The sequence below is a fragment of the Anomalospiza imberbis genome, chromosome Z, assembly GCF_031753505.1.
Source record: "Anomalospiza imberbis isolate Cuckoo-Finch-1a 21T00152 chromosome Z, ASM3175350v1, whole genome shotgun sequence".
Taxonomy (NCBI): Eukaryota; Metazoa; Chordata; class Aves; order Passeriformes; family Viduidae; genus Anomalospiza; species Anomalospiza imberbis.
Window position 1 is genome coordinate 69,164,770 of NC_089721.1, and position 70,301 is coordinate 69,235,070.

At 43.1% G+C, this 70,301-nt stretch overlaps 3 protein-coding genes across 4 annotated transcripts; all 3 read left to right on the plus strand.

The window, feature by feature from the left end:
* Nucleotides 1-2,328: 2,328 nt before the first annotated feature.
* Nucleotides 2,329-25,822, plus strand: FSD1L (fibronectin type III and SPRY domain containing 1 like). Of its 2 annotated transcripts, XM_068176866.1 has the most exons (14): nt 2,329-2,440; nt 7,270-7,365; nt 8,276-8,407; nt 8,936-9,037; nt 11,503-11,525; nt 14,480-14,601; nt 16,184-16,393; nt 16,733-16,831; nt 18,128-18,254; nt 19,909-19,941; nt 23,077-23,174; nt 23,608-23,859; nt 24,191-24,279; nt 25,678-25,822. In XM_068176866.1, the coding sequence occupies exons 1-14, from the start codon at nt 2,426-2,428 to the stop codon at nt 25,795-25,797; spliced, it is 1,518 nt and encodes a 505-aa protein (XP_068032967.1). In that variant the 5' UTR covers nt 2,329-2,425; the 3' UTR covers nt 25,798-25,822. The 2 variants fall into 2 exon arrangements, with proteins under 2 accessions (XP_068032967.1, XP_068032968.1); XM_068176867.1 differs by lacking the exon at nt 19,909-19,941.
* Nucleotides 25,823-29,123: 3,301 nt separating this feature from the next.
* FKTN (fukutin) lies at nt 29,124-43,125 on the plus strand. Its single transcript, XM_068177153.1, has 9 exons — nt 29,124-29,317; nt 30,589-30,648; nt 32,174-32,377; nt 33,820-34,097; nt 34,836-34,968; nt 36,620-36,749; nt 37,861-37,994; nt 38,245-38,372; nt 41,425-43,125. Exons 1-9 carry the CDS (start codon nt 29,213-29,215, stop codon nt 41,636-41,638), a joined length of 1,386 nt encoding a protein of 461 aa, XP_068033254.1. The 5' UTR covers nt 29,124-29,212; the 3' UTR covers nt 41,639-43,125.
* Nucleotides 43,126-58,824: 15,699 nt separating this feature from the next.
* TAL2 (TAL bHLH transcription factor 2) lies at nt 58,825-68,755 on the plus strand. The gene is made up of 2 exons (XM_068176070.1): nt 58,825-58,949; nt 68,048-68,755. The coding sequence occupies exon 2, from the start codon at nt 68,058-68,060 to the stop codon at nt 68,409-68,411; it is 354 nt and encodes a 117-aa protein (XP_068032171.1). The 5' UTR covers nt 58,825-58,949; nt 68,048-68,057; the 3' UTR covers nt 68,412-68,755.
* The last annotated feature ends 1,546 nt before the right edge of the window (nt 68,756-70,301 follow it).

The window sequence follows — 70,301 nt, forward strand, 5'->3', positions numbered from 1 at the left end:
ACTTTCTTCCCAGTGCTTAATCTAACCCTGCTCTGTGCCAGTGTGAAGCCATTCCCCCTTGCCCCGTCACCTTAAGTCCTTGTAAATTCTCTCTCTCCATCTTTCTTGTTGGCTAATTCAGGTATGGGGATTAGGTTTCCCCCAAGCCTTCTCCTCTCCAGGCTGAGCAATCCCAATTCTTCCAGCCTTTCCTTGTATGAGATGTGTTCCACCCCTCTGATCACCTTGGTGCCCTCCTCCAGACTCATTATCACAATGAGTCCTTCAGAGTGCTGAAGGGACCCACAAAACTGTGGAAATGTTTCTTCATGGTGACACTTCCCCTCCTTCTGCAGCTTAGAGAGGAATTTGCAGTTGAATCCTCCCACAGGATCCAATCTGGAATGAAGAAGTGGGCCCACAGCTGCAGAAATCAGTTTAACCACCCACCCCAAGACACTGCAGAGGGTTTCGGTGTTACTGGTACCCCTGGGTGTCTGACCACAGGCACTATTTCTGACCCCGCTGCCTCCCAGGCCAAGAGATGAAAAATCCCTTTATATTTTAGTATTTTGTTTCTAAAATGTTTGGGGGAAACCTCAAATCATGGGCTCATGGTCATGGTCAGTGTCCTTGCCTCTGGACAACCTGAGGCGTGGCATGACCAGACATGATTTTCTCTCCTCATCTTCTGACTGGCTGCAAATTGAAACTACCACTACCAGCCCAGGTTGTGGGTGCTAATTGGAAAAAATAAGCTATCAGGTACTTGAAAGATAACACAAATATTCAAACCAGAGCCAAGGCCCAGCCTGGTGCCAGTGAATGCAGTCCCAGGAGGTCTCTGGATGGAGCTGGGGACACTGGAGCAATGCTGCTGCATCCTCTTGCCCTGGATTTGTGCAGTGCTGCTGATGGAGAAGGCACAGCCGTGCTTGGAGTGGGCTCACAGAGGCAGAGATGGTCTAAGAGAGGCGTCCTTTGCCACCTGCACTGGCAGGGGGCACAATCTCCCCACAGTGATGAATTTCCACACTGGAAGTGGATTTCTACTGCTGTGTCCATGCCAAAAGCGCTGCATTTTATTTCCAGCACAGAGCTGCCAGGAAACCACCACGCACCACTCCAGCCCAGTGGCTGCATCTCTGCCAAATGCCATCATCATGAAGTTACTACTCCTTTCCAACACCACAGCTTTGGGAAAAAAATACTTCCTAAGACTGGATTAGTGAGATGTGAGGTAAAGTAAAGCTGCCTCACAGGACATCCAACCTCATATAAACATCATGGAAAGATGTCCAGAGAGGGGAACGGAGCTGGGGAAGGGAATGGAGCCCCAGGAGAGGCTGAGGGAGCTGGGAAGGGGATCAGCCTGGAGAAAAGGAGGCTCAGGGGGGACCTTGTGGCTCTGCACAGCTCCTGACAGGAGGGGACAGCCGGGGGGGTCGGGCTGTGCTCCCAAGTCCAGCTGGACTGTCCAGTGCAGGGACACCTGGAGCAGGTGACACAGGAACATGTCCAGATGGGGTTTGGATGTCTTCAGAGAGGCAGCCTTCCACAAAAGTTTGCAGAAACATTGCACTATGGATGTGTAATATGTCAGAGGGTCTCCTAGGCAAATTCCTAAGCCCTTGGTCACTTAGGGCATGAGCATTTCAAGTGCTGAGCACAGGTAAATTCTTTTGCACAGTAATTTCTTGCACAGCTGACTATCATTGTTTCCTGTGTTTAATGGCTCTCCACGAAATTTTCCTCTTTTGCTTCTAAATAATTTCCTGCACTTAAACATCATTATTCATTCGGTTGCAAAATTATGCCACCCCCTTAAAATCCATGCTATATTTGGGCACGAAGAATTCACTGTTAGATGCAACCACTCTTTTTAATTTCCTTTTTAAATTGAAAATAACAAGCAATGAAAGGAATATACGCCCACAAAATCTCGGTAGTGTCCTGTCACACAGCAGTCACCGAGACCCCAGGTCAGAAGTAGCTTCTCCAACAAAGACTTGCCAGAGGAGATTCAAAGAAATGTCGGTGGGTGAGCCGACCAGCGCCCTGCCATCCTCAGCGGAAAAACCGAGGTGGAAGTTCTGGTGAAGTTTATGCCAGCGGGCAACACCAGAACGAGTCTGGAGGTATTGATACGGACTGAAGGCATTGCGATGGATTGGAGATATCGGGATGACTGGAGGCGCCGGCATGGATTGATTAGATGCCTTCTCAGGGCGAACGGAGCAGAGCCGACCCCGCCGCCCACCGCCGCGCCAGGGCCGGGACTCGAACCCGCTGCGCCGGGGCGGCGGCGGGCGCGCAGGCGCGCGCAGGCCCGGTGCGCGCGGGGCGGGGCGGGGCGCGCGGGCGCTCATCCCGCGGGAGCGGCGGCGCTAGGAGCGCGTCCCCGCGCCGCGCGTCCCGCCGGCCCGGCCGCGCCCCGCCCGCAGACATGGACGAGGAGCGGGTGAGTCCCCGCGGGGCAGGGGCTGCGGGCCGCCCGGGAGGCTGGCGGGGCGTTTCCCCGACGATTCCCGGCGCTCGGCCTGGGAAGAAGCGCGGGGCGGGAGGGCAGCGGCGCGCGGAAGGGATGCCGGCGGAGTTGTGGGGAATCCAGAGTCCGCTTCCCTCCTGGGTGCGCCTCCCTCTTTCTGGAGGCGTTCCGGTGTCACCTGCTCCGTGTGAGCCTGCCCTGCCACAGGGATTGGATTGATCCTTTCCAGCCGCGGCTATTCCGCGGTTCTGGAATGAAGTGCTCCAGCGGTTGCAGAGCTCTTTCATTCTGCGTATTCCTGTCATGAGTAATTATGGTGCGTGTATAAGCCCTTCTGTTTGCCATTGATGTCATCTAGTGTTGCAGGGAACTAATGCGTAAAAGGGTTTTGTTGGGGATTTTTTTTCCCCTCCCTTGTGGTTGGTGCCCTGTAATTCCCTCCTTCCCTTGCCTGCCATCAGACCCCTCGGGGTCCTCACTGAAGGGCAGAGATGTGCGCACCCCAGCGCTGGGGCTTTTTTGAGCAGATAGATATTCCTCTGCAAAAAGCTGTGACTCAGCCTCTTGGCTTCCAGTCCCTCAGTGCAGAAGGGCTCCTCGTTCTCTGGGCACCCTGATTTCCTCAGCTTGGGAAAGGGTTCGTGTGACGTGGGACCCGAGTAGTTTGGTGCTGATAACGGAATTTACAGATCAGTGTAATTTTCTCTTGCTAAAGCCAAGCCCCAGCACTGTAGGAGTTACTAGGAAATTACTGAGAAAGTTAACTGTATCCCAGCCACAACAGACCTTGCTGTGAGCTCACAGTTGGCAGCCCAAGGCTTCAGCAAATCCAGCTCTTCATCCTAAGCAAGCAGCACCCTAAATCACAAAATACTGTAATTCTATGCAACTTATTTTACATAAAACTTATTTATGCTAATATCTCTGAAGGTGTGGTTTGGAAGGTGAGATGTGAAGTGCCATAAAAAGCATGTTTCTGGTAGAAACTGTCAATTTGGGTCCATCTGCCTTTGTCTGCTGTATGTGAGATTTGTCCTTCTGGGGGAAGAATAAATGAGGACTGCCCCTGTTGTGGGTGCTCTAGGTGGATGTTTCTTGAGTGGGGTCATGATGCTGTTGAGCCAGGGACGAGCAAATGACTTGTAAGATTTCCGAAGGCAAAATGAGTGTTTATTCAAAAGCACTTCTCTCTTTTATAGAGAACATTGTGAACATTAATTCCATTGGTCTTAAAGTAAGAACATTTCACCTGATTGGTACACTGGACTTAGGTCAGTGTGGTAGAACATTTCTATAAACTGTGAATGGAAAGCAGGTTAATAGATTGTTTACATTCCTCTTGGGCTTTTTCACAGGCTTAGCCTGGCAGAAATCTTTCTCTTTTTCTCTCTGACTGAGCTGAGAATATCCACAGGGTCGTTGATCATATTTGAATTCCAGAGGTTCTGAATACAGCAGTAAAACTGCAGTGGATCTTGTATTTTACAGTACTTTCTCTACCAAGGGTTAATTTGGTAATGTCACCTGTACTGTATGAAGTTCTTCAAACTCTGGCAACCTCACTGTGTTGACAAGTGCAGGAGTTTAAATTTATGGAAGCTAAGTAAGCATGACCTCCTTGAAATTTGATCTGGATATGAAGGTTATAATGTCTCGTGATTTTGTCCTAGACCCAGGACTGTTTCGGAAACTGTTCTGCATGCAGTCAGCTCGTAGCCTTCAGTATGATCTTGAGCAACTTTGTACCTTGCTTCTTCTGCAGCAGTGCTGTGATTGTTTAATTTATCAAAATTCAGTTTTTATGAGGTGCCTGTCTGCTTCAGGAGATGCCATGTCATGTTAGTTACTCACTTTTGAAGGTGGGTGTTCTGTTTTTATCCACCTGGCAAGACTACAAACTACATCTTGTGGGACTTCCCTTTATTTTTTCTGTCAGTTTTTACTCTTCATACTTTGCTCATCCACACTCTTGCTTTACCAGTGGCATGTTTGGGTTGGTGTTTTTTTGGTTTTTTTTTTTTTTTTTTTTTTTTGTTTTTTTTTGTTTTGTTTTTGTTTTGTTTTTGTTTTTTTTTTTCCCGGCGAAATGCATTAGATTCAGAGAGTGAGATTAGGACACAAAAGGGAAAAGCATCATGAAGCTCACTGGCAGCAGCAAAAATTACTTCTGTAATAAACATTTCATAATGCTTTGAAAATCCATTTGAAACTGACCTCACATAGCGGTCAGAGAGAAAGCGCAAAGAGAATTGCTTGTAATAGAAGTCTGTGAAATACTGCATTCATCAGTGGGCAATAGAATTAAATGTCCTTTAGTGCAGAAATACCAAGAAAATTTATTTGGCCTAGTGCTGTTGAAATTCTTCTGTAAACTAATGTAGAATGTAGTCCTCATCTGCTGCTTACATTGCTAATTTTTCTAGAACCCTTTATTCCCTGAAATTACACTGGCTTTTCAGAAATTCCCCTTAAAGGAAGAAATGGAAACGTTGCAGTATGTCTTTAATTTGGCATATATGCAATGTCTGGAAGGAAATCTATTTAGTGCATATTAGTGAAGAGAAAATTATGTTAGGAAATAGAATAAGATAGTGGTTCCTAAAAGGTGCCTGTTTTGTTCTGGTGGCTTGTGCGTTGGTGTTTTAGAAAAATTCTGTCTGCTATTGGTGGATACTTTTAAAGAGCATTGAAACTCATTAAAATTTCACCAAATCTGGTTGAATTTCATAACAGAGAAATGGGTAGCCTACTTAAAAAGAGCCATACCAACCCACGTGCGGTCAGCTAAATGTAACTTCAGGTGAAAATCTTGTTTAACAGCTGGCTTGCAGTTGCTGCCATGTGTTTGGCTGTGTAAAGGCCTTTTTAATGTTCCTCACATGTAGATATTTTCCTTTAACCAGGATGTGGCTATAAGACTGAGCAGCACTGTTCAGCCCTGAACACTTTTCCCCCATGTGTTGCAGCCGAGTAAGCCCCAAGATCCATGCTGAAAGAGGATTGGGAGTTTACCGTGTTCATCCAAATTGACAGTTGTGCTCATAGGATCTAAGGCTTATCTCCAGGCTATCTGGCCTGTGCAAACAATTGCCTCTGGTCAGTGGTGAATGCAGAAGCAGCTGGCTGGACAATGGCTATTTATCTGGCATTCTGATGTGTACAAAATTGCCTTCAAACATGCTCAGTTTTTGCCGGGCAAGGTGAAGGTTCAGTAAGGAAGTGGTCAGGATTTTCCGTGCCTCTGTTGGTGTAAGAAGCCAGGGTCTTGTTTCTGTTCCCCCAGAGTCCAGACCTGAGTCATTGCTGTCTGTTCTGTTACCTCTGTGTGTAACACCATCACCACCTGTGGTAAAATCACTAAAATTAGTTTTTTACTACTTGTGGTTTAACTTCCAGAGTATGGCACTATTAAACAGGCTGGTGCTGGAGTACCCATTAATATCTCATTGCAGATTTGTTGGCAGCTGCCTGGGGAGGTGTCAGAGGAAAGAGGAAGGAGAACAGTTTAGGACTAGGGGAGAAGTTCTTTAAATCTGGTGTACTGTTGAGGTTCACTGTGGGTGTTGTGAGAGGATAAAACATTTTCCTTGCTTTTTAGCAAACAAATGTAATCTGGGTAGTATGTGGGTATTAAGAAATTGCTTCTGGGAGGGATTTCTGCAACATCCCTCTTGTGGTCTGGCTGTTTCCAAGGTGTATTTTATTATCTCCCTGTGCCTTGGTTTCCTACATTTTATCAAGTAACAACATTAGGATGAGCAATTGAAACTCTGGATCAGCTGATTAATAATGTATTAATTAAGACAACATTTACCTGTCTTTTTAAAGTTAGATTTGCTTCTAAAACTTCTTTTAGAAGTCAGCCAGTCTGAGTTAAATTACAGAAAATTCTTAGTTAATGCCTCATCTTATCCTTTATTTTTACTTACCTATCCTGATATGCTTTAATGATAAAACATTTCTTAAAATTCATGAACAATGCAACTTTACTTAAAATTAAGTACCAAGCATTGATTTTGTTTTTGTCAAATTCTTAGAATATGTGAGTAGCTGCTCAACAAAATTACACTTGGTGGCCTTATTTAATTTAAAATGAGTTTTGATGTACTTTAATAGTTTTGCTGGCTTGGTATGTGTTTTGTAAGCTGAATCTACTGCTTTTTGAACATCTGGGGTGCACATCACTGAAATAACCTTGGTTCTCTTTCTCAGCTGTCAGTAAGCTTTCCTCTTTGAGGTCACTTTTAATCAGAATATAGAAATTGCTCATCCAAAATATTTTCCCACTTGTAGAATAAGTTTACAAATCACTTTTACAGATTTATTCTGCATATAGAATAAACTGTCAGCGTGGTTATTTCACACTAGCTTCTTTAGACATGAGGAAATCCCAGCTTTTCTTTTGGGTTTCCTTTTACCAACTTTTAAAATTTTCTTTATTGGTTCTCTGTTTGGCTGCACAAGCACCAGCTTTTTCATCTGGAGAAGCTGTGGTGGCAGTGGGTATTTTGGTGCAGGTGACTTAGGGAGAAAAACATGTCAAACAATGGGGTATCTTAAAGCAGGTTCTTGATTTCTCTCAGACTAACACCTGGAGATCTTTCATTTGGTGGAATGCTTCCTAGAGGTTTAATATTCTTTCTCTGTCCTGAGAAAATGCATTTTCTGATCCCATCAGAACTGAATTTGCTGCAGCTGGAATGCCTGTGATGAATTTTCATGCATGTTAAAATGGTGATGATTTGAAAAAAAATTGCAAGAAATTTTCTTACACCTTCTCTTGCTTGTTTTTGTAATTCTAGGAGACTCTGCAAAGGATTGTCAGTACTCTAGTGAACAAAAATGATGAAATTCACAACTTCATTGACATGCTGAACCATACAATATCAAATGTTCAGGTATTTATTTTAAGGTTCATAGCTTGTATCTGAAAGGGGGAAGCTTTGCACTTTTTTTAGTCCCAAACTGTGTAGTGTCTAAAGGATGGGCTTTGAGAATCCAGTTCAGAATACATCTTCATGTTGGAAGTAGACAGAAAAACATTTTATTTTTTTAAGTCTGTCTCTAGTTGACAATTGTGGTGGCCTTGCATTTTGTGTGAAGAGGTTTTGTAGAACTTTGTTTGTGTGGGAAAGATCATATTTAGTCTGGTGCAAGATCTGAGTCTGCCATTAGTGGGAAATAGTCTGTATTTACAGACTTCTGCTCTGATGACGGACTGAAAAATGGTACTTGAGAGAAAATTCTTTAGTCTTTCTATTTTCGCCAGTTTCAAATTGTTGGGCTCAAGTTTAGAGTTAGACATTATTGTTAGAGCATCTGCATGAGGATGAGGTTTAGGTTCCTTCAGCCTGTCAATCAGCCAAAAGTTGTTTTATCCTAAAGCTGAGTCAGGTTGGCTGCAGAATGGAAATTATCCAGCAAATCTTTAAACTGCTTTCTTGAGTGCAGTTTTTAGCATCAAGTGAAATATTTTTGTTTGGAACTGGGTAACTTCCTCCTTTCAAACATCTAGCAATCCATATACAATTGTGTGAGGAAAATCAAGGCTTTTGGCATTGGACAAAGTTGCCAGGTGTGCTGGTTTTGTGCAAGCTTGTGTATCATGGAATTTTCACAGATTGCAGCATTCAGTGTCCTGATGTAGAGTCTGCTTAGGAGACTATTTGATCGTTCCTAATATTTTTTTCCTTTTTGATAGGCTGAGAAGCAGTCACAAGGTTGTGGCAAAACATGTGGAGAGTTGTGTGGCCTTCAGTTTCCTGGCATTGTTTCCAGTTTAAACAGCATTTTCAATTCTCCTCTCAGGTAAATTCCTCTAATGCCATCAGTGAGCTGGATGAGGAGTTTGATGGTCTGTATTCTGTCCTACATGAGATGAAGGGGAGCATGGCCAACACTATTCAGCAAGAAGAAGCTCGTAAAATCCAAGCTCTGCAGGTAAATAAGTAACTCCTGAAAAAGTTTTGCAGCTGCAAAGAATCACTTTTAAACTTCCTCTGTTTGTGTTATGCTATCCCCATTTGTTACACAGCAATATTGATTTTCAGGATTGTCTTGTGACCGTTCCAGAGCTGGTAAATTCACTGCCTTTTTCAAGGCTATTGCTACACAGTCATTCAGTGGTGAAGTGCAGTCCTGTAAATAGAAATTGTAGTGCACATGAATATAAGTGTTTATTTCTCTGCTTTCTGAAACCCTGAAGCTGGAGCAAACAGGACATTGAAATTAAATCTGGCTTTTAAGTCAGACTTCGGCTTTCCCCCCCTTGGAGTTGTGGGATGTGCCAAGTATCACTGTGCACTTGTCAAGCACAGTGAAGTGAGGGCACTATCAGAGGCCTTGGTTATATAAGGGAATAAGTTGTCACAAATGCATAACAAATCCGCATCGTTCCTAGGGCTGGTGCCTCACGAACTGCTGTTTTGGTGGGAATACATCACATGATTCTTTCTGGTTTTTCTCCAGGATCAGCTGAGCCAGTGCAGCCGTGCCCTGGAGAGCTCAGAAGAGCTGCTGGAACTTGCCGTGCAGTCACTGGACATAAAGAACCCCGTGGAGCTCTTAGAGGTAGAAAACATTCCCTGGATGTGTGTGAGACAGGTGTTGACATCTGTCTGAATTTGAAATATCATTTGCATTACTTTCCTGGACACTGCAAACTTACCAGCTGTACTTAGAGCGAGGATAGACAGGCATATAAAAATACAGTCATTGCTCTGCTGAAAAGCCAAGCTAAAGGTTGTAGTCCTGAATTTTTATGCAATTTCTTATAGAACAAGTTGGCTGTTTTCTTATTTAGGGTGATGGGGGGGGAATAAAATGCCGTCTCCTGGACAATTGTCATTGTTAAGCAAACTTGCATGGATGACACCAGAAAGGGAGGGTGAAGTAGCATGTGTCTAACTGGAAGAATATACTTACAAATTAAGGAAGCAGTTCCACATATCCACTGAATCAGTACACTGATACTTGCTACAGTAATCCTGGTGGTAGCAGTGGGATCAGCCACACCAAATCCAAGGCCCAATTACTTTTTTCTCTCTCCATTTTAATGGGAACAAGGACACAAATCAGTTTAGAAGAGCGAGGGGGAAAGCTGTCTTCCTGTGTCAGTTTTACCTTTTGGCTGCATGTTTGTGTGCTGTTGTGCTTTCTGGGTGTCAGCTTTGATTTATTTGCTATGAAGAGCAGCAGTTCCTAAACAGTATTTTTCTTCAGCTGGAGTTGTCCTTTCTGCCTTGTAGCAAAAAAATAAGTTGGCTCTTGAACTCTGTGCAAAATGCAGCTTTGACTTTATTGGAAGTCGTTCTATTTCAGATCTCTGTGGTGTTTTTTTTCCAATCAGTCACACCAAGGAAAGCTGTCTGAGCATTTGCTGGGGGGAAAACCTCGTCAGATTTGGAGTCTGAAGATTAAGACATTTAAATCCAATTTAGTAAGCTCTAATATGTAGGATTTGATACTGGTGTTGCACTTGTGCATTTGGGGATGACATTTTAAGGTAATATTGCCTTGGCTATTACGCAGCTAATTCTGTTGCTCTGCTGATAGGAATAGCAAGTGTTCCTGAAGGGGCAGCTCCAGCCCTGACTCTTGTATATTCAGAAATTTTCTTTGGATACTCCAGTAAATCAGTTCAGAAGCAACTAGCATAAGATTATTTAAATTTTTTTTTCCTATGTTATATTTTTGTGGCTTTATTCTTGGAGTTGATTTACCTTGAAGTCAGAGGAACAGGAGTGGCAGATTGCAGGAGGGTTCAGTGTTTATGTAGGATGTGATCAGACACTGCTGGGCAGCTGCTCTGGGATGGGCTGATCCTTCTCTGCCAGTAGCCTGGAAACAAACTCAAGTCAGTGAAGTTAAGCTGGTAGTGTCTTGCAAAAGATGTTGAGTCCTGGCTACCTCATGTTTTACAAGACATGGAGATGAAACCCAAGGATTTTGTTGGGAAGTATCTCCAATTTATGTCATGTAGGAAAGTCAGTCAGTAGTTCCTGCAGTAACTTTGTTTTGAGGTAAAGCTAAGCTACCTCTTAAGCTAAATTATTTCTACACACTTGGTTTTTTTCTGCTTCCCATTTTAGGAATATACAATCAGTTTTGTAGCAGGGACACCCTGATTTCCTATTCATTTTTTTTCAATGTGATTTGTATGTAGTGAAAAATCGCAAAGTTCTTCACTTTTTACTTCAAACTGGGAAGCTGCCTAATGATTCTTGTCTCATTGAAAGGGAAGATAATTCAGCTAAATGAGCAACTGGATCAAGGAGCAGTGTTGGAGTAAGGCTTCAACAGACACAACCAAGCCCTCAGTACTTCAGCAATAATCTTTGGTCTTAGGTTTGCAGCTCCTTTTGGTGAAGGAGAGAGATTTTTGTCTTTCCACCTGCCAGTTGATGTTCATCTTTTAAATGTCATCACTTCTGCGTCTGCTTCAGTGCTATTATTTGAGAAGAACTACTTGCTGTCATTTTTGAATGCTGACATACAGAGAGAGTCTTTTATTACACTTGTCCAACAACACTTCCTAACTTTCCGAGGAAAAGTTAGAATAAGTCCTTTTTTTCCTTATTTATCCGGACACGTATCCTGTGGTGTGTAGTTCAAGTCAGGCATGGTTAATGCCACAAATAAGCACTTCTTAGTTTCTCAGAAAATACCATGGCAGTTAAATAATGTTGGCTTGGTCCTGCAGCTCTTCTAAAAAGCCATGGAGAGTAACTCTGATTGATTGAGAGAAATCTGAAAATACAAGGTCACACCCAGGAAGTTGATTAATTTGGAATTGGTTTGGTGTGGTTCTGGTTTTTTTTTTTTTTTCCCCAGATGTTACAGTGTTGCTGGCTAACCCGTGGTATTAACATATTTCACAGGACAGTTTATTTTGAGGAAAATGTTAAACTAATTTTGAACTTCAAATCTGGGCAATGCAGCAGAGATTGTTCTTGGCCTTCTTGCATGTTACTGCCATTGATACTTGCATGGAAATACTAACTACATTCTCTCTCTTCTCCCTGACATGTATCAAGGCTGCCAGACAGATCAAAGATAGGTACAGTACAAAATCTATCACTTTTGTGTCTTTGAATTAATCTTATCCTTGAAAATGCATTTACTGTAAAAGGGCCATAGTCAGCTTTAATCAAATTAATTGACTCTTTTCTAAGTGTTAATTATCACAGCTTCTGAGAGGGAACTAAAAACTTCTGTGCTGCTCGTGTAGTATGGTTTTTCCTGGCTTTCCATAACTTGAAATAAAAAGATATTTTTGATGCAGGGAAGTGGAGCTTCAGCTACTGCTGCAATTATTATGTCTTTGAATGTATATGTATATAATTAATTATTATTGTTAATAAGCTTATTATTAATACCTCATGGCTGGAATTTAATGATGTTTCAAGCTGACTCTGCCCCTTTGAGTTGTGAGAGAATCTTGTTGTTTTTTTGTTTTTCAAGTACTTAAAGACTTTTGCTAGCTAATTTTCCTTCAAAACGTAAAAAGTCTTGTGGCTGTTGAAATACGTCTGGTGACACTAGTGACCATGAAATTATTATTTCTCGTAGCTTTTCTTTGAACAATTGTTTAAAAAGTAAAACTTTGCTGTTTCAAAATCAGTACTAAGGCCATTTTCTTCAGTTGGAAGAATGTTAACTCTATTCCAAGAGTATGACCTTCTGGTTCAGAAAACATTCTATGATGTACATAATACTTTGAGAAGCAGCTCACAGGATGTTGTTGCTTTTTTGGACCAAATAGGTTGGCTTTCAATGTACAGGTTTTTCAGTGAAGGCTCTGATTTACTGAATTCTCTGAACTTATGTGTAAAATGAGTAATTGTTAGAGTTTAAATTGATCTTTGCTCTTCCAAAGGTAAAGATTTAGTATCCTTAACAGGTCAGAGGGAGAGTGGATAGTGTCAGTGATGGGACTCTTTAGTACTTTTTGTCAGTAATAAGCATCCTCTTCTGGTTTCTTGAAATTGTCACCAAATCCTTTGTGGTTCTCTGTCCAAGTCTGGTGTCTGAGCAGAAGTTAAAAAGTTGTGTGAAGCCCACTGTTCCCTGGTGTTCCCTTGCTGCTAATCAAAGGATTATTCTTCCTTAAGGAGGGATTTTCTCTACCCATCTGGCTGAGCATTGATGTGCTAGGCTGCCCCTGCTGAATTTCAGTGTGAGCTTTGTCTTGGGAAATCAATTGAATTGTCTTTCATGATGTTCAGCTTAGTCTCATAATTGTCTCATACCCCAAAATTGCAAAGCTCATCACTCCTGACTTGCATATATCTTTACTATTAAACTTCACATTTCCTCTTCCTTCCACACTACCAGATTTTTTTGTTTTTCAGTGTTCTTTGATGTATCTGTGGTTAGCATCCAATCTCTCTTACATACTGGTGGAGGATAGGAATGGATATGTATTAGGTGTTCTAAAGGTGCTACACATCAGTGGGTGTAAAATGGATTCAGGTCTTGGCAGTTGACTTTTGTGGTCTATCTATTACTTTGTAGTTGAGAATCGTTTTTTAAGGGAGGAGTTGGGATCTCTGTGCTGTCTGAATCAATGTTACTCTCAAAATCTGCTTCATGGCTTGGTATCTTCAGAGTTAGAGAATTACATGAGAGTCTTGATCTTTTTTTGGATTTTTTGGTAGTGTAGTTGGAGTACAAAAATGTCTTGGAAGCGTTCATAATAGTACTTAGCTAAGATTTCAGGAGTGGAAATGGGAGGTGTGCTTCACAGAATCCCAGGAGGGGTCAGGTTGGAAGGGACCACAGTGGGTCGTCTGATCCCACCTCCCTGCTCCAGCAGGGTCATCCCAGAGCACGTGGCACAGGGTTGGGTCCAGGCTCTGGAATATCTCCAGTGAGAGAATCTCCAAATCTCTCTGGGCAGTGTGTTCAGGGCTCGGTCACTGCACAGAGAAGAAGTTCTGCCTCATGTCCAGGTGGAACTTCCTGGGATCAGTCCCTGCCCGTTGCTCTGCTGCCATTGCTGGGCCCTGGAGCAGAGCCTGGGCCCTGCTCTGCCCCTCCCTGCAGACAGGGATACCCAGGGCTGAGGGCCCATCTCAGCTGGGGCTCCTCTCCAGGCTGAGCAGTCCCAACTCCCCCAGCCTTTCCTGATGAGGGAGATGCTCCAGGCCCTTGCTCACGCCCAGAGCCTTTGCTGGCTCTGCTCCAGGAGCTCTGTGTCCCTCCTCCCTGGGGAGCCCAGAGCTGGGCACAACACTCCAGAGGTGCCTCCCAGGGCTGGGCAGAGGGGCAGGATCCCCCCCTGACCTGCTGGCAGTGTCCTTCCAAGGGCACTCCAGGATCCCATTGGCCTCCTCATCCCCAGGACACTCTGCTGGCTCAGGACAGCTCTTTGTCCTCCAGGACCTCCAGGTCTTTCTCTGCAGAGCTGTTTGCCAGACCACCCTGGCCTGTGCTGGTGCTTGGGGTCATTCCTGCCCAGGTGCAGGACCCTGCATTTCCTTTGTTGAATTAAGGTCATTCAGTGTTCAGTGTATCTTGTAAAACTGGTCTGGTGTTTGCATGTTCCAATTCGCAGCTTGAAAAAACTCATAAGGTAATAGATAGATAGAAAATCAGCATAGTCAGCTTGTTAATTTCTGTTTAGAAATGCATAAACATGATCCTGAGTCTGCACTGCTCCAAACTTCCCATACTTGCTGAATTTTTGTCAAGTGATGTGAATTTTGTTTTGTTTCTTATCCAGGTTTTCTGACACTAGTGAAAAGTTTTAATCTTTAGTTACCTCATTAGTATTTATTTGCTTAGTAATATGGAACAGCTCACACCATTATTCTGAGACAGTCACATTAGCAAAACTTTCTATTTTGAGTGAGCTAAATGGTAAACAATTATGTGTTAGAAAAATGTTCTAATCTTTGATTGGTAGTTTGATGTCAGTGATACAGATTGCCTGATTGCTGTTTTGGAAAATGGGTTATAGGGACTGACAATGTGACATACATTTTGCTAATGCTGCTTTCTTGGCTTCAGTGTCACGATGGCTTCAGCATTCCGCCTCTCTCTGAAACCAAAAGTCAGTGACAGTATGACTCATATGATGGTGGACTTTGCCCTGGAAAAGCGGATGCTCCAAGCTGTGAAGTTTTTGCCAGGTAAAAACTATATTCAGTGAGTTTAATTTGTTGCTGTATGAACAGTTTGCTATATTTAAACCAACCAAACAAAAGAAAATTGCACCTCTTGCACCCTAATAAGCAAATTTTTCAGAGTACCTAAACTCATTCTTACTCATTGTATGTTAAATTGGATACCTTGAGGATGAGAGTTTTCTATTTTTATTGTGTTAATTTCTACACAAGACACCCTTTTGGAAAACAGTGTTGATCTCAGAAGTGAGAGTGAGTCTTCTGGACCATGTTTTTTCAGGAGTTGTCAGTTCCTCTATACTCTGTGAAGTTACCTGAGGTTTCTTAGGACTGTCCATGCCAGCTTGGTCCTGAGTGACGCTCCAAAGTCCTGCTCGTGTGCAGGAGTGTTGTGTGAAACTGTGAACTTACACATTGCTTACAAGAGTGGTGACATAGTCTGAAATACAGGCGAGGGACAGTCCACCAATACAGTGATGCTAACCATAGTACAAATGGTGTACTGATCCATCTGCTCCTGTTTGACAGTAAACTTGGGTGCATTAGACCAGTGTGTATCTTTCATGCCTTTTTAATCCAATTGCTTTCCAATTTAAAACACTTTGCCCTTGGCTGTTACTGAGAATATATTGACAAGAATGCTGCTGGCAGGGATGTTAAGTTGTTTCATCTCTAGGTCATGAATCCAGATCTGTTAAGGACTTGGCAGCATCAGTTTTCATTTCTGCCCCATGTGTTGCAGATACAGTATGTGATAGCAGGTGCAGTAAATGACAACTTTTATTCCTAGTGGTCATCTGGCAGTGTCCAGGCAGAAATTCACCTTCTAGTCTTGGACTCTGGATGTCAATCACTGCTCTGCTTTTCACAGTGCACCTGCTTAACAGCAGTGGGAGTGCAGAGATTTAACGGCAAGTGTGAACAAAGTTTTGCATCTAGATAAAGGTATTATTTAGTGTGACTCTTCTTACACATTTTTCCTTGTCAAATATATAGGATTTAGAATTGGGCCTCTGATTTGTTAACAGGGTAATTTGATTGGATATCAATCTTCCTTTTTCTACTGTAGTGCTTTGCTTCCAAATTACTCAGACACCAAAAGCTCAGACTGAAATCAATAAAACTTTTTCATTTCCTGTAGCAAAAGTCTTCCTTGCATGTCCTTTAGATTCTACAAATAGTATGTAAATGCCTTTTTTTTTTCCAGACTTCTTTTCCACAGGCTTAAGTGCTGTTTGATTTCATGGAAGTAGAATTTTGTTGCCTATAAACAAAACTTCAGTCTTTAGTGGGCCTTAGGAGCTGTTTCCCTACTCCTTTCAAGACAAAAGGGTAGAAAGAAAAGAAAACTGGGGAACTGAAGAGAAACTAAAGGAAAATATTAGTGTCTGTAGTGATGGAAATAAATATAAGTGGTGTTGTGTGAGGGGTGCAGCTGAACTTACCTTCCACAGACATAGGAACAGAAGTTTGCTTCTTGGTGTTCTTCCTTTGTGGTGTTTATTCCAAATGTAGGTTCATAATTGTAAGTCCACTCTACTCTAGCCTTCTCTTTTTCAAACTGACCTATGTGCTTGTCTTTATGCAGTCCCTAAAGCTCCAGAGATAGATGTAGCAGCATGTCTGGTTGCTGACAACTGCATAACAATATCTTGGAGAATGCCTGAGGAGGACAGCAGAATTGATCATTTTGTGCTGGAGTATAGGAAAACTAACTTTGATGGGCTCCCTCGACTAAAAGGGGAACAGCGTTGGGAGCTGGTTGACTACATTAAAGCTACTCAATACACATTATCAGGTAAAGGTTTTTTTATACTTCAAACCCAAGAATATTGAGAAAACTCTTTATGCCTGGAAGTTTTGCAAAATGCCCATTTTTCTGCATGTAATGAAGCTGCCATAATATCACATCAGTCGTGGGTGCTTTGTACAATAACAGTTCTTTCTTTTGTTTTGACATTGAGATTTTATCAAAAGGTGTTTGTTAAATGAAGGTCACACTGAAGTTCACATCAGTTCAAGCATGTTTTTTGCAGATTGAAGTAAGGGAAAGACAGCTACGTGGGGATTGATCTTAGTCTTGTTGGAGTCATCAGTAATCAACACAATTTCAAATGTGTAAACATTTGCTTTGTAGGTCTGAAATTTGATACGAAATACATGAACCTTAGAGTACAAGCTTGCAACAAAGCAGTGGCAGGTGAATACTCCGACCCTGTGACTCTGGAAACCAAAGGTAAAATGTGAAAAACTCTTGAACCTTATCTGTGGTGAAAATCCTGAACCTGTTATGTTCAGTCTGCTTCTGCATGAGCCCTGCTGAAACACTTCCTAAGTGGAAAGGGAAACAACTGTGAAGGATTAAGAAGCTTACTGGCACAAAGCTGCCCTTTTGGCATTTAGACCCTGAAAAAATGGGGCAGTTAATGTCGCTTTCTCCAAAAGCTTGGCATTGGTTGCTTTGAACTATGGAGTGGCAGTCCCATGTGCTGCTGCATGATGCCAACATACAGCAAGAAGAAGGATGAATGTTGTGGATGACTCTTTGGGCATCTGAACAGTTGATGTGATTATCCTGTTATTAGTGGCGGACAGCGTTCTGTAACTAGAAGTTGCTGGAAAGGGTTTTCTTGACTTTGTAGCTGCAGTTTCTATTCACTGTCAATATTTAAAAAGCTGGCAGCTTCAAATTGCCTAAGGTGTGTAGCCGTAATGTTAGAAGTCAGTTGATCTGAGAATTGTTAGAGTGGCTTCCTAACATTTTGTAAATAAGCTGAAAGAGAAATTTCTTGGAAGGGATGATTTGTGGCAGAACACAAATCTTACCTGTTAGGGTGAGAGAGTGATCCTGAGGTTTGATTTACGTCCAGGTCTGGTATAAAGGGTAAAATGACTGCTATCAGCTATATACTTTATATAAGTATAAATTCTCTTTCTTTTGAATGTTGTTTCATAGGAATAAAGCTGTATAGAATTTGAATGAGCTGTTGAGCATTCTGGTAACTTTTCTACAATTATTTTAGTAGTCTTAAGCAACAGTCATTATCAGGGACAAAGTATCTGTTTAATAGCCACATAATTTCCTGGTCCAGTACCAGAAAAATAATTCTGGTTTTGATTGTCTGGGCAGTTACTATGCTTCCCATATTATTTTTGTTATTCCTGAGTGAACACTCAGTTCACTTTCTTTAATAACCAACACGGAGAAAAACTTCCTTGTCCATGTGCTTAATCTGATTGTTGTTTACATCTGTGCATTTTTGAGCGCTAAACTCTTAAAAATCTTAAGTATATGTTCTTTCAGGGTCAGACTGTAATACCTGATGATATCAGGACATTTATAGAACAGTCTGTAAATATATTTAGGTCATTGAGCCTGTTGTATAATTTTTTTTGATTCCAAGTGTCAGACTGAAAAGCTGGTGTTGCCATTACGCTCAATAAAACTCTGTGACAACTTTTCTACTGCTTCTATTATTTTCTCTGAATAACCATTATATCATTTCACTCTTTTCTATTTTGTTTTGACCAGCATTTGTGTTCAGTTTGGACAGCACTTCATCTCATCTGAACTTGAAAGTTGAAGACACCTATGTTGAATGGGATCCTACTGGAGGCAAAGGCCAAGAAAAAATAAAAGGAAAGGAAAATAAAAACAGGTAAGAACTCTGTTTTGTAAGTGTCTGGCATATCTCTTCTGGCACTTAAAGGAAGAGGGCAGGAATTAAAGCATGTGGGGACAGTGGGACATGAGAGGAATTTTCATTCAGTAATGTTTGTCTGGAGGAAATCTTAAATTTTTTTATTTTCCTTCCTCTCTCACACTGATGTAGAGGCTAGAATTGTGTCATAAGTGTTAACTAATATTTATTTATTTAAAAAATGCGTTTGCTAAGTTATCATTCAGTGTACTGAGCTAATGTGTAGTTGTGATGGACTGACCTTGGCTACCTACCAGGTGCCCACCCACCTGCTCTATGGTTTCTCCTTCTCCAGGTACCAAAACCTTGCCACATAAGGCCAGGGCAGTAGATAAGGTAAATGTGAACAGGCAGTTGATGTAATTCTGTGTTTACTAGTGTTGCAGGTCAATTCTGGTCAACAGACAGCATTTCCACTATTAAAAAAATAAGGAAAGAGCAGACCGCCTTGCCCTTTTGAGAAAGAAGAGGTTAAATAAAACTGGTACTATGTATAGGTGGTGCCTGGATTTATCTCAAACCCTTATTGGAGGGGAAAAAGTACCAATAAAACAAAACACACAGCAAAAGGTAATGGATAATGAAACATAACTGTTGTGGATGTGGCAGTTCTAAACATACTGCTTGCATCCAGGAGAGGCACTTAACTTCAGCAGAGCTCTTGGTAGATTGTTAGATGTCTGATATTCTGATTCATTAGATAAATACAGTTGGAAGAATGTTTAGTTCTATCTACTCTGGCCGAGCCTCAAATATTTCCAAGGATGAATAATGTGTCGATGAGGAATGTGTCAACTTGCTAACCCTCTGTTCCAGGCTACTTTTATGGGAGGGGAGGAATATCCTGGAACCTGGCTGGAATTCCCTGTGGTGCAGTGACTCCCAGGTGCTTCTCAGCCACCAGTGTGATCCCTGTGAGGACAGCCTGGCTTGATCTTCTCTGGTCCCCTTCCTGTTACCTCATTAAAGACAGCAATTGGTTCTTGTATTCCTCAGGCAGAGCAAACCCAATTGTCTTTCTGTGCTCCAGACCTTAACTGTGTTGTTGGCTCTCCACAGACTTGCTCTGATATGTCAGGGTGTAAATCCAAGGTTCCCAGACCTGGACACTGCTGCCAAAAGGAGAGGAGAAGTCACTTGCCTTGTGCTCCTGGTAGGCTAGAGGCTGGGTGTGGCTGGCCACCTCTGCTACGAGGGCACAGGGCACTGTTGTTGTGAGCTTCTGCTTCCCTAACTCTCTTTCAGTGGCTTTTCTGCAGAGCTGTTCTTTCCTTGGGTGTCCCCCAGCCTGTCCTGCTATGTGGATTTCCCTCACCTGGAGGGCTGTGAGCCTGGTTCATCTGGATCTTTGCAGAGCCCAAGGCCCCACTCCCAGTCTGTGCCTCACCTCTTGGGCTTTGGGGATACTCTGTGGGAAAGGCTCCATTCCCTCAGACTCGGTTTATTAGATTTCTCTATTCAGAGTTTGAGATTATTGATGAACAAATACATTCTCCATAGGCATATATTGCCATAAGTGTGATAGAATAACTCCTATTGGCACTGTAAAACTGGGGATAATTTACTGTAGTGATAGAACAGTTCTTTAATGATTACTTATTTCTGTCGACAGTGGCCAGAATCCTCTGCTGAAGAGCAATAGAAGGTGATAATATACCTCTTATTCCTAGGATCTAGCACCTAGTTTTGTTGGGAATCTGTGCTACTTTTCTTTGCTTGATGTCATGAAGAACAAATCTAATAGCCTTTATCAGTAACAGCGCACATGTGCATTTAGAAGTTATTTTGCAGTTTAATTTGAATTCATAGAGATTATATATGCTCCAGAGAAAAGTGAGTCTTTCTGGAAGGATTCATCCTATTGTGAATGAAACCTGATTTGCAGTGGTTGGAAGGACATCATGTATTTTAATATTGATCCAAAGATCCCCGTTAGTTACAGACATATTGAAGCTTTTTTAACCCTTTGGCAATTTTTTTACAAATATGATTAAAGTCTCCTTTCTGAGAACTTTAAAATAATTTTTTGTGCTTATTTTTGAACATCAAAAGCCTCTTTGCTTCTGAACTTGTGCTGTAGCTGTTACTAGACATCACAGGCTAAGAAGTAAGTGTTTTTACATGTTTGAAGAGGATAAAGCATATGTTAAAAGCTTCATGGCATTTCCAATTGCAGAGCCAAGTGTTTGAATGAGAAATCCTTTTTTTTTGAGATGTAAAGTTAGGTAAAATATTCTGTTCTTTCTGCAGTTGTGGTTTTTTTAGTGTCACATTTTTTCATTGTGTTTCCAGTAAAACACTTTTTTAAGAAATTACTTTTCCTATTTTTGATATCTTGCTCTCTTTTGCTGGTTTCGAAGTTGTGGGACCAAAAGAAATGCCCAGGATTCTAATTTCTTAAAGGTTTTACTCCCCTGTTATTAATCTATCAGGTGGATCTATATCTGATTTGAAATCAGAAGTAAAGAAAAGCTTATGTAAAAAGCAAAATAAGCTCTTGAAGCCATTCAGTTTCAATTGTTCTGCTACACTAATTACAGCAATTTATGCTAAACTGAGTTTAAAAAATGTCTTGGAGATGCTCCTACTTGCTCAGCTCAGGGAATTTTATACCTTGGTCTCTCTTTGTAGCTGTCAGTAGAGAACTTACCTAGTTCTTGGTTTTGCTTTGGTAGAAGGACAGGTCACATGTTCAGTTTTGCATCTCAGACTGACCTTTTATAGCAGGGGATTTAGGTGACCTTTGTTCTTGTAGGAGGCTTTTATTCCCACCTAAAAACATCTGTGAGATGTCTGCATTAGAAGGGAAATTTGGAGGTGGGGGAAAAAATTGTAGTATATTAACTTTAAACAAAAAAAGTGCAATTTTTAAGAGTTGGAAATACACAATGGCAACAAAATTCTTAATTATCTTTCATTTATTAAACCATAAAAGATCAGTAATTTCTGATCTCCTTCCCTGACTTTTCTTCTCAAGAAGAGAATACATATTGTGTGGAGTATATTCTGAAATGAATGAGGAAATAGGGACTAATTGCAGTGCTGTAGGCAACAATCCTAAACCATGAGACAAGAATATCTGGCTACTGAATATTGGAAGAAATGTGTCAGTTACTGGTTAATAAGGTCTGTGCTTTACTGCAAAACAGGCACGAAAGTGACTTCCTGCTATGAAATTTGCTGCCTTCCATTGGAAGGGAGGTGTAAGCACTGTGGAGGAAAAAAAAGCCTGAGCAACTGTTTTTTTGCAGCTTTTATGTCAAATAGTCAGTGTAATTTTCTGAACTGATAAAGGCTATTAAATTTTGAGAGGACAAAGCACACGCAGTGGCCATTTACAGACTTGGACAAAGTAAATGATACCAATAAGTTTTTAATGCTTTCTTAACCTTGAGAAAATTGTAGCAAAGTACTTGCATTTTTCTTATTGTGATTCTCTGAATGGCCACACTGCTACATTGCTTTCTGCATAGACCATTTGTACTGGGTCTAATAGAAAATTTTCAGCAGCATTTGTTGGGAATGTGAGTGGATGATGTCTGATGCACATAAGAAGGTTGGAATCTGCAGAGTGCCTCCCTCTGAAATTATGCTTTAATTCTTGGCTTTGTCTTTTTTTTTTTTTTCATGCTCTCACTTGCTAACTTTTTCCTTTGGTAAGTAAACTGCAGCATCCCCCATATTTACAAAATCCAAAAGCACTTGATGTGGTGCACCTGCACAATATACACTTACCTCCTTCATGTATCTCTTGTGAGCAATTTGGAAGCTTAGTTGTCTTCTGTTACATGCTAAATAGTGATGCTTGAGTAAACAGCTTTTTCATCATTTATTTTTTTGCAGACTTTTGTAAATGGAATAAAAAAACAAACTTGGTAATGAACTAGATTTTAGCATACTTACATCTGGCAGCTTAGAATCACGTAGCTTTTGATTCCCATGTGACTTTTTTTTCGTGGTGGTATTAGGAAAAAGGGACATGTCCCAAACCTTTCTGGAATGGTTTTTAAGAAGAATAAATTAACTGGAAAGAAATCAAGCTGAACTTCACTGTATTAATGGTCATAAAAGTAGCAAGTAGCTTTACCAAATAGTAACTGAAGGAGCAGTTGGAGAGAAAACTCTTCTGTAGGTGACATTTCTTCCAAGGCTAATGTGTGATAGACTTTAGAGGGTGAGAAATTGAAAATTGCTTCTCACGCGTATTTCAGAGACTGACTTTGAACTTTTTTGGTGTTTTTGTTAATAAAATTAAACTGTAAACTGTACAGCTATTTCTGAGAAGTTAGAATTCTTTTCTACTGATTGCCTTTAAAGTAGTAAGCAGATGTGATTCTCTGTCTACTGAGGAATATTGCAAATAACCCTCACTCGGTTTAACGGTTAAATTATTGGTAATTATTTCTGAGGGCCTAACCAAGGTTAAAAAAAAGTTTGAAAACCTCATTAGGTTAAAATTATTCTTTTATACAACTGATTGCTCATTAGAATATTCTCCATCCTGAATTGTTTAATTCAAACCACGTGCCACACATCTGCTTTTTCCCTGCCTCTGTTTCCATTCTCAGCTGCCTCTGAACCTGTTTTTAAAACACTCTGTATGTTTTCTTCTGTCATCTCTTCCCTCTCAGCTATTGTGCATGCATGCTGTTAGAAGCATCAACTAATGTGCATTTTTAGAGTGTTTGTGTATGTCTCTTGCACCTGATGGTCTCAGGGACACCTGAGTGTGCACTTCTGTGGCCATGTCCAAGTTTTGAGTGGTTGATCTCTCCTTTAGAAGCACCACAGTGTCTCCGAAGAGATCCACTAACAGCCCAAGAGCCTTGGCAAGGGGCAGCCGGGATCGCTTTGCTGGTGAATCCTACACAGTGCTGGGTGAGCTGAACTTGTTTGATCCGTTAGGAAAGGGCAGATCAGGCAAGAATTAGAGGGAAAGTTTGTGACTGTTCAAGGCTGTGTACTCAACATTGTCCTGCCCGGAGCAGTTTGCCCATATAACACCGGAATGTTGAGTCTTCATCTCTGCTTTGTATACAAAGCTCTTAGTGACTGACATGCACTGCTTTTAGACATAAATTGGTGTTAAATGTATCTTGTTGTAATGAGCATAGGTAAATACAGTCTCATTATTCTGTTTTATATTTATATTCTATTGTACAATTTTCTTGTTCCTTATAGTTCAGATTTCTTTGCCTTAAAATGAAATAGAGAAGACATCACTGGTGCCTATTAGGAAGGCAGCACTGTAGGGTACACTCAATTGTAATTAACTACACTTGCTTGTAATTAAATGTATTTCTGTTGGTAGGAGACACTGCTGTTGAAAGTGGACAGCATTACTGGGAAGTGAGAGCCCAGAAGGACTGCAAATCCTACAGCGTGGGAGTAACATACAGAAACCTGGGGAAGTTTGACCAGCTGGGAAAGACTAATTCCAGCTGGTGTATCCATATCAACAACTGGCTGCAAACCACGTTCTCAGCAAAGCATAACAATAAAGCAAAGACTCTAGATATACCTGTCCCAGACAGAATAGGAGTATATTGTGACTTTGATGGAGGTAAATTGCTCATTAGGAGATTTAATAAAAAGAGATACTATTTCTGTTGAGCTGGAGCAATCCAAGGCTGAGGAAATGCATTACTTCCAGACTGATCCAGTCTTGCATGACAACACAGACCCTAAGTGCTTGTCCTGTCAAATTACCTGAGTTCATCTGTGTGACAGAGCTACTGAAATCCAGTGAAAATAGTAAATTTTCACTCTTGCGGACTGCACTTACTGTCCTGGAAAATAATCAGGTTTTTTTGTACAAGTTAGACAGCAACTGCATCTTAGCTTAAACTGAGTTTAAGCTGAATTTCAACTTGTTCTTTATCTCTCTCTCTCAGGTCAGCTCTCGTTTTATAATGCAAGCTCCAAGGCATTGTTACACACATTCAGAACAAAGTTTACCCAACCATTGCTACCAGGCTTCATGGTCAGTATCTAGAAAAATCTTACAGTTTCTAGCACTGAATTCAGTTTTAATTCTTTTTTTAAAGAAGGAAACTGCAAGCACCTGGTTTCACTGATTAGTAATTTTTAAAAGTGTTTAACTGTTCCCTTTTGGATTTTGTGTGGTGGTTATAGTGGCACCCCAGCAGGATTCTGCACCTGGATATCTCAGCTATGTAAGCAGAAGTCATTAAATCTGTGTATAGGAAATGAATAGCACATTGCAGTGGCTGATGAGCCTACTGCAGTAACTGATCCGAACTGATGGAGTCCAGGATGCTCTGAGCCATCAAAGCAGGTGTCATGGGAAAGAACAGCACCTGATGCTTTCCAGTGGGAAAAAAAAAGTTTCCACCTTTCAAATCCTTAAAAGCTCAGTGGGATTTTCTTGCCAGTCAGTTAAGTGCCCTGCATAACCTTTTTTGTCAGGCTAAGATAATTGGCAACAATTTTCTGCAGTGTTAAAGGCTCAAAACACACAGGAGAAAGATTAGTTACTATTAGCTTTCCTTTAATGATTTAAGTAATTAGTTTAGCTAATTTGGGAGGCCTCAGCTGTGTTGTAAAATGCCATCAAGTGCATCACACTTTGGGAGCAGGATGTGCAGGCCTGGGATTTTAACAGATCTAGATTTTTTTCATGGCTGTTTGTTTGTCTTGTTGATCCTTTTCACCATAGGGGGAAAAGAATAGCTTCAGAGCTACTGGGATACACGTGTTAGCCATTCCCTAGCATAGCAAAGGCTGACTCATGTGAATTCAGTTCCCAAGTCATCTGGGGAAACAGTTGCTTGCCAACATTCAGGCTGTCCCTCTGCACCTCACACAGCCAGCCCCTCACAGAGTGACAGCAGCCTTACTGATTGAACAGGACAAGTGAAAATGACAAACTACTTAATTACAGCTCTCAAACTTACTTATAAACGTGAAAATACAGCATTCTTTCATGTGCAGAATAGAAGTCATTGATACCTGTGCCCCTGAAGCTTCTCAGATATTTTTTTTTTTGTAATATGCTTATGCTGACATAATTTTAGCTTGACATGGCAAAAATAAGCACTGTTTTGAGACACTGGAGCATAGTGAGAGAGTTGCTTTTCATTGTCACTCTTCTTGCTGCAGGCACATTTGCCTTCAAATAATTTTTCTAGTTGGGAGCAAGTGATTTGAGTACTAGGTCTTAGTTACAAACTTAGTTATGAAGCATAGTATGTGAAGCATCTTAGACTTTATGGACTTAAAATCAGGATATCTGTGATTAGAATGTTTTACAGGGGGCTGTGACAAAAGACACACACTGTGTTTGTGTTGGTTAATTATAGGATGGGAGGAGAGAGATGTGTTTGGTTCATAATGCAGATTTTTTTTCTTTTCCCCCCAGATCTGGTGTGGTGGGCTCACAGTGACTACTGGATTGCAGGTGCCAAGTGCTGTGAAAACTCTTCAGAAGAGTGAAAATGGATTGGGTGGTTCAACAAGCAGCCTAAATAATGTTGCCTAGTGATGTCTGTTCAACACTTCTGCTGCTGAATGTTTTAGTTTTTCTGTGTAGCTACTACTCACAGAAGCTTGTGATCATTGGATTTTACTGGGTTTGCTACGTTCTGCTGTTTAGGGCCTGGGTACTGATAGTGCAAAAGTTTGGGGTTAAAGTGTTAGGAACCAGTGCTGGGAATCCAGGAAAAAATGTCAGAAAGCTGAACTGTTGCCTATTAAAAAAAAAAAAAAACCAAACCAAAAAAAAAAAAAACCAAGAGCTGTAACTATGTACTTTTTTAATATTGTATTCAAGCATTTTGTTACAGACTTGAATATTAATTTTGTTATAAATACTATTCTTCTATGAAGAATATAGCAAATACCTTTTTTCTAGCTCTCCTAATGCAAATGACTCAGCTGTGTATTTAATTATTACTAGGCTTCCTGTTAGTAGTTGTGATTTCCAAGATGCATTTGAAAACAGACTGATTTGCTGGCCTAGCTTGGCAAAATACCACAGCAGCATGGTTTCAGAAGGATATTACAAGAATGTGTGGGTCTGGTATGAAGAAACAGTAAGAGCAAGCTGTGATTATTTCCCCTAGTGGTATAAAATCTTCCTTTTTTCCATGGGTTACTCCTTTTTAAAACCATGTATATTGATATTGGCTCCCGTTTGTCACCATTACATTAATTGCATTCTAGGTACATTAGAAATTTATGTGTAGCTGTTCCATTGCCTTGACTCCCATTTGTAAGCCTAGTAAAACAGTAGTCAAATGATTCGTAGTAATGGGAGAGCTAAAAAAAGGGGAAAAAAAAGTTATATTCTTCGTGGAAAATCCCAGCTTGTCAGTGGGAATTACTAGGTTATTACAGGCTTTTTTAGTCTGCTTTATTCCCTCCAATCAAGCTGAGGAGCCTATAAATAGTTTTCAGGTACACTCTTGAATCAGGTGTTTCCTAGCTGAAGATTGTTTTCTGGTATCACCTGAAAACTGCTATAAATTCATGGTCCATAGTGATTTGGCTCATTTTGGCCAGTATATTTTCCTTTTGTGTATCCTTTAGCCCATAAAACGATGAACATCTAATCGTGTCAAGCCTCAGTATTACCAATGGCTCCTTTCTGTCCATTACAATTTCTCAGGAGGAGGAGAGATTCCTTGGGACACCTTCTAATAAACTGGCTGTGGTGTTCAATGAAAAGTTAAAATTAACTAGGAAATGTAATTAACTGTTCTGGAAAGTGTTATTTTTCTTGAGGAATCATGAAGTTGACAGGTTGGCTGAGCCCTAAATGTTTATTTTGTATCTGGAACTCCAGCATCTCTTTAATTATTTGCATTGTGAACTTGTAATCTCTTTTTGCAGAGGAAAGTGCAGACTAGTTCCCAGTTTTACTGTACCTTCTTCTGCCTGTTCTGTTGCTTGGGCTTTGGGACAAAGATACTCAGAAGTGATGTGGTTCTTGGTCAGCAGTGTTTGAATCTGCTTCACACATTATTTGCAGATGTTACTGTTATGCAAATACTGTGTGTAACCTTTTCTCTTTCCATTTTACTGCAATGGACACCTGACTAGGAGTTCATGGGGACAAATTGCTACAAACTCAGTTTTGCAGCCAGTTTTAGTCTGGTGCTGTGGTGCACAGACCCAGGACAGACTGGCACCTCCTCGTCACCACTCATCCACTTGTCTTGATCTTGGGTGTTCAGCTGCAGTTCCTCTTCAAATTTCCCTTTGTGGAAAGAAAGGGGATGCTTACAACCAGTTAATGTGTTGTAAGAACCATGAGTATTTTCCAGCCCTCTACAGGAACATTTAAATTATGAAGTTTTTTTTTTTTTTTTTTTTTTTTGGTTTGGTTTGGGTTTCTTTTTATTTTCCCCTTTTTAGCAAGGTGTGTAGTGTAACCTGCAGGGTGATTTTCATATGCACCAATGTAAAAATGTAATTTTTCTTTTAACAGTTAGTTAGAGGACAGCTTGGGAGTGTTTCATACTGTGACTTGTGACTCGCAAGTTCTGGTGTAACTGATGTCCCAGGTGAACCTTACCATGTGACTTTTTACCCTTAAAAGGATGGTTTTGTTATATAATAGTTTGCACAGATGTCAAATTTTTGCTGCTAACATCTAGTCCAATTGTTTTTAGTAAATGGGGATATGAAGAATTGCCTTAAGCACTTTAGATGTTTTTTTTTAGACTGTTTTTTCTGAACTAGTGTTTCTCTAGCACCCATCATCATAGGAAGATGAACAACACCACACTGCTCCCAGTGATGTTTTTTCTTGCACTTGGTGTACAGTTTGTGTCTGTAGCTGGACTGGGATTGGAGAGGGGTGGCTCTTTGGCAGTGGATCAGATTTTCTGAAGGTCTGCAGTTCAGTCCACCAGGCTTATTTACTCTGGAGCCAATACTGCGTGGTTGCAAAGCAGTTTTCTGCTCTATGACCAAAAGGAGATGCTTAAGTTTTACTTTCGTTTTTTTTTTTTTTTTTTCTTTCTTTTAAAGTACTGATTGCCAGTATTCTGAAGTTATTTTAACTCCGAAAGCCTGACTTTTGAGGAACTGAAGGTTTTCCTTGAGGTATTGATACATCAGATGAGCATAGCTGCCATTGTCCTGTGGAAAACTAAGAACTGTGTTAACTGCAGCTAGGGATGTCAGTGTCAGACAGGATAATTAAAAAAAAAAAAAAAAAAAAAAAAAAAAAAAGAATAAAAACCACAAAACACACCTACACCAAAAAAAGCAACAAACCATCCCGGGGATATAAATGCTTCTGCAACTACCAAACAGGCAGAGCAGAGGTGGCAAGTTCATTTCTTAGAAATGCAGGAAAAGCAGAGTCTAGTGTACAAATCCCGTTTCCTCACTCCTCGCACGTTTCATACGGAGACCGGTGGAGCCACCTGGGAGTGTGTTGGGCTTGTCCGTGATTTTATTTTGAGGCGTGCGGGGTGTTGGATGGACGCTGACCGTGACTTGTGTGGATGTCGTGCTCCTGCGTCGCTATTTTTGGGTGTCCTGTGGCAGGGCCAGCCTGGCCGTGGGTTTCCGTCGGAGCAGTTCCCGGTGATCCCGAACATCCCTGGACCGCACCGCGGGGTCCCTGCCCGGCGCCCCCCGCCATGGAGGGGAGTGGGGAAGGGGGGGTGCCGTCCCCGTGTGACGCGATGTTTTGTACTAATACAGAAATCTGCAACCCTGTGTGTCTCTCGCTGTGTCGTTTTACCGCCGCCCCGTTTTGGGGGGTTTGGGGGGTTCGTGGTGGGTGAGAGACCCCCGTGAGGGAGGGTTTGCGACAGCGGGGGGGGGGGGGGGGGTGTGTTTTACGACGGCGGGCGGCGCTTTGCGGCCGCGCTTTCCGGCCTGAAGCCGCATCGCGGTGAGGGCGGCCGGGCAGCGGCTCCCGGAGCGCCCCGGGGCTGATGCAGAAAATCAACAGGAACGTGGTCCTGGCGCTCCTGTCGCTGACCAGCCTGGTTTTCCTGCTCTTCCAGCTGTGCTATTACAAGTTCTACCTGTCGCAGAAGGTGAGAGAGGAAGCGCGCTGCCCGGCGCCTGCCCGCGTTTCCCGGCGGAGCGCTGTGTGGGCGTCAATCCCGCCCCGGGATTCCTTGGAGCGGCTCCGAGTGCCGCGGGGCGGGCGGGGAGCCCAGGCCGGTGTCCGGTGGCTGGGGTACAGTCGGGTTTGAGTTCCCAGCCTGGTATCCAAGTCACTGTGTCAGCCAGGGCCATCCGATTTCTCCCGGAGGGAATGATGCCCCCGCCAGCACCCAGCTGCTACGGCTTTTAACCCTCAGCTCTCGTTGTTCGGTGACTTCTGTTGCCACCGGAGCCGCACCGAGCTCTGTCTGAGGGCTCTGCTGAAGGGAGGCAGCATCTGCTGGCTGCTGGTTTTCCAACACTGCTATGGCGGAGAGAAATCCCAACTTTTTCTGCGGTCGTCTTAAGGGTTTTGTGACTCAATGCTCCTAAAGTGCTGGATGTCACAGTTTAAATCCTGCTTTTGTACCTGGAATGCTGTTTGTGCCGCTTTTTATACCTGACCTGGAACGTCCAGGCCAGAATGATATTCTGCAACAGCTAAAGAAGTTAATGTTACTGTAAATTAAATCCTGTGGTGGTTCTTAGTTTACAGTTGCAACTCTGATACAACAAAGGAAGTCCCTTTATTTTTATGGAAGATCCGTGCAGATTTCAAGGTGCCTTGAGTTGTTTTTTGGCTTTTCTTTCCTTATTAAGTGCAGGCAGCGTCAGTGACAGCTGGTGCTGCAACCTTCAACTTTCTCACCGATTCTGATTTTTAAACAACAACTGAGAATTCCTTGTGCTTTTGAAAAGCCAAAAGCTGAGCCACGAGCTGCCTTGACCCTCTCACGTGGAAATGCTGTCCTTAAAATTGAATTGTGTAGGATTACACCTGGAAAGACTGAGGCACAGTCCCGCTGTTCCTGCCCTTGTGGTATTTGCCTGACAGGGTTTGTCATCCTCCTATTTTACGTTTGCTGGCACATTGGCTTGGAAACCCGAGGCCTCACCACTCAATGCTTATATGTTTGGAGGTCCCTGAGGCTTGGGTTGTCCTTCTAAATATATTTAAGCCACAGCAGTTGTTTATGATTTCACATTCAGCATTGTAGCTGCGTGACCAGAGGCATAACCCCAGCCATAACCATAAAGTACATAAATGCCCCTGAATGTAATGTTAAGAAAACAAGGATTCAACTGAAACTTTGGGATTTTTCCTCTTATTTCTCCCTTCCCTTCTTTTTGTTTTGTTTTGTTTTGGTTTTTTTAATAGAATGGAGCAGCTTTTTCCAAAGTCAGAGGAAGCCAGTCAGGCCAAGGCAGCACTAGATGGGTATGTACAGTGTCACTGGTTCATACAGCTCTTCCACAAATCTCAGAACTCACTTGGAACTTCAAATTCAGGGTCCAGCTCTCCTCACTCTTCACTGGGCGCTTTCTGCTTTGAAGGATGAAGAGATTCACTTTGTAACTTTGTTCAGTAAAGAGAGTATCAAAACATCAGTGTAAAGTAAAATGAGAAAGAGCTTCACAGCCTTTGCCAATGCAGTGATCGGATGCGTTGTTAATGTTTCAGGAAGAAACACTTGTTCTTTCTGAGACAGAAATATTGATCCAGGGTTTTATGTCCTTTCAGGCTGGGTGTTGAACAGATTGGCTGGTCTGCCATGCAGCTTCTGAGAAGGTGCTGGGTCACACAGTCCTCCTTTGCCCACTCCAGCTGTTTAACCTGCTGGTCACTGTTCTGTTACCTGTTTGTGCTGGGTTGTAAAGCTCAGGAAAATGTCACATTTCAGCATTCATCAGCTGCTGCATTCCAGCCCTCATGACCAGTGCTGGGAGTGCTGTTAGGTGCTTGAAATGGGATATTTGTTGTGTCTTGCTTCAGGCTTGCAAGCTTGAATGCAACCAAAAAACACCCACCCTGGGGAGCCAGAAGGTCCCCTATCATATTTGTAGTTAGGATTTGTTTGGAAACAGTTTTACAGAAGACTTTTTGTTAACTGATCTCCCAGTGGAAAAAACAGCACAGATGGTTAAGGAGAAGGATGTGCTGGGAGCTGGCTGCCTTTCGGTTTGGATGCAACATGATAATGTTGCTAATTAGCAGAATGGCCATTTAAAGGCCTGGTTTCTGCTGAGCAAGAGGGAAGGTGCTCTGGCTAGGAGCTGTCCCTGGAAAAAATCCAGACCAACTGTTCTGTGGACTGCTTGCTTGTGCCAGGCATGCCTTGCTGTTCTTGGAGGTGACACCCCTTGGAGGTGCCTACCAGGTGTGAGGTGTCACTGTCACAGATTTTTTCCTGTTCATCATTCTGGTGTGCCAGTTTTAGTCACAGAAGTAATAGGAGCACATCACTCACGTTTCAGCTCTCTGTAGCTGAAATCACTATGAGAGTGGCCTTGCTTCTTCCTGTAGCACACAGGTAATGCTGCTACCGAAACTCTGTTGTTGACCCACATCCTGACCTTGTGTTTTCACATCTCTCTGAAGTCAGAGCTTTAAAATCATTAAATGAAAATGTTACAGTTGAATACATTTAAGTGGTAGGGTGACTGTGGCTGCTGTAAGTGGTTTCTGTGTGCCATGGACATTTAAATGTGCTTGATTAATGCTCTCCACTGAATCAAGTTAATAACCCCTTGCATTAGGCACAGAACATTCTTGCTGCAGCTTTTTTACTCCTTATGCTATGTTGAGTGCCCTCGGTAGACCAGAATTCAAATTGTTTGTGGAAGTGAAGTGTACACTCAGAGGATGTATTGGGAGATAAGATTTCCTTCTTTCAGTGGACTGGGGTTTCTTTCTGTCAAAGAATTTTAATGCAAAGATGGTCTTTCTGTCCTCTGCCAAACAGCACGTGGTTAGGAAGTTCCTAGGATTAATATCCAGTCACAATATTCCAGTGTATTTGATTGATCCTTTGATTCTGGGACTGGTTGATAAAGACATTGAGCAGATCAGAAGCTCTCCGGATGGCCCCAGCCCAGAATGCAAATACTTCTGTGCTCCAAGAGACTTCACTACCTTTGCACTACTAGACAAAACATGGAAACATGATGTAAGTGCATCTTTTCTGTTTACATTTCTGTATTTTAATGCATTCAGCTGCTCTTTGATGTTGTCACTTAATGCTTTCATGTTTGTATCTGAATTCATGTGGTGCTAATATTGTAGGCAGAGGAAGCTTTGTTTGAAAGTCGAAGTTGCCCGTTTACTAGCCTGGATACATTAGGAGTAATTTATAGCTGAAGCTTTTTAGAAGCTGTCTGCAGTATTAGAAAAAACCACTGGTAGTCAGAAAGGAAAGAAAGGTCAGTTAGAAAGGAAGGAGGAGAACCTTAAGCCTGTAATGTAGGTGTATCTTTTATAAATCTGGAGTTTGAGGACTCATACAGAAGGAAATGCAGTTATTGGTGTGACAAGTCTCGAAATATTATCATAGTCTGCTGGTTTACACTTCTTTTAGCACATCCTTGTAATTAATACCATTCCACCTAATGAGTTGGAGATATTTAATGGTATCTCTGCTTCTCTGTGATGTTAGGACATTTTTTAATGGATGTGTTAAAAATAGAGGTGTAGCATGTGAGGAAGGGCAAATTTAAATCCAATATTATTTCATCAATTAAGTGTAATCAGGAAATATTTATTAGATTAATTCCTACAGACTTAAGATACCAGTGACAAACAGCTTTTTTCTTCTTCTTTTTCTTTTTAAGATTTTCTTTCTTTTTGTTTTATTAGAAAGAGCAGGGAACTGAAATGATCAATGACTATTTCACTGAAGAACTTGAGTGAAGCAGGGTGTGACTCTGGGCCTGATCAGGCAGCTGTTTAACCCATAGGTGTGAAGGAATTCAAGAAACCAAGAGTAAAGTTGTATGGGAGCGCATTGAGATAAATCCATTTTCCCATTGCTTTGTGTCTCAGTGATAATTTCTGTATCATTCAGAGGAGAAGCTGATAAGCTCATGCAAAACATTTCAAGGGGGGAAATTGAAGCATCTTCAGATGCTGATTGGTTTTTTTTCTTCAAATCAATCAGAATTTAATTCCCTTTCTTTGTAGAACTATGAAAGCCTGAGAGGAGTGCTCAGTGTTTGGTTTGCCCCACAAAAGAAGGTTTTGGACTAATCATTTTTGTGTTAGTGACATTGTTATTCAAGGACTTAAGAACACCAGATTTGGCAGATGAACAGATTTAGAGAATAGTTTGAGAGTGCAGGGTAGGGTGCTATGGCAAGGATCAAACCTAATCCAAGCATGGTTTGCAACATTTATTTGTTGTTTTATTTTGTAGTTTGAAAATTTAAGACAAGAAAAGAAGGTGGTTGGAAGCCTGCTGGTGTTCAGGCTCTTAGAGATTTTTGACTCATTTGTGGTTAAGCCTGATTAAAAAATGAAAATGAGGAATGGTGTGAGTTAATAATAAGCATTTAGCTTTCAATTTTGTTTTTCTAATCTTTAACCTGCTCTGTCTCCTGTCTTCCTCATTTTCAGGTGGGCCTTTTTAGAACTGCTGAGAAGATGGGGTTCCAGTGGCTAAAGATTATAAACAAGGACCCCCGCTTGGATGGGATGGATGACTTGTCTGGGATGGAAATTCCCTTGCACTACATATTCAAGCTGGCATCCCATGCCATTCACCTGGTGGTCTTCTATGAGAGGAGTGGCAATTTCCTCTGGCATGGCCCCCTGAGACTCAAGCAACACATGGACAGAAAGTTTGTCCCTTTCCGGAAACTCCACTTTGGTCGCTATCCTGGGGCATATGAAAAGTGAGTTCACAACAAGGGGAGGAGAAAGCCATCATGGCACTCCCAAAATTGCTTCCTCTGTGTGTAAAACTACTCTCTTTCCTGTAGTCAGGTCCTAAAATTCAGCTCAGGTATGAGTCAGACCCCAAAGTGCAGGCTTTGAGAACATTGTTTCTGAGAAAATGAGAAAAATATCGAGACATTTCACACATCAAAATAAATCTCTTTAACTTTTTCCATTAATTTGATCCTGTTCTTTCATCCTTTTAAAACATGGAATCTGTATGAGTTATGTGCCTAAATGTTGGAAGTAAACTGTGTAAGCTATTAAATAATCCCACTTCAATCATTATGAAGGCTGAATAGTTTTTAATTTTTAGAAGCAAGTAGCCTCAAAGTACAGAGTAAAATTTGATTCTGAAGTGCATCCTGTACTTAGACAACCAAATAGCCTGAATTTTAAGATGCAATGAACAAATTCAAGTCATGAGTCAGTAAAGGAATCAGTGATCTGACAAACCAGCCTGGAGTTTGGAGGTGTAGGAATTCTTTCTAAACAAAGTTTTGAAACGTATGACGAATTTGGTGAAGCTCTTGTTGCTTTTTTTCATTTATAATTGTTTTTTTGGCTGTATTTGGACAGAGGGATCACTGCCAGTAGTGTGCATTAAGATTATAACCTGAGTTATATATATGTAAGTGCCATGTGGTTTGTAATGGAATTAAATTGGGTAATACATTATCTTTCTTTCCATGCAGGCCAGAACTTCTTCTTGTTTCCATTGATGACTTAAAAGTTCAAATTCCAAAAAATCCGTCCAGTTTTCTAGAGGAGATGTCCCACTCTAGATTTCTTGAATGTAGGTACAGAGAAGCTCAGGCTTTCTTTCAGGTTAGTGGTAACTGCGTGGCATCTCTGAGATGAAATGTATGTTTTCACTGGTTGACCCAAACCTAAGAACAGTTTACTGGGGTTTTTTTAACCTAAATGGGACTGTTCACATGCACAAATCTAAATAGACCCATTGATTCTCATTCCACAGGTCTTACTAAGTGGTAATGAAATCAAAACTTTACCTGAAGATCATGGCCTTTTTTGTTTTTTTACTTGCAAACACATTTTTTTTCCAAGAGGGAACCAACATATCCATAGTTCTTACACACCCTTACTGATAAATGGTTCTTATGTAAATAAAACTAACTTGTTTTATTAGATAAACAAATAAAACTTGTGTATCTTCATGGCTGAAAACTTTCCTTATGGAAATCCTCACACTTCTGAGAAGTGTTTAATTTTACATTTTTTGAACCATGTCCTGCAGTTCAAGGTTCCTCATTTGGCTTATCTGAAATGGTCACATTTCGAAGTGACTGATTTAATTGCTTTTCTGACTGTGTAAGCTAACGTTTTCACCATTATTCAGAGCATTATTTTTAGAATTTTGCTGCTTGATTTAGCAGATAAAAATGTCTTCACTGCAGTGTGGGGGGCATTCTGTCCTAACTTGGAAAGGACATGAGTTTTAAAGTGATCAAGGGTTCACAGTTAAGACTACAGAGTCAGTCAGGCCACTGAATCTGAGCCATCTCTGAGTTCATGGAAGGGGAAAAAAGGGCAGTGGAGGCTCCAATCTTCAGTCATTCAGGTGTTGGGAAAGGGAGAACCACTCCTGTTCACTCTAGTGGGCTGTAGATCCTTATTTGGGTAGTAGGAATGTCACAAGGGCATCTACGTGTTGTCCCTTCACATATGGAAGACAGAAAAATATAATCCACTTCAGCCTCCAGGCAGAAATAACCACAGGCAGAGAAAATGTGCCCCTACACGTTTATTGAACTTTGCTGGAGCTTTAACACTGAGACAAGCAGCTGACACCTGTTTTGAAAAGTTCATTTTGGCTGCTTGTGGCCCAAGAGCTCTTAAAGAAATCCATCACAAAGCCGAGCGTTCCTTTGTTTGAATTGGTAATGTTTGCCCAGCCTCTCGAGTTGATTTTGGCTGTGCATGGACAGCAGACCTTGCCACAGTTCTGTCTGGAAGATTTTTGTGTTCACACTGTTTCTTCTTGGCAATTCTCCTTAAAACTCAACACCCAATTTTGACACTTGGTGGCGCCAAATAAATTAATTGTAGAGTTCTGGATGTTGGAAAAGCCTTGATGTGCTGGCAGGGACTGATTCTGTCCCCGTGTTCTCCTTGGACTCCAGGATCTGACTTCAGCATGTGCAAAACAAGGGCTCACCCGTGTTGCTGCCAAGTGCTGAGAATCAGTGTCTAATACATATTTTCTTATTCTAGTCTACTGTGAATTTTCATTCTGATGGTTAGGAAAAAAAAAAAAAGGAAGGTTGATGATTCAGAGTTTTAATTTCCACTTGTCATTCTAGTGCATGTTCTGAAAATGGACTGTGTATGTAAAAACAGATGTTAGCCCAGGTATTAGTTAAGTAATTTTTTTAAGGTCATTTTCCCCTAGGACACTGAAAAAAATGAAGGGACAAGTTTGCTCTCTGACTGTAACTTGCTTACTCTTGCCTTCCAGCTGTATCCTGATGATGCCTCTGTTGACGCAGTGGAATTCAGGAAAAAGGCAAAATCCTTGCTTCATCTGGCTGCCCTGACACTGAATAACTTGGGAGTGAAGTTCTGGCTGAGCAGTGGAACGTGTCTTGGTAAAAATTTGTGTTGTGTTGCATTTTTAAACTCACCTGAAACTTTAAACACTTCATCCTCCATTGCTTGTGATGTCAGCAGGGGCCAAAAGTAGTCAGTTGGAAGGTTATAACTGTATTGCAATAGGCCTTTTTGCTCCTGAAAAAAAATGCTTTTTCTTTAGAAACCTGAGCTGCTGAGATGCTGGGCAAATTTCCAGTGAAGCATTTAGTGTTGTTAGGAATTACCTGTGTTGTATTCATCCCTGCTAGGAGAAAATCAACAGTTCCCTAATTTGTGTGACTTGGAATTCACTGAAGTGCCAGTTGGAAAATACAGTGATGAGCACGTTGTTCTGCTGTCCAAGTACACTCTAACCCTGTTTTCTTCCCATGCAATTAGATGCTTGTCACTGACTTCTAAAATAAAGTTTACATTAATTTATTTTCTTTCAAAACAAACTTTTAATAAAATTACAATCCTTTAAATTAGGTAATGCAAGTTTCCAGTTCTGCTGAAGGTATAAGTGTGTTATCACTGGTGAGGATTCTTTTGTTACTGAAACACTTAGTGAAGGCTCATGTGTTCACATTTGCCTTGTATTTATTTAATCCTAGGGAATATAATTTTCTGAGTGAATAGTTACTAAAAGATGTCTTAATGAAACAGACAAAAGGATGTCCTACTTTGTGTCTTTCTGCTTTGCAGTGGTGATTGAAAGATGATTAACATCTGGGATGCAGTATAAAACAATAGTTGCAAATCAGAAGCACAGCTGTGGCCCTGTAGCTGTTAACTGCTGATTAGATTTGGTCCCACATAAAGGATTTTAATATTTAAATATATAAATGCATTTAAATTTGGACACTAAAGACACATTATCTTAATTTTCTCTTGCATTCTTGGCTTTCTGAAGGGAGAGAGATGACTCTAAGTGCAGTAATACTTGTTTCCTTTGATGTGATTCATCCCATACTAAAAAAAGGCAGAAGTCTTGTTTATGGCCTCAAAAGTCAAAGACTTTTGCCTGGTGATCTTAGGACAGTTCATTTATGTGTTGCTTTATTTCTGTTGAATTCATGTTCCTGAATTTAACTAGTTTGGGATTTTTCTGCTTTTTTTTTTCCTCAGGCTGGTATAGGCAGTGCAATGTCATTCCTCACAGCAAAGACGTGGATTTGGGAATCTTTATAAGGGACTACAGAGCAGATATCATTCCAGCCTTTCAGAAAGCAGGGTTGCCACTGAAGCACAAATTTGGCAAGGTACATGGAAAATGAACATTTTACTTCATGTATGTATTTCTGTAGATTTGTAACTTTGACTTCAGTTGCAGAAGTGTTTAATAAAATTCAAAAGTAATGCAGAGTTACTGTGTTTTCTTCAGTTAGAAGTCACCCTGTGTATGTGATGAAAATCAATTTGTTTTCTGCTGACATAAGTTGCTTTGTATTTTTATGTGTATTTTTTTTTGTATTTTATGTGTATACACAAGTGTGCATTTTTGTCTTTCAGGTGGAAGACAGCTTGGAACTCTCTTTTCAGGGAGAAGATGATGTGAAACTTGACATTTTTTTCTTCTATGAAGAGGATGACCACATATGGAATGGAGGAACTCAGGCCAAATCGGGCAAGAAATTTAAGTAAGAACTGGATTTGTACCACTAGTAGGAAAGAAATGGAACAAGCTAGAGTTTACTGATGGCATTTTGTGTGCTGTTGCCTGGCAAAGCCTGTGCTCTTTGTGGAAATATGGATGTCAGAGGGGAATCAGTGGACATTCTGCACTCTGAGACCAGTGAAGCAGAGAGAGAAGAGTCCTGTGCCTTGCTATAGAGTAAATGTCAGATCTCTTGTGATATCAAAAGCAGGGCTGGCTTGTCGTATATCAAGCAGATCTTATCTGACTGTGACAGGCCCCCAGTTACATAAACACCCAAGATGAGAAAAAGTCTCTGAAACAGTGTTTATTGCACAGTCTAATTTTGTGGTAGAACATTAATCCTTAGGCATCTGTATTGATGAGGAAGTATTATGGCAAAAAGCCTCAACTCTCCTTTCACAGAAAGGCCCACAATTTGGGATTTTGAGGTAGCAATACTGAGTTGTGACAGCAACACAGACAATTCCTGCAGGCCTTACCATTCATGTTCTGAAAATAGAATTTTGGATAGGATCCTATGTTTCTTGTTTCACAACTTTCAGTATTAAATCAGCAATGATTTAATTATTTAATTTAATGATTTGATGATTTAATCCCAATCAATTTAGCAAACTGAATATAGGTTTTGATAATTAGATTTATTTCTTTCAATCACACACCTTCACTCAGAAGGAGATAGCTGCAGACTAGTTGAAAACCTTGTAGGCTTCTATAGGATTTCATTATCTTTTATATTTTACCTGAAATATATTTGTTTGTATTTAGCTAATGGAAATTTAGTGAGCACTGTCATCCAGTTGGAGATAATGTCCAAATCCTTGTCTTAGTTATCTTTGTCCTGAAGTGATAAAGAAAGACTGGGAAAGATATTTTGATAACCAGCTTCAAAAGGCACATTTAGAAGCAGACAAAAGAAAGACCTCTAGGAGTATCCCCACAGAAAATGTGTGTATAGCAAAGTGGGTTTTTTTTAGAATACATCAGCAGTTCCAGTTTTCATGTGTGGCGCATTCTGAAAAGCAAGCTGACCAATAAATTCCTTTCCTCCTCTTTGTGCTCTTGTTGCATCTAAATTGCAGTGGCTGTTTCCATGCCAATGGAGTTGACACTGCTCCTTCAAAACTCCATCAAACCTTGGATACTCGAGAGATGTTTTTCCCCCGTTTTTTTGATAATGACTGGTCCAAGACATGAGAATAGGGGATCAATGTGGCCCTGTGCTGCACTCCAGCTTTTTTATCCTTGGATATTAGAGCTCCTTTGGAACTCCATCTTCCACAAAACTCTTTCCTTTTCTTGTAGCCTCGTAGTTATTTTTGGTGGTAGCTTATTTAAAGTTCCAAATGCAGCTTTCTAGTTCAGTAATAACTTTGCTTAGGCATAGCATCACAAGGAAGCCAAGCCTCTAACTCTGAGCTGGTGTTTCTTAATTTAATACACACAGAAAAGGACCAGGAAAACTGCTTGTTTACCACCATAAAGGCCTTGAGCCATGTCAGAACTCTAGCTGTTTAGAATTCTTAGCCAAGTAATTCCAGACGTGTGTTATTCCAAATACATCCTCAAAAATAGAAAAGAGACCCAGCTTTTGTTACTGTGAGACGTGACAGCACTTGGCATGCTTAATCTGACTGTGTGCAACACCAGAATGACCCTCAATTCTGCTTAATCTCCAGCCGTGCCAGAATTTTGGAGGAAGACAAAAGTGAGAAGGTCAGTCAGAAGAGAAGTGATTGCTTGCTCATGCTGAATCCTAAATCCACTCTAACAATTTTAAAGGAATTATAGTGTCAGAAGAGTTGTTGATTGCTACTGGGTCATCACAGAGAAGGGTAAAAGTTCTTTTCTAAGATTAAAACTGAAAGGTAGAAGGTGTTTTCTTCAGAAAGCTAAATATTTGCACAGACATACTTTCTATACATATAAATTAGAGGGTGGAGAACTAGAACATTTCTCATTTAGTCCCTAAAATATTTCTCATAGTCATTTTTAGACTCTGTTTCCTTGGAGAGCTGATTTCTAACCCTCACAGCCTGGCTGTGTGGTTTGCTTTTCCACGTGCACAAACACTTCCTCAGCATTCCAGACACAAGCATGTGCATCCTCCTGATACTGTCTTGGAGTTGCAGCAATTGAGGCTTCTTCTTTGTTTGCAAATTTAATACTGGACACTTGCAATCTCCAGCAGAGAATGAGTATCTACAAAAACACAGTCTGGGAATCAAATCGCCACTCTTTGCTTTAATCATTAAAGTGAGCTAATTCTGTAGGTTTTTAACAAAGAGGACTTTGTATAAGAGTTTGGTTTAATCAGCAGTCTCTCGACATATATCCAGAAAATGCTTGATCACTTTGTTCTTTCCCTCCACTTAAGGCATGAAGCACAATTGTTTTATTTACTCATATTGTTTGCTGAGAGCTCAGAAATGAAATTAACTTCATGCTTGCAAGAAGATGGAGGGGGCAGTTCTAGTTCATCATACAAATGTACAAATCATTTTTAAAAGGACGAAGTGCTTATGGCTTCATTTTAACTTGTGAAAAGGAATTTTATGATCTCTTTTTTAGTTTTTTTTCGTGTGGAAGTCTTCAGAACTTCAGAAGTGGGAGTGATCCTCTGCAGGAATAGCGGGTAGACTTTGGTATTGTTTAACACCTCGATATCATTCTGGTCAAGCTGTGAAATTTGCCTGTGAACTGCCACTGCTGTAAGCATGTACCACCCTCACCTTTCTAAAAGGGGGGTGACTGTGAAATCCCATTTGTAACAGGCAAAGCAGAGGCAGGGACTAACCTATAGGTGGCAGAATGATGTGAGTACAAGCAACAAAAGAATTAGGAATTCTCCTTCCTAAGCACATGAAGAAAATGTTCACTAGTTACTGTTGATAACCCCCTTGTCTAGTGTGGAGAGAAAAACCAGTATAAATGTAACATGACCACTGGCTGCAATTGCTTGCTTTCTCCTTGAACTTACTAAGAGGTGCATTCTAGCCTTTTGCCAGTGACCATACCCTTTTGTTCTGGCACAGGTATCTCTTTCCCAAGTTTACTCTGTGCTGGACTGAATTTGTGGAACTCAAGGTCCACGTGCCCTGTGAAACCCTGCAGTATGTGGAGGCCAACTACGGCCCGGAGTGGAAGGTGCCTGTGAAGACATGGGACTGGAAGAGTTCACCTTTCAATGTGCAGGACAACGGAGTCTGGCCTATTGATGAGTGGGACAATGTCATCCAACTCTACTGACCCCTGTCTGCTGACAGAGACTGTCCCCAGAACTGTCAGTTTGTGATTTCCCAGTGCCCAAAGGCATTGACATCTGTTTCCTTTGTAAAGCCCCACGTGTTCCCTAAGGAGACATTTACCTCCCTTTGCTTAACAGGTATTTTCTTCACCTTCATCGTGCTTTTTCCACATGATTAAAGGAGAAGATGAAAGCAACTGGAGGGAAGGGAAGCTGAAAAAAAAGCTGCACAAAGGGAGTAGAGAGGACTGTGGTGGATTTATGGGCAGTTGACTATTTAAATGTAAACAGTGGCTAGGTGGCTTCAACATTCCTGGGATCATCAAGACCTTCAGACTGTTCAATTCTCAAGCTTGAGAGAAGGTTAGGATGGGAAAATCTCAGAGAAGCTCCTCTTTTTTCAAAGGAGATCTTGTGACTCTTTCACTTCAAAACACCAGAGTTATGAGTACCTCAAATGTGCTTGATTTGAGACTGGTACATCCCTACCATGAGCAAAGGGTTGCTCTTGGGAATGTTTCTATGGCACAGAACCTGTGTGACCACCAGCTTTACATGTAGGAGGTATCTGGTAATGGTGTAACCGTAAGTGAATGGAAGGAGAAACTACTGACATTGAACATTTTTCAATTTGTCCTTTTCCTCTTCAAGAATGTGAAGGTGCATGCTGCTGGGATGGCTTCCCCATGAAAAGAAATAAAATTTTGTTTTTAATGTCCCGGTGCTTGTGTTCTCCATGTAAAATGTTTTACTGGTTTTTAGCAAATTACAGCTATTCCTGCTTTCCTGCAAGTAGATAGAAATGGGGGTTATTCATAGTTTTCTGTTTCACAGAACAGAGGCTTCTCTTTAAGGGAAAGGAGAAATGTGTACAAATACCAACTGTTCCATCAAATTTGCAGCAGCAATCCTGCCAGTCCTCTCAGTTTCAGTTTCTCCTGCCACTGAAACACTGGAGTAAATTGTTCAGCTTCTGGCAACAACTTGTCAGGCTGGCTCTTCAATTGGATGGTAACTTTGCTCTGCCTGGTTAAGAAGAGAGATTTAAAATCCTGCTAACACCATTCACTTGCTAAAGTAACCATGACATCATAGGGGATAATTTCTCAGGTATAATTTTTTTGTACCTTTTCCTTAAAATGGAAAAAAAAAGGTGAATGTCCTTGTGGTTTCCATGTGGTTTCCATGTTCATAACTCTGTTGTCCTGAACTTCTTGGTGTAATAACATGCAGTAAGCCTGTGAGTTTCTCAGATGTGATAAATGTTTAAGAGTGAAAGAAAAGCTGCTCTCAGAAAATTATAATCTGTCAAATTTTTGACTTTGTAGATGAAAAGACTAATGAAACAAATACATGTCCCTGAAAGGGAGGATGTCTTGAACAGTTGATGATACCTGTAAGGTATTCTTCAGGTTAAAGTGTTTTCTCTTAAGAAGATAAAAGTGTATATTTAACACTGATTAAAAGGAGAGTCTAATTTGCAGCTTGAGATGCTGTTTCTTCCTTTGTTTTGTCATCTTGGGCAGCATTTAACACACTTCATTGCAATTACCATGACATAATGCATAGAGGAAAGTCCTGAAATGTTTCTTACACTGCTTATTGACTGCCTGTCTTTGAGCATTTATTTTTTAATAAAAATACTTGGATACAATAAAGATGCTCTGAATAAAGCAGAAGCCCACAATTAGGAGAAAGGATCCTTCAGCTGCACAGAGAGATTGCACATTGCACATCTCCTGTCACACTCTGTGCAGTGCTCTGGCCACAGATTTCCTGCTTGGATGCAGATTAGATGCCCAGGAGTGGTGTGAACATCATGGAACTGCTGCTCTTCCAAGGCACATCATGAGGCTGAAGCCTTGGCATTCCCACAGAAACAGCCAGATTGAGGTGTGCTTCCTCTTGGGTTCTCCTGAATTGCCTCATCTGAAATGGATTCTTAATTCTGTGTTACCTTCTTAACTTACTAACTGCCTTCATTTTGGAAGTGCTCTGGAGAGGAGGGTAATTCCTAAATTCTCCTAATGGTCTTAAGCAATCACATGTGAAGTCCCTTGGCTTTCCTGTAGCAAACAAGATTTTTCACATTATGTATGTGCAGCTGTTTAAGACGGAAAAGTGATCAAAGCTCCAGAATAATGGCAAGGAAAGATTGAATAGCATTGACTGAAGAGAAGGGACCATAAAAGGCCATGTTCAAAAGCCATAAAAGATGGTTACAAGAAAAGGAAGGGAAATGTGTGCTCCTTTCCATGGGTGGTAGGAAATAGAAGTAAATGGGAGGAATGCAAATTGATCCACCTGCATAGAAGCTGGAGTATTTAACATGTGGAAAAACCTGTGACTTTCGGGGTCTCTGAGAACACATCAGGCAAACGCCAGCCAAAGCTGACCTGTCTGTAGTTAAGAACTGACTGTACTTAATCCTATCTTCCCACTGGAGGGAGTTCCTATTTTCCAAGATTCTGTAGTATTCCACAACTTCCTGCTTTTAGAAGGTGGAAATTGGAATCGCTGTTTGTATATGAGCTTAAGAAAGGATCTATTTCTGGAATCAGGCACTGGAGCTCATGTTATGAGTGATGCTGTTATGGGAAATGAGAGAAAACTGCAGCATCTTGAACACTTGAAAAAAATGTGATTGTTTGCAACAAAAGGGTAAATGCAGTTCTTCCAAAAAGGGTATGTCTGATCCAAACGGGCTGCAGAACAATCATGGGATGGACAGTGCTTGGCTGCACAGGGTAGGGAGGCTTTTAGGGAGATGCTGACACTTTTCACCTGTCCAGGAGCAATATTCTGACAGAAGGGCCCATGTCTGTTCTACCACACTGCTCTTTTAATCTCAGACACAGAAGATGGGCAAAACTGTGCTGATGCAGGCAGGAGAAGATCCTGGGAGTATGGCTGTCTTTCTCTGTTGTCCAGATGAAAAAGTAGTAGCTGATCTTGTTATGCCCTTGCTGTTGAAGCAGAGACTGGGAGATGGTGTTAAACAACTTGCATCCTTTGCTGCTTTACAATTCTCTAGAAATCTCAAGTCTGTCAGCTCCAGAGAAAACCAGTCTCTGCTTGGCACTGCCCACTGTGATTGTGTTGAATGAGATGTGTAACAACACAGACACCTTCAAGGTGACTGCCTGTCACACTGCTGTGGCTCCCAGGGATGGTGGTTCTGTCCTTCATTACTCCCCAGCAGAATTCTCTGAGCTCACACAGCAGTTCAGGAAGCTCAGGGGCAGCTGCCTCACTGCTCAGGCTTGTCTCCTTCCTCTCCATGTGTTTCTATTGTACTCTGAACTGCAGAACAGAACAAGGGAACCTGAGAAATTATGTGGAAGGACATCAAAGTGTGCCTGGTATTTGTGTTCACTGATCTACATCAGCTGTTTTGGTAAAATGGCACCAGCAGAGGGTTTACACCAGCTGATAATCTTTGCTTAATAGCATTGTGTTTCCTCAGCTCAGCCATTTCTGTTCCTTCCACTTCAAACCCAGGATAAGCCAAGTGGCTCTCTTTTAACATAAAGCAAATCATTACAGCACCTTTCACGCATCCACTTCCTGCCAGAAAAGTCAAAACTCTTGAGTAAAGCAGCTTCCACAAGGACCTACTGTTGAACTGTGTGGCCTCTCTCCTTGAGCTGACACTGGCCCTTCTTTATCACTGCCATTGTCCAGAGCAGTGTCTCAGGAGCCAGTTGGGGCAGCAGGAGCATTTTCTGTTGAAAAATCTGTGTGTTTGCTCTTTGGACTCCTGTAATCATCTCACATTGTCAGCATTCAGGCTTGGTTGCCTCTTGGTAACAACCTTTCTCAGCTGCACTGGAAGAGGGATTTCTGGAAAGGGGGAGAAGATTAAATAGGGAACAGCCAGTAAAGACAGAAGCCAGGCCAGGCTGTTGGGTTTTGGGGTTTTTTTTTTTGTTTGTTTGTTTGTTTTGGTTTGGTTTTTTTTGTTGTTTAATTAATTATTTTATTTTAGGAAGCCAAGATACATTTGTGTTATGTGGAAAGGGGTCCCTCCATGACTGACCAGACATCTGGTGTCATTCTATGGGAAAAATTTTCTTTATTGTCATGATTTCAGCTGGGACAGAGTTAATGCTCTCAGTTGCTGGTGTGTTGCTGTGATTTTGGATTCAGTATGAGAATAAATGTTGATAACACACCTGTGTTTTAGCTGTTGCTATGTAATTTATACCCTAAATCAAGGATGTTTCTGTTTCTCATCCTGTACCAGTGGGCAGGTGAGCTGAACAAACGAAGGGTTTCAGAGAATATCATGCTCTAGGTATAAACTGGGGGGCAGTTGGCTGGGAGGGCTGATCACTGCTGGGGGGTGGGATGGGTATCAATTTATGGGCGGTGAGCAAACTGTGCTGTCCACCACTTACTTTTGGTGTTTGCTCTCTCTCATTATTGTTTTTACTATTGTTGTTGTTATTGTTGTTATCAGCATTGTTAGTATTTTACTTTGTTTTCCATTACTGAACTGTTCTTATCTCAATCCATGAGTTTTACAGGCTTTTTTTCCCCCTGATTCTCCTCCCCATCCCTCTGTGGGGGTGAGAGGCCAGCAGATTTTACCCCTGTACCCCCCCAGTTAAGCAATGCGGTGGGTTCTCCTGCATTATTTGGAAGAAAACGAGGTGTTTTTTTTCCTTGGAGCATGCCTTCTCCAGGGTCTGACATACTCTCCAGCGTCTACCATCCTCTGCAGCAGTGCAATGCAGCCTCCACTCCTCCAAAACCATGTGCCCTGCACTGTGCTTGGAAAGAAGAGTGTGTTTCTATGACTCAGTCCCAGCACAGACAGGGAAAAGGCTGTCAGGAGGGCTTTTGGCTTGCCTTGGAGGTGTTCCTGGGTAGTGTTGTTCTGCTCTGTGATCCTCATCAATACATATAAGAGAATCAAGTAGGTTGGGAAAGACTTCAGGGATCATCGAGTCCATCCTGTGACTGATCACTACTCTGTCAGCCAGAACAGAGCACTGAGTGCCACCTCCAGCCTTTCCTTAAGCACCTCCAGAGACAGTGACTCCACCATCTCCCTGGGCATCCCATTCCAATGCCTTATCACCTTTCTATGAAGAAATTATTCTTAATGTCCAGCCTAATCCCTCCCTGGCCCAGCCTGAGGCCATTCCCTCTCCTCCTGTCCCTGTTCCCTGGGAGCACAGCCCAACCCCCCCCCCCCCCCCCGGCTGTCCCCTCCTGTCAGGAGCTGTGCAGAGCCACAAGGTCCCCCCTGAGCCTCCTTTTCTCCAGGCTGAGCCCCTTCCCAGCTCCCTCAGCCTCTCCTGGGGCTCCATTCCCTTCCCCAGCTCCATTCCCCTCTCTGGACTTGTTGGTCTTTCTGGTTGTGAGGGGCCCAGAGCTGCCCCCAGGATTCGAGGTGGCCTCAGCAGGGCCAGCACAGGGACAGTCCTGCCCTGCTCCTGCTGCCACCCCACGGCTGGCACAGCCCAGGGGCCATCGGCCTCTTGGCCACCTGGGCACCCTAGGTTTGTGTCCAGCTGCTGTCACAGCACCCCCAGGGCCTTTTCCAGCCACTTTTCCTCCAGCCTGGAGCTGCAGGGATTGTTGTGACCCGAGGGCAGGACCCAGCACTGCCCCTGGCTGTCCCTCACCCCACTGGCCTCATGCCATGGATCCAGCCTGTCCAGACCTCCTGCAGAGCCCTCCTGCCCTCCAGCAGATCCACATCCCACCCAGCCTGGTGACATCTACCAATTTGTTAATGGTAAACTCAATCCCTGTATCTCCAACATATCTGGAGACACAGGAACATCACCAGTGAAGGAGATTGGGACCCATCTCCATCAAGCACCTTCCATGTGCTGCCTGTAGCCACCTGTGATGACTTCCCTGCACTGCTGATGCCTTTAGCCCCTGGCTGTTTGCTGCACCCACTTTTCTGGGTTAATGATACCTCTGAAGTGCATTCGGTGTTTGATCAGAAAAAGTGCCTGTTCTTTCTTGCTAAGATAAAGCTGTTGCTGAGATCAATGTGCTGAGACCATCGTTAGCCTCTTCCTTGCTGCTGGTCTTTTACAGCCAATTTGCTGCAAGCAGCTAATGAAGTCAGCCAATTAATCTGCTGCCCCTCAGCCCCCCAGGGACCTGCCTTTCCCTGCAGCACAGTGGAGGTGTTCTAACCTCTGAGTAAAGGTCCACAATATCTCCTGTGAATAGGACAAGGAAAGACCCAGAAAATATTGCTACCTGTTCTTTCTTTGACTACCAGCTCTTCCCATCCCTCCCAATATCACTTCTGAAATGCCCTGGCTGTTATCCAGTCCTCATGAATGTCTCATCTGGCAGGCTGGCATGAGGCTGGTGGGAGCCTGGAGATAGGCACTTTGGATTTTGGCCAGAGTGGTGAGCAGACTGCCACATCGCCCATCTCACTTTTTGAGGCAAGGGAGTTGTGTGAGAAGTCCCACTGAAGTGATACAAGGCTTTGCCTCTGTGGCTACACAAGCCCAGATTTCACCTACAAATGGGCCTGAAAAGGAGGAACCTGTTTGAAATGGTGCTAATGCAACTTTTGTGATGGCAGACTGTCCAAAGAGAATGGCTTTGGTGCATTCCCTGCAAACAAGGCAGGTGCTGGGAAAAAAGAGAGGGGGAAAGGCTGAGCACCAGAAGGTGTTCTAATAGTTTTCTGTGATTCATCAAGGCTGTTTTATAGCAAAATGGCCTGTTTGAAGAGAGAGGGGGGAAGAGGGAAAACTGAGAGGGGCTTGGGAGTCCATAACTTCACATTTTTGGGCCCATGGGTTTTTTTATGTGAGGAAGTGGGAAAACATGAAAGAGAGGGAAATGCATAGAAACTCCTTTTTCCTGTTCTGATCCTTCGTTGGTGCAAAGAGGGAAGGCTGCTGATGTCAGCCCAGTTGCACTGGTTTGCACTGGAAGAGGCAAATCCAATTCACCCACCAGGAGGTCACTTCTGCCCTCCCACAGCCTGTGGATCAGGACCATGGCTTTAACAGTGACCAGTCATAGCTAGGAGGTTTCAGGCTATTCTTCCTTTTCCTCCCAACCCTCCCCCACTGCTCCCTGGTCCGTGTTCCATCCCAGAGACCCAGGACACAAGCAGGGACCTTAATTTATAGGGGGAAAAAATGTCAGCGCTGACAGGCAGAGTGGTGCGAGTGGAAATGAGTTGTGCTGATAAGCCCTTCTGACTGTATTTTATTTTACTGAGGTTCTTAACAAACAATCTTTATGAAATGCAAACCTGGCTTATCAGACTAATGCAGATTGTCTGAAATCCTTATCTCCATGGGCCAGTTAGCTGGAGTGATTCCCTTTTTATAAGGAACAGAGAATGAAGAGCTGCACACAAGCCTCCCCCCGTGCCCCACCTCCTTCCAATCACTGCCATTTACTGGCAGTGAACCGAACGGCTCTGATTTCCAAACTCATAAATAACGCAGGGCCCCCAAGCTGAGCTGTCCTGGGCTCCCGAAGAGTTGTTCAGCTGCACAGGAGCCGGAGTCAGCCGGGAGGGGCCCGGGAGCAGGGCTGGGCAAGGGAGAAAGGAAAGAGCCCCTGGTTTGTTGCAGCTTTTTGAGAACAGCCAATGTTTAAGCTGACACCTAACGCTGGAGCGGCACAGCCGCCTCACAAGATCCATCCCTCCTTCTCACCACTGTGAGCAGACCTAGACCCTGAATTTTGAACGTGTTTCCTTGGCGTGATTTTTGCTCTATAACTTGGCCTGCTGTCTGCTGGGGAGGAGCTGCTGCTATTTGTATGTTGAAGATTTATCGTGAGAAATGTGCCTGCTGCTCAGGAGAAGGGTTTTTCTCCCTTCATTCTCTTTGTGCTGTGTGTGTATTTTCTGTGCCTCGCATGGGTCAAGTTTGTGTGCTTGGGGAATGGATGGCAGCTAAATAGCTCTGCTGCTTTTTCTGGGGACAGAAGCATGGAAAAAAGGTAATAGCAGCTGTGAGGAAATGTTTTTGTTCTGGTTGCTGAGCCTCTGGGGAATATATACAAAAGTCCCTCTCTGGGAACACACAACAAAGTAAACAGATGTTGCTGTTGTCTCTGTTGTCTCTGTGGTCTGTGGAAATGTTCTCCTTTTCTGGGACACCATGAGGTGCTCGATGATCTGTACCAGGTCCTAGCCCTTCAATTCCTGTACTGAAGTAACAAGACCAGGTGAAAAGGGGCCCTAACTTTTACACACCAGCACGTACAAGTTCCTTTCACATCTATTTTGCGTCCTGAGTGCTTTTCTGATCAGGAGACAAGGGTCTAGATTAAACAATCATGAGGTGTAAGGAGGCCTCACAGAAGTACAGCCATACAGAAAAAATAAGGCTCTGTAGGAAACAGGTTTCCCACAGCATGTGACACAGAGAAATTCTAGTGGGGTTGCTGTTGGTTTCTCGTTCCTCTTGACATCCGGGAAGATGCCAGCATGAAGGATTAGTTTAGCAGCAAAGATTATCTTTCTCAAAGCAGGAGAGCTTATGTACCCCAGGATGCAGTATTATCCCTATCTGCAGATACTACTTAACTCCTAAACCCAGGAATATTAATTACACCAAAGCATGGAAATATCTTGGCTACACCTTTGCCCTGGAGAGGAGCACGGAGATGCCACTGCCATGGACACCTTGGACACCTTGTTAGACAAGGTGCACCACAGGTGCAATTGCTGTCCAGCCTGGCAGGTCAGCCAGCAGCTGGCAGGGGTCATCATTTCCAGGCAGCACTGAGGGCTGAACAGCGAAAGGACATTTCTCTGTGTCACAGCTCCTTGAAAAAACACAACCCACTTAGTGGTGACGGCTGTATGCACACAAATGTGTTCCCTGGTGGCTGCTTCTCAGCCTTTGTTCTTGTGTTTTTTACCCTGAAGTCAGAAGCATTTCCCCTTCTTGATTAAGAAGAGGAGGAAAATTTGGATGAGCAAACAGGCAGGATGACTTCACCACACTCTGCAACCTCCCTGTTCTACTAGGTCATGGTGTTCCTTTGTTCATTCACTCCATGGGCAGGAGTAAGGAAGACACACTCAGCTGTGAATCTGTTTAGGTGGTGTCTGTGAATGGCAGCTGTCAGGCAGGTCTTCAGAGACAAATGCAGCAGTCTGAGTCACGAGTGAATATGTAAAGCATCTCCAGACCTTGCTGTGAGGATGGAGTGTGCTCCTGGAAACAAAGACTCACAATTAGTCTTGGGTGATTATATTGCAGCATTTCTACTGGGGGGGAGGGGGAGAAGGATTAAATTTGGTTATGTCTCTTTTCTTCTAGGAGTCCAGTTTTAGAATCCTTGGAATGTTCTAAAACCCTTTATAGTTGCCCGCTTTGCAGATGTCCCTCTGTATAATGGAGGGGGAAAAAAAAATCCAAATTCTTCCTCTTTCCCTGGTTTTGATGTGAATGTGTTCAGGAGGGCTTAGCTCACACTGTCTGGTTTTTCTCCTGAGCTGAAGATCTCTGTGTCCCCAGTTCTCTCCATTCTAGAGTTAAAATGTTTCTCAGTTTGCAGTTTCAACCCTTCATCATGGGCGGGTGCTTGGGGTGCAGACCTGCTTCTGTTGAAACCAGCAGATATTCAGCACATCTTGCCTTGCCAGGACCTGAATTTCAGCCACCTCCCATTCCTCTTGGGAGAGCTGGACTCAGCCCCAGTCAATGCCCTTATGTGGTGCTGAGTTTTGTAGTGTGTTAAAGGAGCTGTGCCATTTATCTGTCCTTTCAGGTTGGTTTTCTTTCATCCTGCCTGAATTGTTACAGGAGAGTTTGCTGCTCTCCACTATGACAACTGGAATCATTTAGCCTGGAGAAAAGGAGGCTTGGGGTGAAAGTACCTTATTTTTCTTTCAATTACCTGAAAGGTGGTCAGTCGTAGCAAGGTGGGGATTGATCTCCTCTTCCAGGTGACAGGACAAGAGGAAACAGCCTTAAGTTGTATCGGGGAGATTTAGATTGGATACCAGGAAAAATTTCTCCTCTGAGAGCTTTGTCAAGCACTGGAACAGGCTACCAATGGAAATGGTGGAATCACTGTCCCTGGAGGGATAAAAAAGACATATAGATTAGGCACTTAGAGACATGTTTTATGGTGGACTTGGCAATTAATGACTGGGCTTGATGATCCTAGAGGTCCTAGAGCAAGGGCTGGGCCTGGTTTGCTCCAAGCTGAGCCCAGGGGAAATTGTGCTTCAGGTCCTTGCATGTGCAGGGCCCTTCTACCCAGCTCCTTTCACGGTAGGTCAGGATGGGCCCCACTGAACTGGCCACAGGGAACCTGGGAGGAGCCACACAAGCTGTCCCTTTTCAAAGGTGATGGCTGTTCCTGATAATACCAACTGGCTCAGCTTTCATTTCATCTTCCTAGTGACTAATGCAGACAGATCAATTAGGGGCTGCACACAAGGAGCTGCAGCTCCTCAACCCTCCCCCAGATAATAATAAAAATATGCCCCTGCTTTTCTCCTTCCTTGAAGTCCCCAGGAGAATATTAGCTGGTGCTGCAGGTGCAGCCGCCCTGCAGGGTGGTGAGAGCAATGAATAGTAAGGTTTTTAGCTCAAGCACACTAAGGCTGTTCAGCAGCCATTGGATAATCCTCTGTTAATCAGATTATGTAAATTACTACTTCAGCATCCCCAACCCATCTCTCATCCCACTGCTCTCCAAGCTGGAAATAAAAGGCACTCTAAAAAGGAACATTTAAACTGCAAAAAGGCAGCACTGCTGAAAGGGGTGGGCAGAGGGTGCTGGGATGAGGAGCAGAAAAAGGGCTTTGTTTCGATGCAGGCAGGCAGGCATTCTGCCCTGGCCAAGCAGTGAAGAGACACCAGCAAACCAAAGGTCAGGAGTGGGTGCTCCCTGTGCATGACCAGTGCCTCAGTGCTGGGCTGGGGAGGGCAGTGCTGGTGCCTTCCTGGAGACCAGCACTTTGCCCCAGGATGGTACCTCTGGTGTGCTGGAAGAACATCCCCAACCTCCTTGGAGCACAGAGACCAGAAATGTTTGGACAATGCTCTCAGGCACATGATGGGACTCCTGGGGACAGTGCTGTGCAGGCCCAGGTGTTGGGCTGATGATCCTTAAGAGTTCCTTCCAACTCAGTTTATTCTGTGATTCCTGCCTGTCACTTTGCAGCCCAGCACCTCAAACAAGGTTTGATTGAGAGATGCTGTCCCCAGCCTGGAGTCAGCCCCTGAGCACAGCGACCAAACTGAAGGAAGGGACAAATTACCAAAAATAATCTGTGCCTGCAAAGTCTGGACTTGTATTGGCCCAAACCTGCTCCTGTGCTTTAATGCAGGCAAGGTAATCACCTCCTCTGGCTCTGGGGTTTAATACAGTCTTGTGTCTTCCTGAAACACAGGCCAGGAGCCCCAGCAGTCACACCAGCACCTTGCTCAAGTTTGACCATTGCTCAGAACGTGGTTTATTGCTCAGAACGTGGTTTATGGCTCTCACTTGGTCTCTGAGGCTCTCATGTTTTTCATCCAGGGAGAACTGATGGTATTTTTTTTACCAACTGGACTAGAAAGCTGGAGGAGGCAAGGGAGGTCAGTTATAACTAAAAGAGAGGAGCTGAGAGCTTGTTAATTCTCTGTGTGCTCACTGAAAATGACCCAGACAACCGAGCTGAGCTGGGTAAGGTGCTCCTGGATGAATGCAATTTATTTGTGACAAGGGTGAGGCTGCCTCTGTTGTGGCAGGTACAACCAGGGCTTTGCACTGGGCTTTTGGTACTCACAGATGGCCAAAAGAATTTGCTCCCCAGCCCTTCTCTGTTGTTGAACACACATCCTTATATTTACATCTTTTTCACTCAGAGTAAGCAAAGATGTCTCGAGGGCTGTTCAAAATTTGTACAAACAGGGTTCATATCCTGCAGGTTTGATGGGTCCAGCAGGTCACAGGCCACATCAGTGTTCCATGGGCTCAGGTGACAGACATAGGTGAGGTGGGGACACATTGATGTGTACACAAAGGACTTCTCTGGTGTCAATGGAACTGCTTCCTTGTGCTGCGCTGTGAGAGGCTGGGACACGAGCTCTGCAGGAACAATATTCATGGCCAGGTGGGGAAAATGAACACCCTGGTGCAAACTATTAGGAGCTTCTGCCTGACCTTGAGAAGTTATTTTGAAAATGCAGGTGATCAGGTATGCATCTTGCACAGTTCTCACCCGTGCAATAGGAATTTTGTCTAAAAATTGTCTTCCTTTCTCTCTCTGACGTTGGCTTCTGTAGAGGCAGTGGAAAGTAAAGGGGTGTTTAGCATGGTCATGTGATGGAACACAGGTGAATTAAAAGAGTAATAGGGTGATTCCTGCAGGCTGCAAATCAGCACTGTTCTGTAGTGACTGATGACAGCTCATCCCTTTGCACCAGCTGAGCATTGGAAATACAGAAATACTTAAAAAAGTATCGATCAAAATTGATCAAAGATCATCAGAAAGTACTTAAAAACAATGGAAGCGAAGCCATTGAAAAGGAAATACCATCTCTCCACCATCAAGGCAGCAATATTGGCATACATTCATAATTCAGCAAAACAATAGGATGGAGAAACTTCAAAAGTGAAGGAAGAAAGCTACCTTTAAGAGTTAGGATAGTGAATATATCTATATATAGTTTGTTCTATATGAAATGAACTGTAAAGTCATAATGAACTCCTGAGAAGCTGGTTTCATTGGAGTGTCCCTTTGCACACACATGCACTGCTGGTCCTGTAAGAGGAGCAGCCCCAGGCACCAAACCTGGGACCTCTCCTTCAAGGATTTCAACCTCGGCCATGCCCATGCAGCAACTTGCACTAGGAGATGTTGGAGAGAAAATTCCCTCCTCTCTTACAAGAGTTCAGGGCAAATTCCCTCCTTCCTTACACCTCAGAGAGCAAGCTACATGGTTCCAAAGACTTGTACATGTAGGAAGAAGACTTGCCAGACTGTGGAAAATCCTGGAGATCCCCAGCAGGTAAAATCCAAATGGCTGGAGTTGAGGGGTTTGCCTGCAGTCATACTGGAAATTAAAGCTTTTGGTCTCTTGACAACTTTTGTGACTAATTGTAAGTTTGTTGTAGAAGGTGCACCTATGGCAAAGACCCTTTGGGGCTTTTAGTCTGGTCAGAAAAATTTTCTTAAATTCAGCTTCATGTTTCTTTGAATCCCTGTTTTGAGTGATGCTGATGTGGTTGCCTTATTGCTGCATGCAACCTGGCTGAGCTCCATATTGTGTGCTTCTGAAAGCAGCAGCTGCTTATCCTTTCAGATGCCTGACTTGTTTTCCTCTATTTTAGGTGATTTCCCATAACTTTTAATGTTGAGGTGCATCTGTGTCAAGTGGAAAATGAGCTGTTTGTCTTTCCCCTTGCTCCTAGTGAGAAGGTTTAGAGGCACATTAGGTTTTCAGTTTATTCTGTGGCTAAACATTTTCTTCAATGCTATCAGCAAGTTTCAGCATTAAAAAGGAGGAGATTTTTGGCTTCTGGAATTAAGCCAGAAAGTGTGGCCAGAATTTAAAGCACCTGCTGATGCTTTTTGTTAACACTAATAAGAGATTCAAAATGCTACGAGAAAGCTTTAGATGATGAAAGTTTAATATTTCATCAGTCTGCATGCAGCTGCTATTCTGAACCTCAAGCAGCCTCCTCCAGCTCAGTGTACTCAAAATCTATTAATCTAAATTATGATTTTAAAGGGCAGGAGCCCAGATGTGCGTAATTGTTTCTTATTGTTCCCATGTGTAGAGCAGGGCTCTGAAGTCACAGTGATAACACAGCTGTGGGTTTGCAGCCTCTCGCTGTCCTTTTCCTGCCCATCACTCTGTGTGTGCTGCTTTCATCAGGCTCACCTGGGTCACCTCACAAAGCAGAAAAAATTACTCAAATCCAGGCCCATCCTCTGAAATCTCTGCTTGTATTTAGGCAGGATTCTCTTCCATATCCTGGTCACTTGCAAGTAAGAGTTTTGCTAGAGAAAGACACAGTTTGAGGTCTGGCCCAGTGGGAACCATAAACACTTGTTTGCCCATCTGACCATCACTCTCTCTTGGAGAGGCTTCTCTTGGCTCTGGAAGTCATGCAGCAGGATAAAGCCTTTTGCTCCTGCTGGCGTACCACACAGTTCCCTACACCAGAAACAGCTTTTCTTCCTTTTAGGAAGAGGAACCACAAGAGTTATGCCCCTAGTTTGTTTCAGGGGCTGGAATTTTAATCCTGGCAAGCCAGAGTTCAAAAAGAGGCCCAGTTTTGAGATGTTCACACTTTGCAGTCACCCACATGTTCTTGACCTCTTCAAAATGGCCAACTCTCAAGTGTCCCACTTCACAGAGTCACAGGTGGAAATACAGTTCATAAGACAGAGCGTTGAGTCTGCTGCTTCATCCAGGTCAAACAGTTCCTGTGGTGCAGAGGTGAGTGGCTGAAGTGACCTGCTAGTATCACACCTTACAAAATCCATTTGGTGTCCCCTTTGATTTTCATGAACTGGTAATGGGTGGCTGCTGAAAACCAGACCTGTTGCAGGTAGAGAATTGCCCCAGACTCCAGGGAAACTGTTAGGATGTGTCCCAGCAGAGATTTTTGTGAGGAGGAGCAAACCCAGGGTGTGATGTTGCTTCCACAGTGCTTTTTCCTGGCTGAGCTATACTATCCTGGTCTGTGGAAAATAATGCCAGGGCTGCAGGCATGGATTGTAATGTGTTCCTCCTGCTGCCAGGTCACTGACAAGTATGGAGAGGAAGATGAATAAGACGGGTGTTGTTCATGGGTGCCAAGTAATCACAGCTGAATAGGAAGCTTAATAAAGACACAGTGAAGCAGACCCTGATGTATGACCCCTTCGGAGCATTTTGACAGTGTGAAAAAGACCCTTGAAGCTGGTGTAAATGCCAGCAACCCTGTGCCATCTCATCAGCATTGCCCAGTGCTGGCTCTGCACCTGGGACCTCCTGCCCAGTGCCTGGCAGCGGGTCCTGGTGTGCCCCAGCTGTGCAGGACAAAGTTCTGTCATGTTTGCACCCTGTCCTGTGTGGATGCACGAGTGGGGATGAAAAGCAGTCCATCCTACCCCTCTCTCTGCAAGGAAAGAAGCTTTCCTGGTTGTGTATTTTGTAGTGCTTTGTCTGGACAGGTTTTGAAAGCTCTAGGCAGTGAAGTATCCAAGCAGTTAGGGATCAGGGGCTTCAGTTCCCTTACCTTTCTGGACCTACAAGCCCCCTCCCCTGCTGCTGCCCACTGGCTGGAGCATCTCGGGGCAGGTTTTGGGTACATAATAGGTTGGAGGAACTAACAGAGAAGAGGGGCACTCTCCAACTCTCCAGTGTAAATTACATGGAAATTAGGCTTCTGTGAGGCCAAAGGCCCCTCCGGAATAGGGCCTTTAGTTAACATAACACTTGTGCTAAATGAAGCGGTTGACACAGCTTTCAGGCTGTAGTGCCACTGTTAATTTACCGTGTGAAAGGGCTGAACCTTCGTTCGAGTTCTGCAGGGAACAGCTCTGCCCTGGCAGGGACCCGAGGCTCGTTCTCTCCGGAGAGCAACCGCATCATTCCACTGCTGGCTTATTAATATTTATGGCGCAGCCCTGTTAGCTGAAACATTCTCTGTGCTGTTAAAAACTCTGTAGGCGACCACTGCTGAGCCATCTTACAGTTTGGGGTGACCTGGTCTGTGTAATAGCTGGGCTTTCCTGGGACCTGGCAGAGGGAAGTGGTGGGGTGTGCCTGAAGCTGCTTATGCTGGGTGCAGAAGCTTTCCTGCCCCATGAAAGTGGGGTGATGAGCTGGGGCTTCTTCTTCCCCACCCCTTGTTCTCCCCAGGAAATATCCCCAGAATATTTCCTGCTGTTCCAGGGCATAAGTAGGTACCTTGCTCTTGTTCTCCCTATTTGCTTATCCAAATGTTCATCCAAAGCAAACTCCCAGCACTTAATGGAAAAGTGGATGGAGGAGCAGAAAGGACTGGACAGGTCCCAAAGGATTTGTGTGATTGCAGTAAGGCTAGTTGGCCTGTGCCTGGGGCAATTTTATGACTATTTTCATAGAAAAAAAGACTGGTTTGGTTGGAAGGAACAATTAAAGGCCACCTAGTCCAACCACCCTATGCTGAGCAATATCTTCAATTAGATCAGGTTGCTCAGTTCCCCATCCAAAGTGGCCTTGAGTGTTTCCAGGGGTGGGGCACCCCCCACCTCTCTGGGCAAACTGTGCCAGTGTTTGACCTATACATGAGTGGTTACCCAGGGCAAGGGTGAGGCTGGATGGACCAGTCCGTGTCATGGACACAGACACATTATTAGGGTGGGGTTATTCTGCAGGTTTTGGGTTTTGCACTCATATGTCACCTTGTTGCCTGTTGTCCTTGCTCAGAAAAGAAGCTCTGGGGACAACCCGGCAATGGAAAAAGAAGTCAGTGTTTCACTGACCCTACATCTTAGCCACGGGGGTATGTAGCTGAATCATCTTTGCTGTGAAAGCATGAGTTAAACCTTCAGTGCACTGCCTGGGCCCTGGAGTGAAGGGCAGGCTGGAAGAGGTGTGAATTCACACCTGTGGCTCCTGCTGTCACACAGAGTGCAGCAGAGGGGCACCAGGGCTTGGGGCAGCACTGGGACAGCAGCAGCTGTCGCTGTCCTCTGGCTGCAGGAGGTGCCAGCTGTGACTCCAAGTGAGAGGGATCTTGCACCAAAGAAGGAAGGGCAGGATCCATTTGCCTGCACGTGTTCACCCCCTGGTTACACCTCACATTCTGTCAGAGCAGAGCAGGAGCTTCCTCCTCTTGGGAGTGCAATAAATACCCCCAGCCTGTTCCTCAGTTCCAAGCCATGCTAAGGAGGGCTTTTGAAAGAGCCATCTTCATTTCTGGAAACAATGACAATGTCAGAGCTGGAAAAGAGGGGAAAATCAGATTATTGCTAATGCTGGTTCCATCCTTTCCTGCAAAGTTCTAGCCAGAGTCACTGAGATAAGTGACTACAGCTGGTAAGGATGGCTCCAGCTACCACCCCACCCCAGCCCCAGAAAAGGGCAGGGGGCATGTGGTGAGCAGAGAAAAGGCAAGGCAGAGAGAGGATCTCCTGGGAGATGCAAAACAAGCTCCCTGGATTGCCAGGACTAGTGGTGACACGCGCCAGACAAAGGAACTGCTACTCTATAAATGAGGCAGCCAGGACCAGCGCTAGGCTGACTCCAGCGAGAGCAAGCTCTGTGGCCAGGCGCTGGAAAAGCAGTCGGGAGAGAATCACAGGAAGAGCCTGATTTTGCTGCTTGTTCGCCCCCTGACCAGGTTTCCAGAGACACAAGTACCAGAAAAGTAAGTGACAGTGGCCTCCTCTCTTTACAGCTGTCCTCCCCTCTTTTGGGCTTATCTTGCAACTTTCTTAGGAAAGCCAGAATTTCCCCTCAGAGCTGGGAATATCCTATAAGGAAGGGATTTTCTGCAGTGTCCTTTTACCAGTTCTCTGGGTTTTCATTTCTTACTGTGGCACCTCTGGTTCTTGTCATAAAAAAATTTAAGAGTAAGGCATCTCATCTGACAAACAGCCACTTAGAGGTGGCTGCACTTCATCAAGTGAAGAGGCAGTTTGTACCTGAGCTTTCCAAATTTCTTGTTCCCACAGAGACTCAGTGAGTCAGACCTTACCAGAAGAAAATACTGATTGGTTTTACTGCTTCTGAGAGAAATGTTGGTGGTGAGATGTGGAGGAAATGAAAGTGATTTTATAATCACTGTTCTTAACTGTTCCTAGATTTTCTTACAGCTGTATAATTACACATTAGGCAAACTCATTTATAGCACTGCAAACTGCTGTAAATCAGAGTTATTGCACTGGTGCAAAAGAATTAGACAGAGAGTCATAGATCCCTGAGTTTAGAAATAAAACTTAAGTGAATTCTAAAATGCTGTTTGAAATTTAAAATAAATTCCTTACAAAAGCACAAATAATCATGTACTAATTATTCACTAGACTCTGTGGAAATTCACTGACAGTTTCAACAGGTAAAAGTGTAAGGAATAAGTTTTAAATTCCAATCCTCACATATTTCAAAATATCCCCATACTTTACTGGTCATCTGTGTTACAGCTGATGCAGATGTAAAATATATAGGCATTTGAATTTCGGCAATTCAACACTGCACTTAGCATTTTTTTAAAAATTTCACTTCTCTTGTTCAATATTAGTAACTCTCAGATCTGTGAAAAAAACTTTTGAAACTGCCAATATAAAACATGTTTCTATTTCCAGGAGTAGCCTTCTGCATAAAACTGTTTTTTGAGAAAGTTAATAAGCAGCAAAACATGCATGTTTTTGTGAAGTAACTGTCTCTACCCGTCCTGATTTCCTTGTAATGCTACAGGACAATATTTCATTTTCAGAATCTTCTTCCACCATGCATTTCTAATTATTTCACACAGATTAAAAAAAAAAAAAAAAGAAAAAAAAAAGGCCAAACAAACAACCAACCACAAAGGTAATCAACCAGGAAAAAACCTTAAAATAAATGCAGCTTGTTTTTACTGCCTGTTTACCTAAATCTTTACAGTAGTTGTGATATGAGCAGGTGATCCAAGAAATTAAGTGCTCATGGAGCCAGCATACCAGGCAGGAAATTTGTGGACTAAACAGAGGTGGCTGAGGCAGGGATGATCTTTGAGCTGCTGTTTCTCTCAGGAGCAGCCCCACAGAGGTTGGTGGCAAGACATTCAGGGGAAAATGGGGTTGTGCTCCTTGTCTTGCAGTGGTTTGTATCTCACTTTTGGCAGCTGCGTTTTGCCATGGTGGCCACGTTCCTCTGTGCTCGTGGTGACCTCTGGTCTCGGGCACAGCAGGCACTGGTGTGACCCTAGGTGGTCAGCAGCCTGGTGGAAGCTTTGGCAGGAAGACAGGGCTCGGCACTGGATGCTGTCAGACCTCCAGTCTTGCTTTGGCTGCAGTCACAGACAGATTTGCCACCAGCCTCAGAGCAGACCTGGATGGAATGCAAAAGCAAATATTGTTTGGGGGGCCACGTCCAAACATAATAAATATCTATGTGCCCCCTGATGCAAATGTCCTTTGCATTGGCTGGATTTTCCCCTTTCTGCTCCCAACAACTTCTCTTAACAGCATGAGCTGCTGCAGACTGCTCTCTGCAGAGCTGTAAGACATGTAGCATCTGGTCTCACTCTTCACTTACATCCTCCTTCCAGGATGTTGACTTCCCTACATACACAGGCAGGGCAAATGTTTTCTGCTATTCATAGCTGCCCTCCTGCCTCCTTGTGCCAGAGAGAGGGTGGCAGGAATGAGTGATGCGATGAGTTGGGAGAAATATCAGTGTGGAACAGGGTTTTGCACACTGGGTCTGGGGGGAGGGGAAAAAAAAAGAGACCTGAAGAACTCCTGGAACAGAACCAAACTGTTTTTCTTCTCTGTGTTTACCTTTAAGCATGGGGAGGGTGTCTCTATGTATTATCTGGACTGTTAATTTGGCAGAGACTGTTCTTAAAGGAAACCCACTGGAACTGTCATTCAGGCCAGAGAAGCACTTTTCCAAGAGAGACTCTCAGATTCTCTGGAACAGAAAATAACACAAGTGCAACTTCAGCAAATAAAGGCTAGACCTTCTGGCAGAGTGTTCCTTTCTCAGTTTAGCAAGCTGTCATGCCCCTGCCAATGCACTGGAACTCCATTTAGCAAAAGCTGTTGCAGCCCATGAGTCGGTTCTTTTTTTTTTTTTTTGGTGGTGTAATTCATCTTTCTGCAAATAGCCAAAAAAAGTATTGAGTAGAAGAGAGCTACATGAAAAAAATTAAAAACCCAAACCAAACAAAACAAAACAAACAAACAAACAAAAAACCTAAAAAAACCCCAAACAAACCCAAACCCCCAAAAAAGCCCACTCCTGTGTGCAGAGTAAACCTTTTCTTGAGCTACATCTTAATCAATATTGTCAAGGTCTGGCCATATACTTAGTGTTCTCCCAAACCCCATCTGGGTGGCAGCCCATTGGTTGCTTTGCAGATCTTCCTTTCCCAAGGCAGGCCTAGAGGGCATGATGACACATTGTGCATACTGTGAAGCCTTATTTTCTCAGAAAGCAGAGAGCTCTTGGCTGCTGAAGACCTGAATCCTTCGGAAGGGCAACTGGATTACAAAGCTCAGCAACCCAGGAGCAGCACTGGGTCAGGTGAAAGACCTGCCCCTTGGAACTGGGATCGTGTGTAATGCAGTAACCCCAAACATGAAGGATGACTTAGTCCTGAGACCTTCACACAACTGCTTTTGAAGACTCCAGTGACTTCCCTTTTCTAAAGGTTCAGCGAGAGCACAAGTGTGACTGTGAGAGCTTCTGTAAACGCTGCCCTTAGACAGGAGGGCTCCCAGAAGCAGAGATTCTACTATGTGCATTTTGTCCTAGATTTAAGGCTCTAAAAAAGGTAAATCACTTGTCTCAGCATGGACTGTTTTTTATAGTGCTTTTGCTGCTCTGCTCTACTTGTACCGTGGTGTGATTGTCACATAACACCCCTAACAGAGGCATGAGGCAGAGAAAGGAGCCCTTGTTTACTCCAGAAGTAGTTCCTCTTCCCAGATCTTATTTGAAATAAAATGAAGTTCACTGACAGTGTATGGAATCACCCTGGGGATGCAGGGAAAGGCTCTTCTCATTCATTATACCAGCACTGCAAGGCTGGGCCACCCTGTGCTTGTGTCTGCTCTAACACACAAATTCTTACACTTGACATTTTTTTTTCCACAAACCTTGCAGAGGTTAATAAGCAGGAGGGTCAAGAGGTGCAGGGAAAGAAAAAGAAGACAAAAAAAAAAAGAAAAAAAAGAATTTGCCTGAGGCAAGGGAACCACAGAAACACAGACTGAAGTTCAACTCCCTGGTTGCCAGCCCAGCATTCACTCTCAGAACTGAGATCTCTCTGTGTCCTTGTCCACCGATACACCTGTGGGATTTTGGGTGGGAGGAAATTTGGGAAGGGTCAGCACTGAGATGCAGGGAGGCAGCAATGGGGAGAATGAGCTGAGGAAAGCTGGGGGGAAGAGCCTGTACCTAGTGGTGAGCTCCTCTTGCTATCCATCAAGCTGGGGTGCATTGTCCCCTCTGCCCTTCCTTCCCCTCCCAACCCAAAAAAAGTCCCTGAAATCCAAGCAGCCATGGTGCAAACTGTGCATGGTTGAGCTGGAAGGAGTGAGTTTGTTCCTCCTAAGGAATGGGAAAAAAAATAAAGTCCCATGTCAGCGATAGGTAGCATTTTGTCTTGTAATACCCATGCTCAGTCTTGCCCTCTGCATGAAGCTAAGTGCCACGCCCTGGGGCTTGTGTAAAACTGAAGGAGGAAACTTTGAGTTTCCCCTTTCCCTTTGGCCCAAATCACAGGGATGCAAGTGAACATAGCACAGCAGCAAGGAGTGATAGCTGGAGAATCTTTGCTCCCTGTGGCAGATCGGGCTCACAAGCACCTGCGTGGAAGGGGAAACAGGCACCATCTGCTCTTCTGTTGCCATTTACTTAAGGGCTGGGGGGACTTAACAAAATCCAATGCAATGTGTTAAATAACCAATTTTAGCAGGCACTTGGGTTTCCCCTGTGGAGTTATGGTGTGGCACCACAGGTTTACTAGAAGCACTCCAATTCTTGGTGGCAGCAGGCATCTGCTGTCTGATTAAGATTTGCAGGAGCAGGTCTCCAGTGGCCAGTTTCAACATGGATTTAACTTCACCGAGGTCAGAGGTATAACTTGAGGGAGGAACTTTCTCTTCCAAGATCTTTATTTAATAGCATCCTCCTAATTATGACTGAGTGCCGGTCTGCCGGCGAGTCCCCTGCCAGCCCTCAGATATTAACCGCTGGCTCGGGGGCCATTTGCTGGGGAATGTCTGGCAGAGATGTGCTTTGTGCCTAAGCTGCTCTGCTGCTCTGCTGCTGCCTGAATTGCCTGCAAGGCTTTAGCACGGAGAGGCTATGAGAACTGCTGCTGGGAGAGATCTTCATCGCTTCCGCCGTTCAGTCTTTTGTCTGGCAAAACTCGCGACTGCATTAAAAACAGTCGGTATTCCGCCCACCACACATTTTTATATTTTTCAAATGGGTAGGCAGGGGGTGCAAAGAGCTTCAGTTGTCTCTTTGGTGGGTGGTGGTGGCTTGTTTTTCCTTTTTTTTTTTTCTCTCTTTCTTGCTGCTGGAGCGGATTCGCTGGGGCTCTCTCTTTGCATAATTCTCTTTACGTGTTGCAGATGTGCCCCTTAGCTCATGAAACTGCATTTACCTCCTACTTCTGGACATGCCTGCTTGACCTGAGTTAAATTCTTTCCTCAGTGCAAAATTTTGTCCTTCAAAATGTCTCCAGTGAAAATGGTGTAAACTTCCAGATTTATGTAGCTGAGAGCAGAATTAATCCTCTTGAATGTAAATTGCTGTCTTCCCGGATTTTTAATTGTCAGCTAAATGTGGGGCTGTTAATCTGTGGTTAGGAAAGGTGAGCAGAAAGTAGAGTCCAAACCTGCAGGTTAATGCAATAAATCTGTACATTATTTGTACAAACAGGTGATTTCTGCACAGATTTAAAACAGACTAGTGGGATAAAAGCGGCACACAAGCAGTAGATGAGACGTATTTTATACAGGGCATCAGAGAAAGCTAAAGAATACTGTTATAAGCATCACTTGGTTTTAAAATTTTAAAAGTTTAATAATAATAAAATAGTTATAAAAATAGTAATACAATTAGAGTAATGAAAATTTAGAGTTAGGACAATTAAAAGACAATAAAAAGCAAAGAATTACAGACGTCTGGATGCTCTCGGGCACTTAAGCCCGATAAGCATGCCTTGTGAACAAAGGAATAACCTTTAAAAGCAATAGCCTGTTGCATATTCATACATCTCATACATGATGCATAAATTCCTTGCAAATTAAGAACTTTTCTGGTTTTTGCCAACTTCTTCCCCTTAATCCTGGTGGTTCCATAAAGACGGAGAGAAGGTGGAAGAATGTTTGTCTTTTCCGATAAGGAGGCAGTAATTCTTTATGGGCCCCCATCATTGTCATCTCTGTGTGAAGAGTTTCTTCATTATCTCATCTCTTGCTTGAGCTAGTAAAAAAAACCCCACATACATAGGTTCTATTTTAACTAAAAAACTACATTTACCATACATTAAAATGTTAATACAGCACTTCTAATCAATATAACATAATACATATAGTATTCAAATTAATATTTGCGAAAAGCCAATCATAAAATATGCATTTTTCACAAATACATTGCTTGGTTGTGCAAAATTAGCAAAGAACTGAAGTTGCAAATAATAACATTGAAAGACAAGTTTGGTGAGAAATGTTGGAGAGAAGGAAGGAAAAGAAGGGAGGAAATGAGACAAAAGAAATGGAAATCAGATCCCTTGCCAGCAAACTGGCTGCATTTTAACTGGAAGGTGCTGTGGTTACAGAGAACTCGAGGGATGTGTTGGTGACTAGAGCAAAAAGCTGTGCTGAAACCTTAGAATCACTACAGGATTGGACCAGGATAATTTTTTCTGCTGTGTTTCTAATGGAAACTTCAAGCACAACAACAGGAAACCCACACCAGTAAAGACAAAAAGGAGAGGAATTTAAGGTGGAGAGACTTTAAGGTGCCTTACACCTGAAACAAAGCTCCCCAGAGAGCTATCCCTGCAAGAGGAGGCAGGGAAAGGAAAGGAGCTGTTTGCTGATCTCGAATAAATGTCAGAAACACAAACACTTTTTTTTTTGAAGTGTAAAAGCAGGAGCTGTTCTCACAAAGGCATCTATTTGCTGACAAGGCTTGTGACCACAAATGTAGCATAGTCCTTTCCAAAGGCATGAGTGGAGAGACAAAGAAAGCACGGTGTGAAGGAGTAGGCTGGGTTTATTTTTCCACCAATAACACCACTAACAGGACAAGAGGGCATGTTCACAGCACCAGGGCTGGATGTTAACCTGCTTTCCTGGAGTGCTGTGCTGGGGGCTGTCTGCAGCAGGAGGAAGACAAGAAGCAGACTTCCTCTTTGTATTTGTAGCTGAGGTGTAAACAGGTAGCCAGCAAACACTGACCCACATGGCAGAATTACAGTGCACAGCCCCAAAGGCCTGGCAAAATACAGTCCAGTCAACCCATTAGAAGAAACAAGGAAACCCAAATAACTTCCCCTATGTTACAAAAAATGACTACCTTTGTACAGATAAGTATGTCTTCAGAAGAAAAAAAACCCAAAAACAACAACAACAACAGCAACAAAATCAAACAACAACATAAACAACCAAAACAGAGGACAGAGAAAGAAGCAGGTGGCATTCTGCATTTCACATGGATTTGAGCAGCTGCTTGGAAGAATAAATCTGTAAAGGCAAAAGTTTTGCCTTGGGCACTGAAAACATTGCAGTACAGAGAAGCACTGAAAGACAGTGTTTAAATCTGTACCACTGATGTGGCAGTCCTCTTGCCAGAAAGGTACATGCAACATATTTGAGGTAGGTGCAAAGCACCAAGCAAAGGTTTGTTCCCACAGCACAAACCAATAATGATACACAGAGTAGGAGAACAATTAAAAGAAAAATAAATAAAAAGAGAGATATAATCCCCATTTAGATCAAGCAATGAGTCTTAATTTAAGTCTACAAAAGACAAGAAAAACTCCCAGCAATCTGAAATGTAAGGGTTTGTTTTTTAAAGGAGCCTTTCACGAAACAAGACCATTTTGATGAGACAATTTTCTCATCCCTTAAAGGTATGACAGTAATTTCAGACCTCTACCAAAATAGAAATGTGTTAACAGTGTAAAGGCCAAGAGGAGCCTGTGAGGTGTTGTCAGCGCAAGCAGGCACTTACAGTGTACACGGGTGTGCCTGTACTGGCTGCATCCCTAGAGGTCTCCAACCAGAGGTCTCTGAACACAGCTGTAGCAGGATTCATAGTGCTGCAGCTGAGCTCCCCTGGCAGATGGTAATGCCTGCTGGACTGGAACTTGAAGGAGCTGGGCAGGAATTTCCCTGCCTTGGCTCCCTGACAGCTCATCCCAATTAAAATGTGAGTCACATTTGTGTTTCTTTATTCCCTTGGACTTCTACCATGTGTTTTGGTGAACCCCGAGTGTCTTACATGGTGTAAGGCTGCTTCAGATGGAAACAGGATCACAGCTGGGCAGTCATCCCCAAGTTTCCTCTTTCTGGGGATGAAGGATGCTATTCCCTCTGCTCCCCACTCTCCTTTAGAGGTCTACAGTAAAGAAAGGTTTGCCAATGGGTATAACAAGCTGAGGTTTTCACATGCATAAGAGGGTAAGGAAACATTTGTCCTTTAGTCTCTTGGCTGTGGAAAGCTCTTCCCTGCTCCAGCTGTCTGCATGCCATTGGCATAAAGAGCTGCTTCAGAAATGGAGGAGTCTGTCTCCTCCAGGGCTGTGGGAGAGAAGGGAAGGAAGGCACTTTCCCATGGTGGTGGGAGAAAGGTGAGGGCAACACAAAGAGCTGTTGGCAGTCTTTTTGGTAAATGGCATTTAAAATCACTGTGCACCCCTTGCCTCAGTACTCTTCTTTGCCAGGTCTGCTCTGGGCACGGGGCTCCCTTTGCGTGGCTCTGTGAGGGTGGACAGGGGACAAATGGGGAGAGGTTTTGTCTGGGATGCCAGCATGCTTTGTAGGAATCACATTTTCCCTCATGCACTTATGACACTTGTGGCTTAAGTCTTGGCATTTCTCAGAGGCTAAAGGAAAAGCCTTTAGACTGAAAGTGAAAAGTGGCTGACCACCAGCAGTGAGCAGCCACTGTGGGCTGTGCAGGGAACCAGACTGGTGCAGCCCTGGAGAAATAACCACAGTCACACATGTCTGTGGTGTGGGCTGGCTGCTCACTGAAGGCCCATGGTGAAGTCCACCTGGCTTAGTTCCAGCCAGGAATCACCAAGCTTGGGCCAGCTGGGTGCAGACTCCAGGAAGGTGTGAAATGAGGCTGGGAGAGGGGGGATGTGTTCTGCACTGGGTCTGCCTGCTTTCCCCTGTAAAAAGTGCCTGTGTGGCTCTCACACAGCTTGGAGGGATGACAAATGCATTGTCTGTTGGGAATTCTGTTGCAGGGGGACTCTGAGGAGCCTGGAGAAGCTGGGCTTGTAGCAGCACCAAATGCTTGTATAAGGAAATTAATCTCCTTTACCTCCTTTGTGAAGTTGTTACTGAACTCTGGCATCCAGTTGCATCTCCAACACTTCTGATCGTGACTTTAGGATGAATCTGTTAAAGACATGGAGGACAAGAACGCCAGCCAGAGAGGGTAAAAATTAGAAGCCTAGCATCACCACTCAGTTCTTGCCACTAGCCCAGAGGTTACAGTGGCCCTAAGAAAACAGCCTTTGTGAAAGCCAGGGGTATCCAGTATTCACTCACCATCTCCTTTGCTTTGCAGCACCTTAAGAATGACAAGGAAGATCTTCACCAACACCAGGGAGAGGTGGAGGCAGCAAAATGTCAACAGTGCCTTTGCCAAGCTGAGGAAGCTCATTCCCACCCACCCACCAGACAAAAAACTGAGCAAGAACGAGACGCTCCGCTTGGCTATGAGATACATCAACTTCCTCGTCAAGGTCCTGGGAGAGCCAGGCCTGCAGCAGACAGCAGTGGCAGCTCGGGGCAGCATCCTGGGATTCTTCCAGCAAGCCCCACACTTGCAGAGCATGGAAGAGCTGACACTGATTGAAAACTGTGGTGTCTCCTGTCCTGGCATGAGTGGCAATATAGTAGAGTGTTGGTCAGAGCCATCATCCCCCTAGCAGACAGTGAGATGTGCAGTCTCCGTGTTAGTGTGATAGTACCTCTCTCCTGGCAGAATCTGTGTATTGTGATTATTTATTTGTATTTATTGCTATTTAATTTGCATTTTTATTTAATAGGATAGGAAATCCTTGATTGTGCAAAAACATGGAAGTCCAGATGGAGAACTTGCGGTCTCTGGGAGCTTGGAAGGACTCGCTGCTGTCATGGCAGAGTCCAAGCCAGAAGAGTCTTCTGTCCAGATCTCCTCCATAAATCAGGGCATAGAAATTCCTTCAGTGTTTCTGACAGGGAAAAAAATTATTCTCCCATTCTATTTCAAGGAAACACTATTAAGATGAAAAATTATGACAGCACCACAAAATTTGTCCACAACAGACATCTGGCCTCGGCAGTGAAAGATTTTGAGAGATGTGATATTTGATACAGTCCTCCATGAGGTGTTCTAAGGACAAATTGCACTCAGTCTTGAACTTGTGAATCTTATTTCTAGCTTGATTCTTTTTTATTTTTTAGATTTTAAGTCCTAGCCCTTAAACCTGGCTACATAATTCTTCATCAGACTGGAGGGATCCCTTATGTCAGATGCACCAGGTTTAAGTAGAATGGCTTTCTGGTGAGATCCTGCTCCCACTGACACAAGTGCCTCTTGATTTTCATGTGGACCAAGGTACATGTCAAGGCTTAGAAAAGACAATTGTTCATGACTGGTGAAGAAATGTAGCTCCTGTAGGCCAAGGCATGTCCCTGGGCTGTTTCTGTTTGTTCATGAGACAAAGAGGTGCTTTCAGAAAGCCAAACTAGGGTTTGTGCATGCAGCATGTACGGCCTTTCTGCATGAGGGGATTTGGCACCTGAAGCTGAGCTGCCTTTCAAAGCCTCACCAAGCACCAGGTGCACCAAAGAAGCCAGGGCTGGCTCCTGCTATGGGAATGTTGAGCTGTCCTCAGCATTGACAAAAGCCAAGGTCTGACAGTAACTCAGCTCAGCCCATCCAGCACTGGTGCTGGAAGGTACAGGCATGCCAGTGGACAGATTTTGACCAAAAGAAAGAAAGAAAAAAAAAAAAAAAAAAAGCTAAAAGGGTTCATGTTGATTTGGTTTCCTTTCTGAACACTGCTAGCAGTTTGCTTATCCCTGGGTTTGTGATCTGTCAGGATGGCCCTGGGGAGCAGCTGAGTGGAAAGGCACTAAGAGTCCTTTGTTTGTTTCTCTCCACCTCTGCCCACCTTAATGTGACTAAATGGAGCCACAGCCTCTTCTGCATGGCACCTCAAAGGTAATGAGCCACATCCTCCACCCATTTTTCTGCTGGCTTGCTGGGGTTCCAGCAGGACAAATTAGTCCAAGTAAGTCAGAGCACTTCCTGCTGAGGCATGTTGGTGCTGCTGGGTCTATCAGTCACTTGCTATCCTAGGAAACACACATCACCAAGGCGAGGAAAAACATCTTGTGAGCAGCTGTCATACTGGGAAGGGGAAAGAAAACCTGGCAATTTTGTAACATAATATGCTTGCTGTATTTTCTATGCTAAAAACCTTCCCATCTTGTTATTGCTTTGGTTCATATCACTGTTTTCTTTGATCTCCTTTCAGTTTAGGGGCTCCCTACTGTCATATTCAGCAAGTATTTCCCTAGATCTCTCTACCAAAGATTTCTTTTTTTTGGTCAAGTTTCTTCTTTGTGTTTTGGGGATTTCTTATCTGTGTCATCATGAACAAATACAGTGCAACTGATAACATTTTGTGCTATATGATGTTATTTAACACCTAATATATTCCAAATAAATTATTTAAGAAACAAATATTCGTTGCTCTAAACTTCTCTAAAATTTCATTTTACATTTGCACACTGCTTGGTAGAGGATCTCAAAGACCTTAGGATGTGAT

Excerpts from the sequence above, each read along its gene's own strand:
- FSD1L (XM_068176866.1), top strand. Across the intron at positions 23,175-23,607 it reads TGAATCCTACACAGTGCTGG|GAGACACTGCTGTTGAAAGT; the intron begins GTGAGCTGAACT and ends TTCTGTTGGTAG. Across the intron at positions 24,280-25,677 it reads CATTGCTACCAGGCTTCATG|ATCTGGTGTGGTGGGCTCAC; the intron begins GTCAGTATCTAG and ends TTTTCCCCCCAG.
- FKTN (XM_068177153.1), top strand. The coding sequence starts at position 29,213 with ATGCAGAAAATCAACAGGAACGTGGTCCTGGCGCTCCTGTCGCTGACC. Across the intron at positions 32,378-33,819 it reads ACAAAACATGGAAACATGAT|GTGGGCCTTTTTAGAACTGC; the intron begins GTAAGTGCATCT and ends CCTCATTTTCAG. Across the intron at positions 34,098-34,835 it reads TATCCTGGGGCATATGAAAA|GCCAGAACTTCTTCTTGTTT; the intron begins GTGAGTTCACAA and ends CTTTCCATGCAG.
- TAL2 (XM_068176070.1), top strand. The coding sequence starts at position 68,058 with ATGACAAGGAAGATCTTCACCAACACCAGGGAGAGGTGGAGGCAGCAA.